This window comes from Lipophrys pholis, assembly GCF_963383615.2.
Source record: "Lipophrys pholis genome assembly, chromosome: 6".
NCBI lineage: Eukaryota > Metazoa > Chordata > Actinopteri > Blenniiformes > Blenniidae > Lipophrys > Lipophrys pholis.
In genome coordinates, this window is record NC_137629.1 from 28,579,273 (window position 1) to 28,645,591 (window position 66,319).

Consider the following 66,319-nt stretch of genomic DNA (forward strand, 5'->3'; position numbering starts at 1 on the left):
AGCGGCCACATTGTGCTGACAGCCTGACTTGTGTCCTTGTTGGGAGATTCCTCTGCATTCCTTCAAAGCGCGGCCCCTGTGACTGGGCGCTCTGTTTTCAGCACCCCTGAAGCTTCGGCGGGCCCGACGTGGAGCGTCAGTCCACGGCTTCCCAAATTCCACAGGTTGACGCGTCTGAAAAAAAAGGGCCTATCTGGATATCAAGGTCGAAGGACGGTGTGAACGCTGCAGCCAACATGCCCCGACAGCCTCCCGCCCGTCAGACACCGCGTCTGAGCGTCTTCACTTTTATTTAACGTGGCTCTTCGCACCGACGGTAATTACAAAGCAGCAATACCAGAAACAAGATTTGTCTTGCATGGTTACTGCTGGAGGCCACTGAAGCAAATACTTGTTGAATATAAAAATAAACACTTCTGATCTGTTTCTGAATCAATAAAGGAGAAGTCATAAGCTTTGGAGAGATTTACAGCTTTTTTGTGTTAAATCTACACGTCCCAACAGAGATGATTGTAATACATGGGAACAGATTAAATCATAATTATAGCGACTTGACAGCATGATGCCGAAACACATGTACTGTTGTCAAACTGTTTTCCACAGAAAAATATCAGTTGAGATTTGTAAGTCTGTGTAAGTTATGATAAACAGCTCACTATCTGACATGGGTTAGTGATTCCCTCCTGACTCTTGCTGGCTAAACCCTGTTGCTTCTCAAGCCACACGGTTCTTGCTGCCTTCAGCATGCATGTTTTCACTAACTGACCACCTCTTGATAATTGGATTTCAATGTGTCATGAGCCAAAAGGCAGCCAACTGTCATTGCAGCATCTCGAAGCCACTGTCTGTGTAGTTCTTGGTTTCAGTGTTGTGTCTGTTCGAGCTCACGAAAACTGCGACGTGTGCAATATCGCCGATCTCCTTTCTGATTCGGACACCAGGTACCTCTTTTCTTTCTTTTTTTATTGTTAAATCCCACCCACAAGCTCACTTCTCCAACCTCCAGGCCAATTACATATTCTCTAATATAGTCAATATCTACAACCATGTTTTTATACCATAGTTTCATTTCATGATGCATAATAATAAATGGTGTGTGTGTGTGTGTGTGTGTGTGTGTGTGTGTGTGTGTGTGTGTGTGTGTGTGTGTGTGTGTGTGTGTGTGTGTGTGTGTGTGTGTGTGTGGGAGGAGCCCCCTCCCTCCCTCCCTCCCTCCAGCAGCAGACAGCTGTGGGTTTGGGTGGGCACTAGGACCTGCAGACTTCTGCCTGCTTGCGGAGAAAAACACGTTGTTTGAGGCAGGAGACTTTATTTGAGGCTCTGACTGTGAGTTGAGCTGCTGCTCAGGACTTTCACTCCACACCTGTAAGAAGAGAAAGCGAGGGGAAGCAGGGTTTGACCCCCCTCCCCCTGGAGGTAAAGAGGAGGGGGGAGACACTAACGACCTGTCACCGGAGAGGATGATGAGGAGGATGAACCTCAAGGTCTGGAAAACCTGACTGGGATGTAAACACGGACCACCAGCCTCTGATCGGGAGGTAATCAATTGAATTGATCTGCTTTTGGGGGGGGGGGGGATTTATAGAGTGATGCCCAAAGTCTTAATCTGTGTTCCGTTTCTGATATTTTGTATGGATGAATGTGAAAAGTTCAATAATTGTGAGATACATTATCAGGACAAGTGATTATGTTCTTAATGTAATGTTTTTGCATTTACAGGTTTACAGTGTTTTGCAGTATCAAAACCTGTAATGACTGCAATAAAATGCATTTTCCTTCCTGCATAACAGATGTGTTCTGCTGCACACACACGTCAAACCAGGAAATATGTTTGTTTTTTCCCTCTATAGATGTTTTGTATGTTATGGATGCACACAAAAAAGTCAACTTTCTGTAATTATATGAATCAAAAAAGCAGTTTTATCCTCATAGTTATGCACCATAATGTAAAGTTTCGGAAGTTTCCCAAAATCAACACTTCTTTCGTCCAACTCCAAGTGATGCTTTTATTTTTCTGATGCCTTCAACAACGATTATTCCTCTAAAAGGTTTTTTAAAACGTCATGAAAGACACTCGGCTTTTGTATTTTTATTTATTTTTTCATTTGGATCCGCCAGTCAATTTGTTCACGTGTTGCTTTGAATAGGTTTCACGACTTGTAAGCTTGTCTAAATAAAGAGGTTGACCACCGGCCAATTTACCACTTAAGATCCTGAGGAACTGTCCGCCACGGCTGTCATATTCACGACACATCAACATGGAGAGGAATCTGTGCTTTCTCTGCTTCCCGGAGCTCTTTGTTGTAGCCTGGCGGTGTTAAATAGGTGGACAGGCCCCACCCTGTCTTTTGTCAGGAATAATGCTCTGTTTGGCCACCCTGCCTCAACTTGTTGCTCTTTCACTGCACCGACACACACACACCTGCTCTCTCCGAGCCACGAGTGCCTCAGGATCCGTAGCACTTAAGGATCAAGTATCTCTAATCTGGCCCTGAAAGCCCCGCGTATGCTGTGAAGTAGTTAACGTATGATAGAAGAAAGCCTCTTTAAGCTCTGAAATATAACAAATATTGAACTGGAGGCGTGTTACATTGACCTCTCGGTACATTTACCCTCCTTTTCCACTCGACGGAACCAAGTGGAATCTGAATTTTTGTCCCAAGCCTAAATCAAGATGCTTGTTTGCTTCCACCGAGTTGAAATCCTATTTCCCCGGTAATCTACGGCGCGAACAAGAGGTTCATTGTTGTCTCACGGCCCCAGATGAAACTCAGGCTGGCATTGCAACATTTAGAGTTTGTAAGCTGACCTCGCCCGCGACGGCGCAGTGAACTACAATCAACAAATCAACCGGTGGAGCGTTTAGACTTACGAGGGATCAGAGTTGGTGTGTTTAGGTTTTCCACAGTTTCTTCCTGGCAGACGTGAGGGAATCCGTTCGCTCTCGCTCACAAAGTTCTGATGGGTTTTTTTCTCTTATGTGTTCGCAGTGTTTTCCGTCACCGTGATGACGCCACGTGAGAGCTCGGTCTCGACTCACCTGCTCCTCCACTTCCTCCTCCTCCTCCCCGTCGCCCTGTCCGTCCTCCGCCCTCCACATCTCCCCACGCTGGTCCCTCACGCACCGACGCCGCTCACGCGCTCCCACTTCAGCGCCCAGACTCGGCTGGACTTCATCACTCACTGCAACTCCACCTGCCTGCACCGAGGAGAGCAGCAGGAGGAGGCGAGGGAGCAGCTCACGCAGAAGCTCTCCTTCGAGACGCTGTATGCGGACGGCTCCCGCACACTCACCACGGTGGACCTGGAGGAGGACGAGCCGGGGGGAGGGCCTTCGCCGTTCGCCTCACCCAGGAGAGGTCCGGGCCTGGGGCCCAGGCGCAAGCGCGTGAGGCGACAGATCTACGGGGCGGACGGCCGCTTCAACATCCAAGGTGACAACTTCCTGTTGGATTACCCCTTCTCCACAGCGGTGCGGATCTCCACCGGCTGCACCGGCGTCCTGGTGTCCCAGCAGCACGTCCTCACGGCCGCCCACTGCGTGCACGACGGGAAGGATTACGTGAACGGGGCGCGGAAGCTCCGAGTGGGCTTTCTGATTCCTCCGTCTCTCAACACCACCAACGGCACCCTCACCTCCGCCAAGAAACCTCTGGTGCGCTGGGTGCGGGTGAAACGCACCCGCGTGCCAAAGGGATGGATCCAGGGTCCTCAGGAGGTCAGCATGGACTTCGATTACGCCCTGCTGGAGCTGCGCTGGCCTCACCGTCGTCCTTTCATGCGCCTTTCTGTGGCTCCATCCTCTGACGATCTGGCAGGGAAGCGCATCCACTTCTCTGGGTTCGACAGCGACCGTCCCGGGGAGCTGGTCTACAGGTTTTGTCCCGTCGAAGAGGAGTCCAGCGATCTGATTTACCAGCACTGCGACGCCCGGCCCGGAGCCAGCGGCTCGGGGGTGTATGGACGAGTTTGGGACGATGGCTTGGAGCGCTGGGAGAGGAAGGTCATCGGGATCTTCTCTGGTCACCAGTGGTTGGAGATAGATGGGGAGAACCGAGATTACAACGTGGCCGTGCGCATCACTCCCCTGAAGTTTGCTCAGATCTGTTACTGGGTGTACGGAAACCGACTGGACTGCGTGACTGAGTGAGACCGAGGGTTAGGGTTAGGGTTAGGGTTAGGGTTAGAAAACAGGAGAGCAAGCACAATGGACCGGTCACCAGTCCATCACAGGGCGAACAGAGACCGACAACCACACCCATAGTCACCAATCAGCCTCAAACACATGTTTTTTGGACTGTGAGGAGGAAAGTGGAGAACCTGCAGAAAACCCAGACACATAATCGCACTCCCGCACTAGAACCAGGGATGTTTTCATGGTGAGACAGGAGCATTCACCACTTCTCCTCGACTTGTGCCTGTGAGATCATCACCTCAGCATCTTTTAATACGTTTTCACCCACAGTAAGTCTTTCCATAATGTTCACAGAAGCCACTTGTTACAAGAGCAGAAAAACTTTCCTGGAGGATGCCACTAGCAGCAGGTTATTTATACACACTGGTGTTCGAGGGCATTTCTTGTCATTCTGTCTTTTTAAGGATCAGTCGCCTCCTGCTGCTCTGAATAAAGATCAAAAGCCTTTCGATGAATAATGACAAAACTTTTTTCATTGCGGATGGGGGGGGGGTCCGTGTTAATTTTATTTTTGGAAGAATGCTGATATATTTTAATAAACAGAGATTTATAACAGCGTTTGTGTCAGAAGACTTGATTTGGTTTCACGAGTGGTGTTGCATCGCTCCCCTGTGGTCATATTGAGAACTGCATCCTCATCCTGAACGGAGAATAAGGTGGGCATTTGTAGATTTATTTTATGACACAATAGACCATTGAAAGCTTTTGAGTGTCCATTATAAAGTTTTTAAATACACTACAAATTAAATCCTTCACCAATTCGAGTGATCATGTAAACACATTAGGTTGAAAACCAGTTATGAGTTTGTGAGAAATCAGATTAAATCACCTGGATTTCTTTGCATGTATACCCATCAATCTCATTTAGTCCAACAAGTAAGCAGAGAGCAAAACGAGTCAGTAGTTTAGTGCTTTTTTTATTAGAGATAAGGAGACGATACAAAACATCCACCATTCAATATCCAGACTACACTGCCAGCCTCTCATACACATCGCTCTCCCAGACCTTCATGACACTTTCAAAGAAATCGAGGATATCCTGTGTCTTCTCGGACTTGACCCGAATATGCGGTTGTCGTGGCGATAATCCGGAGCACATAAACGCTATTCGGACCAGCCCGAGTTTTTGTCTTTAACAAGTACGAGGAATGTTGTCTGTGAAATTACATCAAATGCCATATTTTTCTGACATGGAAGTGGAAAATAAGGAATAACTCAAGTTTTGGAATTTGCATGTTCAAAAAAAAATAAAAAAAAAACCCAAAACAAAAACAAAAACAATGGCATAACAAAGAGGTAAAATATATATATTTAAACGGTGTTCCTCCAGAAAAAGTTTTGATACATCTGGTGCAAGCAAGAGTGAATTAGTTCAAAACTACACCTAGTCTCAACTACACACACTTACAAAACTTAACTAGAAGTTTGGCCCAAAAAAAAGTAGTTGGAACAAATATTTATCAGGATTCAGTGGCTGGAAAACTATAAGGTTGATGTCAGTCCCTTCCTCTGGAACCTGGAAAGAACTAAATTCTGCTCCTGAACTGGAACAATAACTGTATTTGAACTTTTATCATCGTCCTAACTCTGTTCTATTTTACATTTCTTCTTTTCCGTGTTTTGTTTATGCTTTTTTTTTTTTTTTTATGTTGCATGAACTGGAATGACAGAATGCACTTTTTTGTTGTTGTTTTTAAAACTCACTTGACCCCCAAACCCACCCACACAACATTCCCTCCCCGAAATAATGATGCTGGTTCTGATTTTCCCCCTTCTCCACACCCAACTGGAATGAACAGCTAAAACTCAACAGGTGTGTCTGAAAACTTCAGTTGAAGCTGGAGGAAAGTGGACAAATATTTATATAGGGGATCCTTCCAGGCTGATTACTGATGAGCCGCCCAGCTTCTCTGCCAGGGTGTGCCGGTCTTTGAGATCCTCCAAACCGTTCACCTGCCACTCGTGCTTGATGCCTGAAACCCAACAAGGAATGGAGTTGTGCGATTAGTTCGGGGTACATGTCCATGTCTCATTTATGCAAACCTCTGACAAAACGGTCGACTATGAACTTCACTTTCTGTGTACCAACACTATTTTTTTTTTTTTTTTATGTTTTTCTCACCATACATGCACTTACACAATTGTCTCTAAAAATAACCCGACCTCTCTGACTCTTAAAAACTCATATCGGCTTAATGATTAAGGAGACGCAACGTCAGTGAAGGTTGGAGCTGATCTAACCTGACAAATCACTTTCTGATTTTGAGTTTTCCCCAAAATAGGGAAAATCAAAAACAACAATTTTCACCAATTAAAAGAAAGTGGAGGAGCCAGGCAGAACATGCAAACGCCACACAAAGAGGCCTTCACCAGAAAAAAAAACTGGAAATATTCCGGCTGTGACGCAAGAGAGCACGTCAATACACCAGCATGTATGTAACCATTCAAGCAAAAACAGTCCAAGTTTTAATGAAAAAAAAAAAAAAGAAAAAAAAAGGTCAAAGCTGGTGTCATTTGTGGAGTTTTGAATCGTACTAGTGTTCGGTGGAACAATTAAAACAAACAAGCCATTGTTATAAGTCAAGATCGTATCAGCCCGCAGCTAACCAAGGGAGAAAGGTAATATCTGGGACACTTGTTACCGTCTTTTCACCTTTGAAATCGCTGCGAGGTAGAAGAGTAAAGCTGCTACTCACCCTCAAATTTCCTCTTGATAGCATCTTTTGAACTGGCATAGATCATCTTGCTTTTCAGGGGCGCGCTGTCTGGAGCCCTGTGGAACGGAGGACAACTTTAGAACAGGTCTTAAAAAAACTAAAAAGTTTTATCCGTTTTCAAAAGCTGCCCTCACCAGAAAATGAAGACCAGGTCCTCCTTCTTTGTTTCTTTGGTCTCGTAGGTGGCGTCGTACAGGGCGTAGCGGCAGTCGTCTGCGGGCAGCATCTTCACCAGGTGCTGGTATGGATCCTGCACGGTGGTTCCCAAGTCACCCAGGAGGATTTCTTTGCCGTCGTCCAGAACAATGTTTTTGAGGTCCTTGCTGAGGCAGAACAGGATGGCCTTCTTCCTCCTCTTCTTCTCCTCCTCGTTGGCCTGAGCCTTGCGCACCTTCATGTCATTGAAGACGGCGATGACCTCATCTGTGACTTTCACTCCGGAGGCCTGCGGGGAAACACGTCTGTCAATGCCGAGCGTATTGTCTGTCAAGTTTCACATGGCTGCTGGTCGCACTGCAACAGATCACGTTTCTCAACATAAGGCGCAGAGAAGAGTTACTGCTTGACACGTCATTGACCGAGTCGGTTACATCTCATGATGCCAGAAAATTATTCACACGAGTTTGTTTTCTTGAATTAAATTAAAATATTCACAAAGCTTTGAGAATGAAAGAAACTTTTCAGTTTTTGTTTGGCAAAAGATGCTCCCAAGTGTTTCAGATTGCAATGGCCTGGTGCGAGAATGTTTTAAACTGTGGTAGTTTTGTCAGGAGGAATGAAAACTTCTTAGGTTCCGACTGTAAAGACGTTAAGCATTTCAAACAACCACTTCACTAACCGCATAACTTTATTATAATGCTTGAATTTCAGAGGCGAGCCAAAAAGAGGAACAACATGCAACTTGTGTGACGATCATTCTAAAATGTCAACAAATATCCTTACCATTGTTCTACACTAAGTATCTTTGGGAAATATTAACTCGGGTTAAAAAACTTTATTAGCTTCACTGATTTTCTGGGAAAAGATTTTGTTTTTGTCAACAGGACAAATGAATCTTTATTCTCATGAGAATGAAAAACAATCAGCAGACCGACATTGACAATGAGGCGAGTTCTACGCTGACCTGTCAGAAGGAAACAGCTGTGGGAGTCGTTTGCTGGTCACAAGCGATGATTTAGGCTCAGCAGATACAGACAACATGAAGCTGAAGAAAAGGCCCGAGAGGGCGGCATGTGACTGTCACACAGCAGGAATGTTCCGACAGGAACCAGCGATAAGGAAGGAGCACTAAAAGGTGCGGCTGTTTGCCCTGCTGGACGAAGCAAAGTGACGACTGGTGCAGGAGAATAAGCGCCGATCAGCGCGTCACTTCAGGTTTTAAAAAGGTCATTCATGAAGGTTCGGTGGCAAGAACAACAAAGACAATAAAACTCCACTTGGAAAATAAACTATAAGAGAAGGTGAGCCGTCAGGTGTGATACTTTACACAAGACCATCAAGCTCCTGCTCGACTGTGTTTATGATAAAAGACCTGGATGGAAGGCCTTGAACATTTGAAGGCTTCATGACAAGACATAGGTGATGGTTTTTCGACCCCCCCCCATAGATCCTGGTCCTCTGGCTCAACACATCAAGCCCACCATAATAATAATAATTATAGTAAAAAAAAAAAACCTTCCTTCAAACATGAAGCTTGACTGCCACATCAAGGAGGCGGTTCAATGTAGCTTCTTCCACCCGAGGGAGCTGGCGCAAATAAATAAAGCCAGTATTTCATACAGCATTTTGAAACGGTAATCCACGCCTTTGTTTCCGCTCGGCTGGATTACGGCAATGCCCTTTATGTTGGGGTTAGTGGGAACTCCGTCGCTCATCTTCAGCTGGTTCAAAACGCTGCTGCCATCTTTGAACTATAAAAAGTGAAATATGAGCATATTTCACCTGTTTTAGCTTCACTTCCCTGGCTGCCTGTTCATTTTAAGATTGTTTTGCTTTTGAATCCTTCTATGGTTTTGCCCCACCTCTTCTCCTCAGAGGCATTTATTTGTACTAATTTTTTAGCTCTTTAGATGCATATATTTCTGTTAAGGTTGTTCATTTCTGTGTCTAGCACTTTGTGTCCCTGTGATCATTTTCTGCGTTTTCTAAATAAAAGGTGGATTGGAAGATCTTTCCTGTAAAAGCCGGCCATGTTGGCGAGGGTGCGGTCAGGAATTGAGCAGTTCAGTGTCGAGTTCACACACACAATGAGCCCTCTGTTGTAATATAGAATACAAGTCACATCGCCACGTCTCAGCTGCCCCATAAAGTAACTCAGTCATGTCCTCTGACTTTGTTATGGCCCTGTGCATCACAGGAAAACACAGTCTCATGAGAAGGTGACTGCTACGTAAAAGCAAAGAGTTATTGGAAAACCCCCAAAAAGGCAACAATGAAGAGCAAGTAATACCAAGGAAAGGTTCCTGGTGCATCGCCGCACGGGCTGACACTGTTTGCTCAGGCTGTTTAAGGCTTGTATGAGATAACAGTGTGATCATTAACCAGAAAACCACCATAACTTCCTTAATCCCTCACAACTTTAAACAACTCACTACTCCAACACCCCTTCACTGTTTCTGTGCATGAAAAGGAAACATGTGACATCCGTTATGATAGTAACAGGTTGTGTTTGCGTCCTCAAAATGGTCATACATTTGCTTTGAGTTTCGCAGGTCTATGTCCTTAATGCTTTATGTTTTGTAACAGCAAGGTGCAGTAACATCACCATGGAGATATTGCTGCACCCTCCTCCTTGTCTAATCTTATCTTCAGGACAAATTTCACTACCAAGTCAGTTACATCAGACTGTTGATCCAATCCTATGAAAAATGGTGTTGCACGCAGATTTAAACAGATTCAGGCTGTGATTAGTGCACACTCAGCTATTTGAGGAAGACAACAACAGAAATTGCAACACAATATGCATATTCTCCTATAGATTAAGGCGAGCGTTCGGTACAAAACTGTTTTGTCAAATGAATCATTTCGAGTTGAAAGAGAGGAAAAAACCCAAAAGGATTTATTTTAAAGGATGTTTCACGATAAGAAAATGAAACCCAAAGCATTGTATGCCTTTGCAATACAAACATTAAAATAACCTAATCTGGTGACAAGATATCAAATATAGATCTTTAACAAAACTAACACACTACGAAGCTGATTTTTAAATGCTCAAGAGTAATTATTATAAGGGAAGAGGCCAACATTACCAATTCATTAAGATAAAGCCATATCTACATTGCTCAGTTTTAGATGCAACTTACATGCATTGTTTAGATTTTTTTGCTTCACTGTTTGATGAATTTGAATGAAGATATCTGATTGTTCTGCCCACCACACAAGCTTTTTTTTGCAAAGACATCCTGATGTGATCATTCTATAAAGTAGGTTCTGTTGTAATTGTGCTGCACGTTGCAAACATCTATTTGTGTTACGTGGGACTGGAGGAGAAAAAAAAAATCCCATCAAGACAAAGCCTAAAACTAATCTTTTACGTTTATTTCTAATAGGGAATGATGTGATCAACGAATGAATAAGTGAAGGTTTGCAGGAGACGCGCCGCGCCGACAGACAGCGGCCCGTTAGCTTTAGCTCCGGGGCATAACTGTCACTCAAACGTTACATAACGGAGAGAATTACTTTGAATACACGGCTCGATCGCACAGCGACGGAAGATACACTAAGAGGGGAAAATAGCAGGTGTCAAACCGCAGCGGGCTGAATGTTTGAGCACAGCCGATGTGACCGGGAGACTAAACAAAATGGTCTTTGCACCAAATTCAGGGTGGGGCCGTGAATGCAGCACGCGCACATGTGTGCGTTGGCCTGCTATATAAGGACAAACCGCTCGAAACCTCCGCCAATACGGGCGTTTAACGCCGCACCACCGCCAGTCGGCCTTATTTACGAGAAACGTTCCTCTGGTATCACGTTAAAACTAAAAATTCTAAAAAAAAAAAAAAAAATGAGCCGCATCATGCGGGACGCCGCTAGAGGAGGGGGAGGAGGAGGAGTGGGGCGTCCGCAGACAAAGAGCGGAGAAATCTCAGCGAGCAGCCATAATGGCAGTCATCTCCTCCCCCGCTAGAAGCTAACGGTCTGCGAGCGGCGGCGCGGCCTCTGGGCGCCGCTGCACCTGCTCGAGCTCGAGCCTCTCTGACACGGAGCTCCGAACAGACCGTAACGTCCGTGCAGGAAGCACCGGGCCAGCGTCATGGTAACCGGGGAAGGGAGGGGGGGGGGGGGGGGTGACGTTCACCCGGGCAGGCCCTCTTCCCGGAGCCACTTTTAGTCAAAAAAAAAAAAAAAGATCGAAATGGCGCCACTTGATTATGGTCACTTTGTTGGTTGTTGCGCTTGTCGCACTGCCGTTTGGTAATTTTCCAGACATGATGCCGATTTAAACGGCTTTACCGCGCTCAAGGAGCCGTTATTAACGTCCGGGGAACCGGATCCGAGCCTCAACGTTAGCTCCTGCGGCACGCAACCGGCGTCGGGTGTTTCATCGGAAAAACTGACATACCGAAGCAGGATATGAGCCCAAAACTCCCCAACGCAACGAGAATAAGTCTAAATGAAAGGGTACCGTTTAAAATAATCCTCAGTTTGAACGTTGAACTCACCATTGTTGTCGCTCTGGGATCGTCTGCTTCGAGTTGAACGGACTTGGATGACAGAATGAACCTCTCACTTGCTCATTGAATGCACGACGCGGACGCGCGGTTATAAAGAGCGAGCCCGAGTCGGGGCGCGTGCACGAGGAGGAGCGCTTGTGAAATTACTAGGACAGTCCGGTTTATTATTGTCGTCACCGCACTGCATCCCCAATTAACACAAGAGCATACATGACTCAGCACACTATGATTTAATTTGATATGGAATGCAGTTACCATTAAAGAGTTACCATTCTATGAGAAAAGAAAACATGGCACATTGAAGATAAGGATACTTGAAAGTGAGGAAAAAATTTACTTCAATCAAATACAAGTGAATTAATCAGTCACAATTCAATTAATTTCAGTTTTTTTTATATAGTGCCAAATACAGGACAACAGGGGCTTAATATAATTACTTGGAATGTATAGCAGGTGACAGTGTGATTTGTAATAGGTACCAATTGTTATTACATATATAGGATATTTATTTCAACTATACATTCTTGTGCTTTGCACACTTTTCTGCAGCCTCGGTGTGATGAACGAAGAAGTGAGATTAAATTGTCAGTTTTTGTCAGAGAAAACAAAATGCACATCGTAATTGCATGGTAATGGCAGTCCTGCATCCTTCAAGAACTGTGGAGACTCACAATGTTTCTCCTGTTGGACATGTTTGATCCATTTAGGTATAAACCAGACTCTAGGTCAGAACCAGACTTTGAAGTGGCGTCTTTCTGCTGCACCGGTTTTGAGTTAGAGGATAGAAGGAGGACAGAGACAGAGAGCAACAAGCAAGAGCTTGTCATAAAGCTTACAGTTAGGACTTCAACCAGCCCTAATTGTAAGCTTTATCAAATAGAAACATCTTAAGCCTAACCTTAAAAGCAAAGACTGTGTCAGTCTCCCTGACTGAAACTGGGATCTGGTACCACATGAGAGGAGCCTGATAGCTGGAAGCTCTGCCTCCCAATCTACTTTTAGATAACGAACCTCCAGGAATCCAGCAGTCTGAGAACCAAGTGTTTTGATGGGGTGATATGGGACTAATAGTTCTTTAAGATATGACAGAGCCTGGGTGTTAAAATTGTAGGTTAAAAGAAGGGTTTCAAATTGTATTCTAGATTTAATAGAAAGCCAGTGAAGAGAAACTCATTATTGGAGTGATGTGATCTCTCCTGCTGGTTCCTGTCAGTACTCTCGCTGCAGCATTTTGAATCAATTGAAGACTCTTTAAGTCCTGATTATAAAGACATAACAGGGGAAAGAAAACAGTCCTGCAGACTTGTTTAATAAGTTCTGTTCAAAGTAACTCCCACGTTCCTCACAGTGCTTTTCTATATGTAGATAATAAAATATAATAACTTCTGTTTTATCTGAATTCAGAAGCAGAAAAGTACAGCTCATACAGGCATTTGTGTCTTCCAGGCAATTTCTAGTTTAACAAGTTGATCAGTATCTTCTGGTTTCACAAATAAATAGACATGTGTGTCATCTGCATAGCAATGGAAGTTAAAGGAGTGCTTCTTGATAATATTCCCTACAGAAAGCCTGTATGATATGAAAAGTATAGGTCCTAATACAGAACCCTGTGGAACTCCATTTTTAACTTTAGTCTGAGAAAATCACAGATTTCAGATAAACACGATAACACGAGTAGTTGGGATTGTTTCATTTAGGCTGAGGTATTCTTCCCCTGTAACCAGCTTTCAATGTGGGTAAACAAGCCAAAACGTTGATCACTTTTTAAATCATATGCGAGTATAGATTTGGATGAATGAAATCAGATTATTGTGGGATTATGTTCTGCTAGTTTGGATTTCAATTAACTGTCTGAGATTTAACTCATCTCCTGAGGATTCCAGGTCGTCTTAAGCAACATTGTCCACAAATACGTATTAATCTAAATGTAATTATGGTTATTACACATTTTCAAACTGTTTTCATTGCGACACTTTTCTGTTTATAGTCTCTCTCTCTCTCTGGCCGGGGCGTCCAGTCACGAAATCAAACGTACCCGGTGGTCTGCGCAATGCCTGATGGGAGTCTGTGTTTGTATCGTGTTTGACGCGAGCGACACGAATCTACTCTTTTGTGAATAAATACGTTATTAAACGCCTTATTGTGGGATGGAATAGGTCTGAAGACTGAAATACAATTTGAAAAGTCCACATACGCGAATTCTGTGACGCACTGCCGATTTACGTTTTTTTTCCATTTTTACTCTTTTAATGCAACAATATGAGCCTAAAAGTCGTTGTGCGCCACGAGCGCGAGTTTGTGGATTTGGTGACGGAGTAATAAACACAAGACAACACAAGTTTATAATCTAATAACTTCGTCACATTTTTTGCGATGCGATCGTAAAACGCTTGTATTCGACATGTCGTCACTTTAACGAAGCAGATTCACATAAATGTCCAAAGGCAACGGCTTTATCGTGTGTTTGTTCACAGGCTCGGGTCTCTGAGGCATCATAGCGTGAGGGGCGATGCTTCGAGTATTGCCGTGACCGACATTCAGCTCCCAGTCAGGGGTAGAGGGGTTTTGTTTTTGTGGTGGGAGGAAAGTCTCCGCTATCCTTCGCTCCTCCTCTTCCTCCCCCCTCCCCTCTCTGTCTTTATGTTGGACTCACTTCCAAATATGGAAGTGAACGGGGAGCGGCGCGTGAACGCGCACCGCTATCGCTCCCTGACGCGACGAGGGCTGGGCTGCGACGCCGACCACCATATAAGGAATGAAGCGACACTAAATTCACCAGGAGAGAGAGAGAGAGAGCGAGTTAGAGAGAGACACAGAGAGAGAGAGAGCGGGAGGAGGGGGCACGTGAGGCTGAATCTGCACATTTGCACCAGGGGTTAAAATGAGTGTCTATGAACACACTTCAGTTCACAGAACAATGGAGACCACCCTGCACACAAACAGAACTACATTCATTCATTTTTTTGTGGAAAAAAAAGCAAAACAAACAAACAAACTGGTGATTTCAAAAGTTTCTGTCTTCTGTCTACCAAAGAAGGAACGATTTCAGGAGATATTGCGGGACCCTTGGTGCTCTCGCCTCACAGAAAGATGGTCATGGGTTCAAATACCGCCGGGGGGCTTGTCTGCGTGCAGTCTGCATATTTCCCACTGTGCAAAGAAACAATCATGTGAGGTTAATTGTTGACCTTAAATTACCCCTTGATGTGAGTGTGTGGGGCCCTCCCACACAGTCTTCATCCCAGAGAAGCACATTCCAAAATGGCATGTTAGAAAATGCCAGAACGCAAATGACAAAATTCTTGTTTTTATATAAGGTTGTCACCGTCCATTCCTCTTCATCATGTCTGTAATTTGTGTACACCTGATGCTTGTTTCCTCTTTTGCTTCTATTGCCTAACAGGATATACTGCCAACATTTCAAAAATATTATCTTTATATTATTAAATTTTTTTTTTTTTATTTTTTTTTTAAATACCCAATGCGAAAAAGCTGGTATTTACTAAAAAAAAAGTCTAAAAAGACTACAATGTCTCTCTCCAGACCCATGTTGAAAATAAATTTAAAAAAAGGCTGTATCACAATTCCTGCACACAATTCCACAGCCCAAATAATTATGGAAAAATAACAATGAAATGACCAAAGGACGGTGAGGGAGAGCAAAACAGTAAACAAAAATAAATGAATGAATGAATGAATACACTCAAGAAAATGCGTAAGCAGTTTCAAGCTTTATTTATTCTTTATAAAACTGCATTTTACATTTCCTGGCTACCATTCCCCTGCAAGAGATGATTACATTAGCACAATATTGCATGCGTTTATCCACATTTGGAATAAGCCGTGTGCAAAAACAAAAACATCAAGAAGGAGGGAGTGTGTGTGTGGGGGGGGGGGGGGGGGTCACAACAGCTTGTAGAACATCCTAAAGTTTCCTCCTTGAGTGGAAAGAGACAGACGTGGAAAGTGCAAAATGATCTCTATGGTCATGAGTGGCCCCTCATAGCTTCAACCTCAAGTAACATGTCATCACTGGGGGATCAAATCATCAATCAGCGTCTTGTTTTTACACCCGAGTGCAGAAAACATAAGTTGTCAAAGTGCACATTGCTGCTTCATTATAGCCTCCAGGATCCCACATCCTCTCCCAGGCTAAACAAGATTGGGACTGATTTTAAAAACACTAAAAGATTCCTACTCCACTTTCTAGAAAATAAATTCAACTGAAAAAGAAAAAAAAAGAAAAGAAAAGAAATTGCATTATGAGATGTAGGGCACGGGTGGAAATAATCACTGGGTTTTTAATCCTCCATCTGATTCGGCAATGGCCTGAGAAGCTCTGCGTGGCCCCAGAAAGAAAGAAAAAAACAAAAGAAAAGAAACTAAAGCCTAACAAATCCACTGCATGGTCGTGCTTTGTAACCCTCAGTAACAAAGAACCATGACTGCACACAGTAAAAAGACTAAACCTAAATCAATTTATGATTGGTCAAGATTTCAAGCTGAACGACAGCCCTGGACAAGTATTTACTTTATCAAAATGAGACTCTCAAAAATAGATTGACAATGAAACTCAAACAATTTGTAACAGTAAAGATAAACAATTCCAAATGTTTTCATTAGGTTGATTGCTGATTTAATTTTTTTTATGTAATCACAGAGAAGGCCGCGTCTCTCCTGAGGAGACTTTAACACATCAGCATGCCCCACAGCGACGGCTGGCAGGCAGAAGCAAGAATCAAAAGTAATAATTTACAAAACAGACACAACAACTTCATTTAGATTTAATGTAATTAAATGTGGCCGATATGGATGAATCCTCATATTAAATATCCTCTTTACCAGTTACAACTTCATGTCAGCAAAACATCAGGAGAACCTTTCTGAAGAGCATCACAGTCCTCTACTTTGTTCCCTCTCTCTCTTTTTTTTTTTTGGTCTGTTTAAACTTGTTCTTTGTGTTCTGAGCGAACCCCTAACTGTTTTAAGGAATGTTTCATGTTTGACTCGTTTGTTGGTTGACAGTTATATTCTCGCCAGAATATGAGTGAATAGTAAAGCGAACTCTTTGGTTTCCTGGATGTCAGTTTTAATATGATCGGAGTTTAAAAAGTTTTTCAGTATTCGTTTGTACTTTAGAGGATATACAAGGTGTAACATATTTCCATCGAGGAATAAACAAGAAACTATTTGAAACTTTTTTTTTTTTTGACAGCTTTGAAAAATCTCTAGAAAGTGCTTTTTTTTTTTTTCCTCTTCTGCTCTCTGAATAATGACACTTACACCCTCAAAAAAGCTTTTTTCCGTAATATAAAGAGCAAGTACACAAACAGAGTGGAATGCTTTAAGGCCGATGCGTAAAAAAATATAGCCACACAGAAATATGTGTAAATGTATAAGCTTTAAAGCCAGAAGTTTAAAGGCATTTTTACGCTGCCGAAGCTTTGATTGAAAAGCACCCTGACTTCCCCAGTCTGACCGATACGTAGCCAAGACAAACGGTAAGATGCGTCCAGCCCAAACATAAAACCCAAGAGTTTCTCTCAGGTTAAAGGTAAACATTGACTCGTCAATTAAGACCAACAGTAAACTTGTAAAACGATGGCAGTTTAGATTTCAGATGAATCAATGATGAGGACTGAGGTGGTTTCAGCCGCTGCTGCGCTGCATCAGGTCACCGTTATTTCAGCCTGGAGGCTGAAAATGTGCATATTTATATTTATATATATATATATATATATATATATATATATAGAGAGAGAGAGAGAGATACGCTGGTGAATTTGGCATCACACGGTTACCTTGTGCCAATGTGTTCGTGCTACAAGTTTGTTCCAATGGGTGGCATGGTAAGGCTTTAGTGCTGAATGTGTGCTTGTGTTGTGTGCGGTTTGTGTTGCGTCCAGACTGCGAAGCGCCACGTGACTTCCTCTAGCTGGATTTCTTCTGCTCAGTAACGCCCGCCCCTCTCGACTTGTTCAGCGCCACGGTCGCCTGAGGAGAGAAAAACGGGGAGGACTTCATCCGACTGCACTCTGGGAAGAAGGGCAGGTTGCAGTTCAAGTACTTTTCTGTTGACTGGTTGTGGCAACTTCGCTGAAACTGCAGTTTCAAAGCCACTTCCGCTTTTATGCGTCAGAGAAATGTACCATCAACGGAGCACAAGCAGGCGCACTTGTGTTATTAAGTGCCTGTTGCAGGTTTGCTATCAACGGTTCAACATTTACTGTCTTCAGTTCACATAAATATGGTTTTGTTTTTGTTTGGTTTTTTTCAAATCACAGAAGAAGGTTACAACACTATTTTCAGAAAGAGTGTGTGTTTCTGATGCCACCTTTCGGGTTTTACACAGTTTGATAAAAGCTCACTTCCCTAAACCAGAACCATCCACTGGCGCTCAACTCGTTGAACTCCTGTCAGAGCCTCACACTGAGAAGAGTGAATAAAACACTACATTTCTGTCCATTCTCTTCAGCCGTTTTATAGAGATATGAAAAGATTGCTTTCAGGCGGTTGAGTAGCCGACCTGAAGATCAACACAGGAAGCAGCACCGTCACATAATTCTAGTCCTGACAGGGAAGTAATGACAGGAGTACTTCGCAGCAGAGGACGCAGTAGTATAGTGGTTAGCGGTCTACTTTCTGTGACCGTCACCTTGAAGCAGGACCGCAGATGAGCTGGAGACATTTCTTTTATTTTGCTAAAAATACAAATGAACACGGTTACGTGTCATTTAGAAAATCATGGCATTTGTGGAAATAGTTTATATCTGGCCAAAACTGTATACAAATACCACTGTCCTCTAATATAATCTGTTGTTTAAAACAAAGGTTGCTAAACACGCTCACTTGTCCCGTCTATTATCTCGTTTTACGTGTACTACCGTGTGACAATTCTTTAGATTTGATCAAATTCAGAAAATCAATCAGATGGCCCTGTGCACTAAGTGGGAGTAGGAGTTTTTCACAGCAGTGTCATCAGTGTCAATAAATGTGATTTTTAAAGCAGAATTGTCATGCTTTGTCACTTTTAAAACCACAGATGTGGTTGCAGGTCTGATAAAGGGTTAAAACTTCACTGCTTAGTGCTATTTAGCTGTTTGAGTGTCACTGTGGCATTCCGGCTGAAAATTGTATATTAATGGATTAAAGTTTCTTTTTTTTTCCGCAGTCCCGTCTTCACTCACTTGACTAGATTAAAGGAAAATCAAAGTTGATGGAAAAAAAGAGTGAGCAGCAATTTCAAACTAAACCTCCATCTGTCCAGACAGATTACTGAACGTTACAGTGAAACTGTTGTGGTACACAGAAACTGTAAACAATGGCAACATCTAGTGGCCGTAACTGCTGTATTACATGAGATATGTTTTGTTATTCTCACCTGGTCCAGGACGACACCTGCAGCCTGGTCAATGGCGCCGCCCACATGTCTGTATCGGCCAGAGTATCGGATGAAGGCCCACGTCAGCATGGCCATCATGACCACACCCAGGGTGCAGTCACACACCAGGGCGAAGGTCGACATGCCCACGAAGAGAAACACACCCGACAGGATGTAGAGGAGGCAGACGAGGACGAAGAGCACGGCGGGAGTCCGGAAGGCGCTGAAGAGGTTTTTGGACTTTTGGACAGGTGTTGGAAATGTGTCAATAAACGGATCTCCATACAGAGAGCAATAAAACAGACTTTGGCCTCACCTCATTCTGTTTGCTGTAAGACTGCCACATTTCTTCCAGCTCCTTCTCCAGCTCGGATTGGTAACGGTCACAAAACTCCTGTCCTCCCATCTTCTTGGTGGATGAAAAGGTGCGGAGAGCCTCTTTGACGAAGAACGTGCTTTTTTCCTCCAGAGATTCAGGAGCCACGTAGGGCAGATCCCCCCCACACACCTGAGGACACGAATGAAAGAGACACACTTATTTCTGTTTACTTTAGAAACTGTTTTCACTGTAAATAAAATAAAACATTTTTTTAATTTTAACAAATAGAGGACATGTTATTCTCATGATGTGTTTATTTACCATATAACAGACACATATGTCACTTGTGCATCCAGAACTAACCTTCTCCATGTTCTTGTAATACTGATCTTTGGCATTGGCCACAGCTGCCAGGTTGTTCGCCTCTGCTGTGGCCTGGAGGGATGGCAGACATGTTTAATATGCGAGTGAGACCCAAAAGCCTCAGAGAGGGGAAAAAGTTGACACTAGCAGCAGCTGCACGTACCATGAGCATCGTCTTTGGCTCAGGCAGATCTTCTCCCTGATAAATCTTGATGTACGCCTGGTGACAGGACATAGTCTGAGTTAGGAGGAGCTGAGCGGAGGATTCAGTGCACCTGTTTGGATGAGGAGGATCTTACCTTGAAGAACTCCAGCAGGCCCCGGCAGGTGACTTTGTTCCCGTTTATTTCTTTTGCGGCCACCCGATCTGGATGCAGCAGCTCAGGAATGAGACTCTGCAGCTGGGTTTTGAACTCTGGGGCCACATCTGACAAAAACACATAGAGGTAAGCTCAGGAGCATGCTCAGCTTATGGAGCGCTCCGCTCAGTCACATAAAGGACCCGAGCTTTTGAAAAAACAAACAAAAAAAAAAACATGGAATAGAACATTAATTTAAATGGGAACGTTTACATTAATTGCCCACATAGCTTATACATTTTTAATCAGGGGACTTTACCAGTAAGTTGGCCCTCGAAACTAGGGCTGGTCGCGACCTTTAACCCGGGGTGGGGCAACAAGAAGCAGGAGATGTCGGTGAAGCATGAATGAATGTGCTCCCTCACGGTTTGCAGCTCTTCGTGTTGGGTGTCGGTAACCTTGGAAAACACATTCATACATAAAACCTGCTATTAAGACCGTCCATGTTCAACGTCATTTTTTGTACTCCATGTCGCACATCAATAACTCTTCCAGGACAACAAAACATAAATGGTACCTGCAAACGTTTGTCCAGAAATTCATCACCACCTTTAAAGCCGTATTTGTATTCATACGGGAAGCTCCAGTCCCTGATTAAAAACATCAAAGACTGCAGGGAGACAAAGAAAAGTGAAGTATTAATATGCATGTGGACGGCACACAAAGAGAAAACACATCACTATTTACGGTGCATAAAATGTTGTGATTTCGAATCACCTGAAACGGCTTCAGAAAGATCTCATCCATGGCGAGACGACCGTACTCTGTGAAGAGCTGTGAGGAGGAAGCACCCATGGTGCCACATTAATACCGAGACCACAGCAGCTATATATCTCAATTATTATTATATTTGCTAAGAAGTTCCCCTTCCTCAAAGTGGAAATAGTTTGTCCTCGACTGACTTGATCGTCAAGTTTCATGAAAGCTAAAAGCTCTGATAATCTTTACAGCATTGCTGCACAAGTTCAGCATCAGAAACGGCGTCATACAAACACAAACAGACCTGCAGCTGCTGCAAGTCGTCCTCCTGAATATTCTGCGAGAGATTGTAGATCTGCAAGAGAGGAAGAGTGTGAGCTCTCCTCACTGGAGCACGGGGCGAATGGAAACGAGTGAAAACCAGATGAGGTCAGTCACCTGAACCGAGCTGGTCATGGTGCTGAGGGCAAAGATGGTGGCGCAGTCCTTTACGGTGGACTGGTCATCGAATGCTCCCTGAGTGTCCATCAACACCACGGCCACCTGCAACAACAGCAGAGATACAAAACACCTGAATCTGACGGCTTCTGGCTGCTGCTGTATGCAGGAACAATGTGCTGCAGTGTGATTTGTTGGTATACGATCATTCAGACAATCGGCAACTTCACGATGCTTTGGACAGAAATACATCAAAACCTTAAACAGTGGTATAGAGGTAGAGATCGTCTTAAAGTGAGACGACCCTCGAAGTTTCCAGGAGTACCCGCAGTAGTCTAAAGATGTGTAACAGGTTAATTGGTGACTTTAAACTGCCTGTCAGTGTGAGTGAATGTGCTTCCTGCAGCCATTAGCGCGCACGTTTCGACAAACTCATGATGAAGCTTTAATGCTATTTTCTTAGCAACAAGGGAGCAGCACTGATCTCCCTACAAGTCTGGTTTTGTCCTGTCTGCATTCTGAAATAGTGCGACCTCTAGTGGATGAATTAAGAATGAAATAAGAAATGAAGAATTGCATCTGATTAGGATGCAAATTGAACCTGAAATCTATAGGTTGTATTTGCAACCTGCAGAGGTGCCCAAAGGGGAAAGGGGAAGATCTGTAGAATTCAGCTATAAGGAAAAAACTACTCTAATGTTGCCTCAGATATTAATGAGTGATGAAGAAAAGACCTGGAGGACAGTTGCCAGCACATTTCTCTTCAGGTTCATCCAGTAAACCTCCTCCTGCACATGTCGACACACCTGTGTTTGATCAGTTCTGCCAAGTGGAATATTTTAACATATCACCACTTATGTAGAAACGAAGCTTCAGCTGAAAAGCCTGGATTCATCAGTCTGACTTTTTCCACCATTTCGACTATATTCTTTTGCTTTTTATTTATTTATTTATTTATTAAAGTTTCAAACTTGGTAAGAACTTTAAATGCACACCTGGATGACTAGTGACACCCAGATCTGTGTGTCACTGCTGGACGAGCCCGAAAAAGAGCAGGTGGATAATCACCAAACCCAAAAAAAAGACAAAAGACAAAAAAACTTGGACGTTTCGGTACAAATGTTCATTGGTCATTTTGTTTGTACGTTTTTGGATCAGTGACAGAACAGCTTGTATGTTGACGTGTGAGCACCTCTGTTCCATCGCTCCTTGTGACAAGGAAAACGTCACTCCACAGCTGGATGCCAGTCGTCTCCGGTTCTGAACCTCCCCGCCAAGAAAACCCAGTCAGAGGCTCATCGTCTTCGCCCAGCCAGTTCTCGCTACCCTGCAGAGAAACAGGTTACGCTTACATCTTCTAGAATAGTGCCAGAAAGCCTGCTGCTACTTGAACAATCTATACAATGATTTATTTATATTAGCTTTCCCACGATTTGAGCATGTGGACAGAGGGAGATGGGATATCAAACCAGCAACCTTCCGACTGAGAGGCAACCACCAACCGAGTCACAACCGCCTCAGTCTCATTCGAGCACTGAAAGAGTTTCCGCACGCAGAGAGCCATAGCAGACGTTATAGCTTGAAGTGAAAATGGAAAATCCCTCCGCTGTGCATAATTTACAACACAAAGTGGTACTTAGTGAGCCGTGCAGCGTTCACGTCATTATAATCTCCCCGGTTGTTTGTTTTACTGCCCCGGTATAATGAGGACTGTGATTCAGTGCCTGAAGGGGGCGCTACAGGAGAGATATTGGAGCCCTCAAAAAAATGGATGTGACTCATCCATCAGGACAGTGGGTGTGACACATTTTGTGACAATGGTTTATAAAATATGCAGTGTCTACTCCTTAATGGACTTTATTGTGATTGCATCTTTTTGTGAACTTGTTGGTTCACATGTTGCAGCAGGGAGGGGTTCTAACGTGGAACGACTGCATGTGAGTGGTGTTCTCACACGGTCCGTGGTTTCCCAGGTTATCACACCTTCAGCACAAGACAAACTCGTCGGGGCTGCTCTTTAACCCTCAGCAGGCATCGATTACTTACTAATGTAAAATTATTTCCGAAAATATTAATGTAGAGACCGTTTGTTAGTTTTCTTTGGGTTTTTTTTTTTTAACTCTGGAAGTGAAGTCGAGAACATTTTCATGATTCAAACTTTATAAAATAGATCTTAATTTATTATCAAGTAGCTCAAATGCTGATGCTTTGTCTGAAATAAGATGTTTTAATAAGTTTCTTTAAGCTCCCTCTTGAAGCGAGGCTGCCAGCATACAGTATTTAACGCATGTAATTTGACCCCAGGCTCAACTGCTTGAAGGTTGTTGCAGGGGTCAACCTGTCCGGACGGAATGTTTAAAGCAGCTTTCTCCTCTCTAGAGTTTAGGTAAAACTTTCTTAACTGACATTTGGACCACCATTACTGTAAACACACTTTATCTTTTATTCTTGACTGAAAATGTAGAAAAACCCTAACCTCACCGCATTAAACTGCTTTATTCAGTATTTATATATATTTCTGACTTTATAATCATCACCTGCATCATAAACCACGTCTGCTGCTGCTCGAGCTGACCTCAGGATCAATTTCAACTATATGAATGGAAAAGCATTGATATATGCAACACAGAAACTGTCACGTTAACATTAACATCAAGGTTAATGGCAAGCCTACCCCCCCCCCCCCCCAAAGGGACAAACTGCTCGAGATTGGTTGAAGTGATATGCGAGACGTGCCTGATCCTGACTCGTTCTTAAACTGTCAATCAAAAGCATTTTCAAAGTGGAAACGCTCACCTCCTATTCTGTGTTTCAGCTCAACTCACCTTTCTGTACATGTAGCGGATCATGAAGTCCAGCAGGAAGCTCTTTCCCTTCCTGAAGGCTCCCGCCACTGACAGGACCACCACGTGTTTGTCGCGGATCTCCGGAGCCAGCAGGATCCGAGACAGAGCCTCGGTGTCCAAGGCAAAGGAGTGGTCATCCTTAGACACTGTGACGATCTGAACAGCTTGTGGTTCACTCCCCATTCTGCAGAGTTACTGGTCCCTGTGAACGTCACAGACAAACAGCAGGTCAATACGGGTCAATTTACTTTGGAAAATAATCATTTATTTGTATTCATGACAAACTGTGTCGTTCATAGCTGGTGAATAGTGAATCTGTGTGTGTTTTCCTTCACATTCCTTGTTGATAAAGAACTGATTGTTCCCAGTTATTTATCTATGAAAATGAGAAATCATTATTTGTTGCAGCTATAAAACCCAATGATTCATTTCACTCTTCTGAAGTTAACATTTGTCTGAACAATAAATTGGCACCACATCATGTGACAAGAGGTCTGAGACTTTCTTTCTTTGTTTTACGGCTTCTTTTTTTTTAGATATATGCAACTGTCTAAATGAGAAGTTGCTCTAAAATTCCTTGTCTGCCATTTGCACTGACGAGAGATTAAATGATCTGTCCTTTGTAATCTAATCTGTCAAAATGATGAATAGCTTTACATTTTTTTGTTTGATTCTCTCCGTATTCGTTTGTCATGCTCTATTCATAAAGGAATAGTTTAAAACCACTGTTATGGATTCTTCAAAAGGAGCAGTTTGTCATGTGGAGTTAGAACACTTTGTGGCTGTGTTGCCAAACTCTATTTTGAAATCATTTACATATTGTTCCCAAAGCTACAGAGTTGCTTTCATACGTTGCATTTCTAACTCTCACTGGTGACTGACACATTCCCAAAAGCCGGAGTAGAATTCACGCTGCACAGTGGTGTCGTGGCTATCTCATGGTTTGAGTCCAGTTTGCACTTGTGGGCACAGTCTGTGTGGAATTGGTGTTTCTAATTTGCCCCTAAGTGAATGTGAGTCGATGCATTTGCTCAGCTGGGATCGACTTGAGCACTTTGCAAACCTGAGCTGGAGAAAGCAGCATAAAGCACAGAAAGATGGAGTTGACATAAATTTTATTGAGCTGTCAAAACACTGTGTAAACTCTGAACATCCTGTTCAAGGTCACATGGTACTGGAGTCAAACCCCCAACTATTGGAGAAGGCAAGAGGATTGACCACTGCCCCACCATTAATAATTATCTTTAAAATGGTGAGTGTCATCTTTTTTGTCCCTGTTTTTCTTGAAGTAGACCGACCCACTCGTTTCCCAACGTGTGCTGGACGGGCTCCAGCCCCTGCTGTCCCACAGCAAACCGAGGTCACTTATATTGCGCCTTTTCTGTTGATTTAACAGCTTCCAAAAGCCCTTCACCATCTTACAATCACAACCGTCCATTCATGCACACATGGCGGATTAAACCTGCAAGAATAATTGTCACATAGAGCCAATAGTTCAAACTATTCACTCCATTCAACTTAACACTACAAACTACAGATTTGTCAGGGAGTCACAGAAGTTCCTCAATAATTCACATTGAGGTTGCAGAAATGTTAAGATATGTAGTAAAACTGAGACTGATCACCATTTCCAGCTTGACCGAAACATTAGAGATGAACGATAGTCCCACACAGACTCGCTCGTTGAGAGCAAATCATTTAGACTGTGCTGGACAGAACATCAGACAATATTGATCAGTGTGTGCAGCTGCCTCGGGCTCCTCTCATGGCTGTCATGCTGGCCTGGCTGTAGCTTGTGAAACAGCAAAGCCCGAACGTTTCGAAGCTCTTCAAAGCTGCTCGTTGTTGCTGCTACGTGGAGGAGGAGGAAGGAGGAGGAAGAGGAGGTCCTCTCTCTCTCTCACGGCAGGGAGGAGCCCTCACACCCCTCTCTCATCATGAGTGGGTGAAGCCCGGAGCTGGCACCAGCAGCTCCAAGGTGTGGCTGCGAGGAGGAGCTGCCGCTGCATGCCAGCCATTTCTCCGCAGTGAATGTGTCCGATGGTAAAGCCTTCTGTTCCGAGCAGCCACGAAGCAACCGCATGAACTGTTAAAGCAGCTTAGCGGCGATTAAACCTGCTTCACCGGAGCAGCTAAACTTTAACGAGCAGGAGTTGATTAGCCTTGTGAAAATATTCACAGTTCACCAACACCCCCCCCCCCTCCCCCCTCCCAAATATCGACCTTAACGAGTGGACGGTTGTTTCTGTTAAGCTAGACGGCTGCGTGCAGTCAGATAATAAACATTAACGTGTCATGACACCGTTGAATGTGCATAAACATGACACCGCAGACATAAATACAGGCCTTTCGGGTTAAAAAATAAAAAGGGCTCAGTAAGTAACGTATCTGGTTACTTTAGCGTGTGTTTCTCCGTGCAATGTTACCTTTAGCGTCTTCAAACTGCTCCAACTCGATCTCTTGCCAGTCCACAAACGTCTGAAACGTAACTTTTCACTCTGGCATCAAAACAACATGAGAACTTTTTTCCACCGTTGCTCTTCCGCCTCCAGCCAGCGCAGAGGCTCATGGGAAATGTAGTTCTATTGTGCCGGTCACCTCATGGTTAAGTCTTCTCTAAAAACTACAACCAGCCCCTTCTGCCAACTCAGCATTATTACTGTTGGAAATGTGTGTTGTTTTTTTTAATCATTAAAAAAAAAAAGGAAAGGGAACCACCAAAGAGATTATGTAAAACAGATTGCATTAAATTGTATGAGTTAAAAAAAAAAAAAAAACTAAACAAATCTTTCTCAGATTTTAGAGTGCATGTGATCGTCCGTGTTGAGGATGTAGCGCCCTCTAACTGCAACTCATTGTGAAAAAGATTGGTAGAACACACACGCACTTACTTAACTTAAGCAACAATGGCAAAATTGGGTCAAAATTTTCTACACGTGTAAAGGCTTAGAACAAAAAAACTTCAGCGAGGCCAGGCAGATTTATTCATAGAGCACCAATCAGACACAAGGCAATTGACAGAGCTTTAGAGGGAAATAAACTAAATGCTATAAAACAATGCCATTAAGAATCCTAATTTTAAAGATATAGGTAATAAAATAAATACCTTCTATTGTTTATCGTAAAGCCTGAATAAATTGTAGCTTTTAAAGGCCTGATTTGAAAGAAGTGTGTGTGTCAGCAGGAAGTCTGTTGCACAGGTGAGGAGTGTAGGAACTAAAAACTACTTCACCTTTTTTCTTCTGACTCTGGTTACACGTAGTAAACCTCTTCCTGAGGACCTCAGGGGTCTGGATGTTTCATATTCCACTAGTAAATCTGAGATGTATTTCGGCCAGAGACCATTCAAACATACATCTATTTATTAATCTATTAATCTATAAAAGCCTCCTCATAAGTCAGACTTTTCCATCTCTTTGTAGTTTGTGTGTTTTTGGTGGATTTGTTTTGTCATACAGAGCCACCTTGACTTGTTAGGCTCCTGTCCCTACACCTCGGAAATCTGTTCAATAATACATCCATCCATCTTCTATACCACTTTATCCTGTTCAGGGCCGCGGGACACTAGAACTAATCCAAGTTTACGGATGAGCGAAGGCAGGACACACCCTGGACAGGTCATCAGTCCATCACAGCACAAACACAGAAGGGCAGAACATGCAAACTCCACACAGAAAGACCCAGCCGGTATTTGAACCATGACCATCTCACTGTGAGGCTAGAGCGCTGAACGCTGCTCCACCGTGTGGCACCAGTTTAATAATACATCTATGAATATGGTTACAAAATGAAAACAGGCTTCTTTAAGTCACAAGAACAGCATTACAGATTTTATTCATTAGATTACAAAATACTATTTTTTCTAATAATAACAATATATAAAGGTAACAGTGTATCCTGAAATGTAAAGAGGCTTAAATGGCAGTGTTTTAGTAACAATTCCAATCAAAATATTCCTGATTGAAGACAGAGAGACAACATCATTTACATAAAATCTGATCTTGCGAATGTACCCTGGCAATAAAAACAGATTAAGAAGTAAATATGGAAGTACCGTTATGATGTTTCATATTTCGAGAATATAATCTACAATTGCAGTCGCACCATAAATTAAATATTTCGACTAACTGTTACAATCACCTCTGTTTATAAAGATGAGTTATAATAAGACACATCAGGGTTTTTTTCTACATAACATGACCGCTACAACAACTCATAGTCATTACAATCATTACAAAGTGGGTGTGAGTTACTGAATTATTATTTGTGTACTTTTTCCAGCAGAGGTAAATAACAATTTCACTCTGAAAACATCAGGATCAGAAAACAGAACATTTTAGATGGAAGCACTCCTTCTTCCCCCTGAGAAAAAAACTTAATCGGTATGAAAATCACAGTGGAATCCCTAAAAAAGCAATAATGTTAATACTTTTCTATGAGATAGAAATGCATGGTTTATTTTTATCCATGTTTTGTGTTTGCCTTTCATGAGTTATGTCCTGGTTGTTAAGATCTGATATGATTGCATTAGAACATCAGCATGTGCATTTGCAGTGCTTCAGTCTGAGTGAAACTTTAAATTAGTTCATCAGTTAAATAGAAAAATTTAACTACAGAGCAAAACACAAACATTAGGGCAGTGTCCGTACGCTGGAAGCACAAACATCGCTCCTGCTTTTGGTCCCGTTTTCACGAAAACGTTTCATGTGACACCTAATCCATGAAAAAACAAAGAAAAGAAGTGTTTACATTGCAGCAGAGGACACACTGACAACAATGTAGTTAGTATGCCGGGGTCACCGGAGGGCGCTGTCACTGTCACATGTTCAGAGATCAATACGCTATTTTTTTTTTCTTTTTGATACGCTGTTAACGTAAACAAAAGTATTGAGTGCGCATGAGCAGAAACAGCACTTTGTCACCTCCTGCAGTCTCTGCAGGACAGAATCGCGATTGTGAAAGAATCTTTCCACCATGGGAGCCGGTATAAAAACTTTGCAGATACAGTGGATCCGCACACCGGTCTCGTGTAAATGAACCCCCCCAAACATGAAGAAAGTTTTACGGATGCACTCGTAGTCGTTGTCGTGTAAACGGGGCCTCAAACTCATCCATTGAGAGTATTTGTGTTCAGTGGTTTAAAGCTTGTGATTGCTTAAGTGGACGTGATTTAATATCCACCCCCTGCAAGATCGAGCAGCGACCCTGCGGCCTCTTGGGCCTCAGCGTCGAGCTGAAGGATCTCCACAGTCTCCAGGTCCAGCTCGGTGTCGCCCGGCAGCACCAGGTACTGGTACTGTTGAGACTGGTAATAGTGTAACTCGATGTAGCCGCTGTCTGACAGGGGGTCCTTCTCCATCTCCTCCCCGACCTCCTCCATGGTGACGAGCTCCTCGTGATCCGGGGTCAAAGGGCACGGCAGGTTTTCGGCGAAAATGGGGTTGTCGGTTGTCAGGATTTGGGGTGAGGAGGCGGAGAGGAGCAACGTGTGAGAAAGAGGATCTGCATGAAGAAGAAAACAACATACGATTTGAAAAAGTAATAGATTAATAGGAAAAATATTAATAACAATTTGTTGCACGTGTGAGCAGCCACTTGGAACACATGGCTCCATACGGCACAGAGGCTCGGAAATAAAATGAGGGGACTCATAAAGGAGCCTAAGAGCGAGGCTGTTGGTGGGTTGCCATGGTAATGGAGGGCAGTTGCCACGACAACAGGACCCAAACAAGGGAACAATGTTGCATGCTGAGAAAGCTGCACCTAATAAAAGTGTCACTGAAGGCTGTTACTCCAACGATACAACCCTGTCAACTATCATAAATTTATACGAAGGCAAATACCGACGTTTCTGTTCAAATTTCGGGTTTTTTCCAAAATGCTACGGGAGAGTTAATAGAGCGATAGAGAGAGAGAAGGCGGTAGAGAGCGATAGAAAGAGCTCAATGATCATCACACAATAGGTAAGTATTCATGACACTCAATATGTATGTTCATAAGCCGATTTAGTGTTGTGAGCCTCCTGTGAATCACTGACCTGATACTTCTATTGATTCACACACTGCAGGCACCTCATATTCAGCTCCTTCCAGCCTATGCACAAGACAAACAAACATAATGACAGCTCAGTGTGATATGCCATTAAAATGTTGAATAAGGTAGAACCATTACACCCAAGGTAGGTTTTAATTACACAATATAGAAGCAATCCGGAGAAAAAAGCAGAACACAGCTTGCACAGATGTTTACCCTCTTCTTTTTTTAAATTTTTATTTTTTAACGCATACCCCAACAAAAACAGACATTATAGTTATATCTGAAAAACAGTGCTGTAAGTTATTGTTTACTTAGTTTTCCTGAATAAAGATAAAACCAGAAGTCGGAAGAAGAATCTTTGGTGTCACTCTGCTGTCATCAAAGTGAAATAATGCTTCATAGTTGACCTTTGTTATAAGTAAAAACTTACTTAAAACATAATGTTCAAAAATTCCATAAGAGTTGCTTTATGGCCTGTTTTAATGTCGTATGAAATACTTGCAAATTATCAACGGTCAAATGTTGTACTGACGAACCAACTGTATTGGAAGGAACATTTATAAAGAGTCGAAAGATAGCGACTGAAAAAAAAAAACATGGACATATTAATATTTTATTACATCTGCATATTAATGATGTTAATGATGATTATTGAAGACACTTACAGTTCAGGCTTGTTAATCAGGTTGCTGTTGGTGCTATGATAACTGTGGGTCTTCCTCAGCACCTCGAGCAGCACTGTCCGATACTCCGGACACACACACCAGAGCGATCCCTTCCCCACTGACTGAAACAGACACAGAGGAACACTTGAAACACCACGGGGAGAAGACATTATCATTTCTCACTGGGACGACTAAAGCTGGAAGCTTCAGGCCAGTTTACTGGCTTCACCGCTTGCAGATATAGCACATGTCCTGTGATTTAAACACTCTTTCAACCCCACCTGGCTCTTGTCTCTCTGAATCCGACAGAAGCTCTTGCTCAGGGACAGATTGTGTCTGACAGAGTTCCTCCAACCACCAGTGGCCGTACTGTAGTAGGGAAAATTGTTCACAATCCACTCGTAGATTTCTTTCACTGGCAGCCTTTTGTCTGGAGACTCTTCTATTGCCATAAATATGAGGCTACTGAAGGAGTAGGGCGGCTTGGATGAGGCCGGAGGAAGAGGCTGGAGGGGTGACGAAGGCTCACGTTGAGGCAGCGGTGTCATTTTAGTGAGCGGCTGCAGCGGCAGCAGGTTTCCTCTCTGGTGCAGCCAGCTGAGACAGGTCAGATCATCCTGGTCAGATAGACTTTCTGGGCTGAGGCATTGTGTGTTTTGTCCTTTGAGGCAATGAGATGTGGTGCCGTTAGAAAGCGGGGAGGAGGAGGAGTGAAGAGAATCTGCCGTTGCAGGGGAAAGTGAGGTTGGGGACGGGGGAAATGAGATGGGCGAGAGTGGGAGCGAGACGCAGCCATCTGAGGAGGGGAGCAACCGGGGCCCTCCAAATGTGGCGGGACAGGTGGACGAGGAAGGCAGTATGAGAGAGGTTTTCTCCATTTGTCTGTCTCTCAGGAGCAAGCTTCTGGCTCATTCAGCTCGACCGCTGCAAGCAGAGGAGAAGAGGAATGAAATACAAACATCCTGAAACAATCTGGTGATTTTCATTTTTTATTACAGACGTAGAAAAAAAAATAAAAGAGTGATCAGTTTGCATACCAGTGCACATCATGCACAACACACTAAAAACAAAGATGACATAAGTGGACAACAGATTCAGACAACATGCCAAAATCTGATTATCCCTGTTTTTTTTTATTTTTGTTTTGAAAAACAAAATGTTTCAAGATTGTCGGCCTGCAGAGCAGAACTGATGTAGAAATATTGTATAAAAATAATTTAAAAGTGAATAACCTCACATTTGCTTAAGATTCCGATTTTTGTCATTTTTTTAAGATGAAGAAAAAAAAGGCGAGTCATTGTTTTAATGTGTTTTAGGTTGATTGAGGAATATCAGGGTATCTCGACACTTTGAGGTGACTGAAATGATAAACAGAAACAAAACACAGCTGAAGTTTTGCAGTCAGCTGATTGTTTTGGCTGACTACCATTCAAAAAAAAAATTAAAACATGCAGGGTGTGAACTCTGGGCTCGTTACAGGTTTTTTAAATGGTTAAACAAAGCAGGACTGAAGTAAAAAGTCATCACCTTAATCCAGTTAAATGTTTTCCACTCGTCTGCCTTCACCAAGCGTTCAAAGTTCGCTCTTGCAGGACCAAAAGCTGCTCAGTCAACAGGTGCAGCTCAGAGTCAATCTTCATCTTCAGCTTGTTATAAACGATGCAGGGTTTTTTTTTTTTGACAATCACTTATTAGATAAATTGAAGTTTTCACCTCCTAAAAGTTATTGTACGATGCCACATGGCTCTGCAAAGCAGTTCCAACGGGCAAATGGCGGAACAATATAAAGTTTCATTTAGCCGCCTCTCCCCCTGCACAGGTGAAGCTTCCGGCGCTCAAAGCCACAAAACTAAGACACACCGATTCACTCACCGAACCACCAGAACACGGATCCGCCCGCTCGACCAGCCCGGGACCGCTGGCTGCGAAGCTGCAGGTGAAACCCAGACGTGGAGAAGTGGAGTCGCGGTCGGACACCTCTGTCTGTGTTGCTGTCCGCCGTCACCATGGGAACCGAAAGGACGCTCAGCGCGCATCTACGGGCGCGCTCCCGCGCCGAGCACACAAGAGCACGAGGGACAGTGTTTCCCGGTGCAGGGTGTTACAGCAAAATACCAGCAGCCACGTGGGAAATGCCACCTTAAGAGTATGATCCAGTAAGAGTTGGTGTCAGTCACCATTCACCCATTTTCTACATCAATTTCTTCAACTGGACTCGATTAGAATTAACAAGAGGTGAAAGCAGGGCTCACCAGTTCATCGCAGGCTAAACCAGTCACATCCACCATGGGAAAGCCCCCCCCCCCCCCCCCACTGACTTGAACCCACAAGCTCCTCACTATAATGTGAACCACGATCATCCAACACCCACTCATCCCAGTTCATGAAACAATTTCTGATCATGTCAAAGATAAATACCATGAATTATTTCATTGTGCACAAAAGGCAATTAAAATAAATAAATAAATAAAAAACAGTGGCCGAGCATCTCTTCAGATCACTTAGCTATATAATCTTTGTGCAGCTTTGGCTGTACTTGTTTGGTTTCTTCCAGTGACTAACACGTGTCCTGACAACTTTTACAAGTTGTTTTATCTTTTATTGTCATCATTATCAAGTGTCTTCTGTTGGCAGGTGTCCCAAGACACTTGCATGCTGCGGTCCATGGATAATCCAGCCAGGATTAGAACACATATTTTACTTGCTACGCTCCCATCTAATCAGCTTTCTCATCCAAGTGTAGCACGTTGACATGGAATGCAAATTAAGAAAAACTTTCTCTGATAATTAGAGACACTCAAGTGTAAAGTAGCATTAAATCAAACTGAAGGACAAAAGTCGTGTGCTTGTGATGAAACCAGTGTAATAGTGTCCGATATTAGTTATGCATGTTAAGCTTTGACGTTATGATAATGTGCATATTAAATATTTCAATGTACTTCAGATTTATTCGTTTCTATGCAAAGCTCTGAATGTCTTTGGTTCCATGTTACAATTCAAATGACAATCCCTGATCAAAACATCATGTAGGAAACCTCCCTTCATCATCATGGAATCCAAATAATTCGGAATCTGTGAAACCATCTTTAAAAATGAAAAATCACATTCAAAGCAATAAAACAAGAACAAACAGATAAAGAAATTATTTTAAACAGTTTTAAGTCAATACACAAAGCTAAATATATTTAATATTCTCTACAAAAATCCAAACATTGTCATGCTTTGTCAATTGTAGATAAATAAGATTCCGGGGAATAATGCAGCAGCATCAAAAAAGGAAAGATGGCGCTCCGATCACGTGTTTTTTGTCTCCGTGGTGTGAATACTGTGAAGCATCTACACAAACTTGAACTGAACCCTTTCAGAACAAGCAAGTCTCTTCATTAAAGCCCTTATGTAATAGTTACAATGTGTTATCACACATAGAAAACACGATTCCTGGTTAAATCAGAGAAACCATTATTTTGTGAAAATGTCCAGCCGACACAAACGACGCAGCAAAACACTGTCTACATATGCATTGAGTTCACTGAAACAAGAACAAAAGAAAAGGGCGTATAAAGGCAGATTCACTCAACAACCAGGTGTTTTTTTGGGGGGTCAGCACACTCGGACTGAAGGTCACAACGCGCCTCACAGTCACCTGACCAGGTGAGAAGTTAACCAGTAAATAATGATTGGCTGAAACACTGCTGTTGCCACAGTGATATAAAGGCGGAATTGAGGTTTGGCACTTGATCCCATTCCCATGGACTCAGAGGAGATGGAGGGAAGGATCTTCATCTTCAGAGAGCGAACCTGTTGAAGAAGTCATTCAGTTTCAATCGAGTTATTTTTTTTAGATTCACAGTCACATCACTTATAGAACACACAAGTAGTTAGACCAGCATGTGATCCCTCAAATAACCCGACAGTCAAGTTGTGGCATGATATTATTTTTACTGGTACATGCATATTATTAGTGGTTAGAGAAATCTGGATGGTTTCTTCTTGTGTGTATATATATATATTGTTTTCTTTAACATTAGTGGAGAATAGAATAAAATTACTTACAATGAAGAACATAAGGGCACAGGAGGACCAGGCCAGGGCCACAAAATAACCATCGCTGCCAAACAGTAAGCCACACAACACAGTGAAGATCATCCTGATCAGGAGAAAAGAAGGGAACATCCACACAGTAAACCACCAAATATCCAGACAGGCCATAAATCTGTAAATGAGTTTAAAACAAGTGCATCTGACGTCAAGTTTACCCGACGTATTTGTATCCACTGTAGGCGATGAGGTCAAAGGTCGAGAGGTCGCTGTGGACGGTCAGCAGGTACAAACTCAGCAACATCACCAGGACCTCGATGATGATCCACACGAGGGCAGTGCTGGCACACAGTCCGAGAACCTCCGGGGTGAATCTTCACGTCGAGCCAACACAAATCCCATTCAGCTTATCTCACACAAACACACTAATGTGAGTCATGAATGAAAACCACAGCAGGAGGAATTACTCACCTTTTCTGAATGCCAAGGGCCATTCCAGCGAGTAAAATGTAGGTGATGAAAGCCATCGCTACAAGAATATAAAGAGCCCACTTTAAACGTTATGCAATCAATTCAGCACATTCTGCCGTTTACGGGTGTGTGATGCTGACTTGGTATGTAGAGATCAGGTGCGTTTACGTCCTGTCTCGGAGTGAGTGGCGTGTCTCGATGATACCGCACTTCCCAGTCCTGCCAACAACACAAATATGAACCGATCATCAGTGTTAAGAATCAAATGAGGCTTCGTCTCACCTGAGGAGTCTAAATTCAAACAAATCAGCAAATAATTCAAGTTGAAATTATTCGCACAACCATTATATGCACCTGTGAAACCAACTTACTATGGTAAATTAATGAAATACACACTCAAGGGTGACTTTTTTTCATGGGTTGTTTTGCCGACAGTGTGATAAATGTGAGTTGTAATCACCAGGTAATAGTGAGCAGAATGTTGAGTGAACACTATGCAGCTTGTAAAGAGAGTTTGCACATTATCAGAGCACAGAGTGTTTGGAGAGATCACTGAATACACAATCTGAGTGAGCTTGGTGTCCAACCACAGCACTGCCCTGTTCATAAATAAAGCTGGAGGAATGATAAAAGTGGCAGATTATCTTGGGTGTACAGTATGGACGGGACTAAAACATGATACCAGTGAAAAAGCATCACACTGTTTTTGGGCTATTTAAAAGTTCTGTGTGTGAGACGGAGTGTGAAAACGAGAGGCTGAGATTACCTGATGTGTATAAGGGAACATGAGGATCATAAGCTTCTTCATGACATATCTGGTGTCCACTGCAAAGAAGTATTTCAGCTTGTTCACAGACATGTATCTGCTGATCTGAAAAGAAGGAGAGGCGCAAACATTAAGTTAACAGATGAGATGAGACAGTCTGCCAAGGATAATAAATATTGAGTCAGTCATTTTTTTATAAAAAGGAGGTTGTGCCAGGTCTCGAGGTTATGCATCACTTTGGTATGAAGCGTGTCGACGCTGCCAATCCGGTGAAACAACCCGGGATTCATCCCTTTCATCCCACAGGTGACACGTTAGTGTCACTTTTACATTAATGTGTCACGGTTATTTCCGAACCTGATTGAAAACCTGTCCACTGGAAGTGACACAGGAAACTTTCCATTTTAGCTCGAGATATGACTAATACACGGAATATTCGAGCGGAGTTTAGAGGAAGGAAATATTGGAGTGCTCTCAAAGTCAGTGAAATAGCAAATCTTTGTGTCTGAGTGCTTCACAAATTATTAACTTATGATGGAAATAGCTCCCTTCAGTGACACTCAAAATCCCACAAGAGCAAACTCTTGCAAACAAGCAGGCTCACATTAGCACAGCTGTACTGTAGCAATTAGCAGAAGTTAATTATTTCAATCATTTTTTTTTGTTTTATGAAATTCTGACTGCAGCTGCTTGAAAGTGTGAATTTTCTTGAAACTTGAAGCTGTATGAAAGCTTTATAGAGCGGTAGTGGTTAGCACGGTTGCGGCAAAAGGGTTTTGAGCCCGGGTTTTTGCAGAGTCAAGATGTTTTAGTTTTCTCAGTCTGAAAACAGGTTTTTGGAGTTATTTCGTAAGTGGGTGTGAATGTGTGTGCAGACTGGGGACATGGTGCATCCTGCCGTCACCGATTGTTAGCTGTGATCAGCTCCAGGGAGTGTAGATTCAGTGTTGTTAAGAGATGTTTTTTAATATTCTGGGGTGGCAAAAGTTGAATATTATTTTTGTAATGGCAGAGCTGCTGTATAGGATCCCATTGAACAGAAATGTGTACTTATTGAAAAGGCTGAGGAGTTTAAATCGAGGGTGGAAAACCCGCATTTTCTCACCTCTTTGTTTACCATATCCTTTCCTTGGTTGGCCAAAGAGGAGCCGTACATCATTGCAGCGTTGGCCATCGGGTCAGCAAAGAGGTTGTTCATCTCAGGTCCTCCCTGCATGTCGTTGGAGGTTCCCTCCATATTGTATGCAGGCGTGTAATAACCCTGATTGCTCATTGGTGGCGCCGCCGAACTGGTGTCGTCAAACAGGACGGAGCCTGCCGGAGGAGGAGCTGCACGAGCTCTGGGCTTTGCTGTGGAAAAAGTTGACACGACTCAGTCTGAATTCCATGAAAAAAAACAAAAACAAACAGCGACATGACCAGATAACACACAAACTCTTGAGTTATAGCAGCTTTGTTTAGTTTAGTTGTCCCTCCGTGTTTACACCCAGTTTAAAATCACAGTGCAAGCGAGTTTGTGACTGGTTGGAGTTCGAATCCTTGTACCAAATACCACTGAGAGTTGGATCAGGGAGGACATCAAGTGTAAACTGTGGCGACCTTGTACGAGAGCAGGCACAAAAAAAAAAAAACAATGTCCCAATGCCCAAAGTCAATGCAATCAGTCCAAGTCCAACAAGAAGCGTATTCATATCTGCCAATCAAATCACAGAACACATTTATTATCATTCTATTCTTCTAATCAGGACTTTATGACTTAAGCTTCAACCAGACAAGATGGGGGTACTTATCAATAAGACGGAATGAAACTTCTGAGACGAAACAGTTGGTGATTTCTAGTTCTTCACATGAACACTCAAATATAAGAAATCATTGATCAGCCCATGTGGTACAAAAATCATACATTAATCATACATAAATACGTACGTACATTTAAGTAACACCACTAAAATTTGGTCAACTGTATCACAACCAATGAGATCCACACTTAGATAACCGTAAATCCCTCATTTCCTACCTCAGCAACTTCTAACTAAAAAGTCGTTGACGTAATCCAGCCAAATAACTTGCATCACATCAGCATGTGCCCAACCCTGCCAAACGCTCATTATTGGAAAAAAGATCAAAAGTGTGCCGAGTTGATAGGCGTGGCAGAAATGTGCCAAGGAGGGAAGAATGGGGCGTAAAGGTGAGACAACTGTCAGTAGCTTAATGGCATCTTCCAATTCTGCAAACAAAGGAGTGAAGAGGAGTAAAAAGGTAAAAGACTTTACAGAGTAATTTAAAAAAAATCCTGTTAATCTCAGCATTAAAAAGAAAAAGAATGATGTAATCGTCACATATACAACTAATCTATCTCATAATTTGCTCTCTGTCTTTAACCCATCCCTAGGCCCGTCAGGTTAGGGTGCTCAGAAAGCGTTAGTGGTGATCTGCCGGCTTCCATCCTCGGCACTTCAGTTGAAAAAAAACATTAAATCAAATGTAAAACCACATCATGTCATTTCCTGCTCCAAAAACAGTTTACTGCTTACTACCAGTTAAAAACTCAGCAAGTGACATACAGCGAAACAATCTTACTACTAGTCAACAATACATGACTGTGAATGAAGGCTCATGTACTAACATTAACATTTTGTTCAGTACACTACACAACCTCTGTATGATGTTAGATAAAACAGTATTGCTGTTATAAAGCCTGAGTTTTATAGGTTTTACTCATTGATCCCTTTGTGACACTGCTCTTTTTGTGACTCCCATTAGAATGGCTGATTATTAGGTAAAGGTGATCAATAACAGCAACCTTATGCTTATTTTAGAGGTGTGCCATTTCATATAGCTGATAATGATCCTAAGGTAAAACTCATTACGATGCAATAAAAGTCCTATCACACTTGATAACATGGCATTCAGCCAAACAGTGGTGCAACATGTGAATGACTTTTACACGGTGTGCTTGTGCAGTGATATTTCAAAAGATAATTAATAATGTTACAGTGAGTGGCACAATGAGGTATACAAGTACAGGCTTCTGGGTGTTTCTGTGTGGAGTATGCATGGATTTTTCTTTTTTCTTTTCATGTGCTACGGTTTATTCCCACAGTCCAAAAGCTTTTATGTCTAAATCATCTGTCTGTGTGATTGGGAGTGTGTGTGTGGCTGTCTGTCTCTTGTGTGTTTGACTTGCTCTCGCCCTTAGTTGGCTGGGATCAACCCCAGGCCTCTGCCACATTTAAATGAGAAAATGTGAGCTGTGTCTATTAAAACTGAAAAGCTTACAGCTTCATAGAAATGTTTTACAGACACAAATTGCATAGTCAGATTTTTGTTATTTGTACATGTAGGCTTTTCGGGCATTCAAAAAAACCACGATGACAATCAGACCAAACTAAAATTTCAGTTAAAAAAAAACTTTTGAAAGAGTCTGTCATTAGTTCCTGACTTACAAATAGACAGAAAGCATGCCTGAGAGTGGTTAGTCCTAAAACCATTAGATCATTAGACCATTGTTGACAAGAGCACATCTTCTTTCAGCTGCTCTCTTTAAAAGGATCACCATAGCGGATCATCTCACTCCATCTCACTATGTCCTGCACTTTCTCTACTGTTATCCCAAACGTCTTCATGTCCTCTTTCAAGTCTTCCTCTTCTCCTCTGTCCAAAATATCCACTATCTTTCCTCAGCACAAGTCCAAACTCCTCAACATTAATTGTCCCATCTGCCGACGAACAATGAAAGTTTCACCATCGTCATCTCCCCCACCTCCACCTCAGTTGTCACCAGTCTCCAAAAAAACCCAACTATCATAGCAGCTCACCTTATTGTCTAGTACATCTTTCCTTCTACTAAAAAAGCTTTCACACTCTGGCTGTCACATCCTTTAGTTTAAATTGACAAAAGATGCAGAAGTCATCATTAGTGTTGTCACGATACCAACATTTTGGTATCGATACCGATACCACCATGTAGTTCAATACTTTCGATACTTTTCCAAATAAAAAGATAACACAAAAAAAGTCATTAGATACAGCCTGTCTTAAGTAGGCCCAATGTCTTTAAATGGTACCAGCCGGGCCCAGTATAGTATCGTTTTAAAGGCGTCAGTACCGCGATACCAATACAGTACCGGTATACCGAACAACCCTAGTGATCATATATGGTCACGTGCCCAACATAAGATTACAATTTTTAATATCTATATCATTGAAACTGGTCATGTGATGGTGTCATGGTAAGCAGCATAATCAGGGTTTTCCCATTTCTTGGCTGATATCAGTTGGGAACAGCCCCAGCCCACATGAACTGGACAAAGTGGCACAGAAGATGGACTGGGGTATCATTAAAATGCTTGAGGTTTGCTGAACCTATTGATGACACAGTGCGATGCAAACATAAACATCACAGGGGAGAAATTACAAGAGACATCGGCTTTAAGACAGAAACAGAAAAAAGAAGTCATTAGGCTTCTTAATCACATTTGTTTGGGAGAAATTATATTGCTAACTTGCTTAAGTACATGGATTGATGCTATTTGTTTGTCACACCATCCAGCAACTGATCTGCAGTGACCTTTTGACTAAAGGGCATAAACTAGGTCAGAATCATACCTCTAATTCATAAAAACAACAGGGATGCGATTTGTCATTAGTACAATGGACTGAAATGCCATTATGTGCCAACAGTCAGCTGGATGTGGTTTGTGTGAGTGTAACTTATTAGGAAACGTATAGGAAGTGGATAGGTTTCTTTATTATGGTAAATACAGGGGGTATTTCAGGGGGATTCCTGTTTACACTTACTTGCTCGGTGTCCCTGATGTGGCAAGTCCATTGCACCGTGTTCAGCCGTTAGCTTCGGATAAAAAAAACAAAAAAAACAATGACACGTTAGCGGCACACTTAAAACATATGCATGATATAAAAAAAACCAAAAAACACGAATCACCCCGGTGTTATAAACCGTGTCAGATGTTAGTAAGAGTCTAAACTTCTACTCCTACACCTTCATTAAGTGGACGCTGCTGCTAAACTAGCCACTTAGCCACGTCAGCTAACCTCATAACTGTATTTTCAGCTGATACTCGAAGAAAGCAGGACAGTCAGCATACACGGGTCAATAACAAGCGTTACACAAACACACACGGCGTACGTCGAGGGGTTAGTTACTGACCAGGATGAAATATGTGTGGGATACGCGCTCTTACCTCCAGAGCTAACGTTAGCGTGTGGCTAAGTGTCTCCGGCAGAAGGCAGTGGATCAGTGATCCCGCCCATCAGCGCGATTAGCGGCTCGCGCAGTCCAGTGCCTGCGTGGCAGTAAACAGACAGACACACAACCAACACACAACACTCGCAATAAAATACATTCTGAAACGAATTACTCATTCTCACGTTACACACTTTTTTATTGGTACTAGTACTTCTATGATTCTTATTTTGTATGTGTACCTCTGTAATTTGGCTCATAACACCATATATCTGCTGTTAAAAGTTACACCACTGAGTGTGCCGACAATTTCACTCATCGTTTATCAGTATTTTTTTTGGAGCAAATACAATTATTCCTTTACTAAAGAAAATACATGCATTCAGTCTGCAATTATAAAAAAAAAACAGTGACATTTTATATGTAGTTTTGTTTGTCTAGGAAGGTGGTTGCTCCAGGTTTATCGGATGGGAGAGGCCCTTCATGGAGGAGATCAAAGGTGATGAGAGGAGAGACAGGCACACAAAATTTCGTCTGGAATTTTCTAGTTTGTTTAATTTTTTTGCGAGAAAAAAACATATACATTAATATCCATCCATCCATCCATCCATCCATCCATCCATCCATCCATCCATCCATCTATCTATCTATCTATCTAGCTATCTATCTATCTATCTATCTATCTATCTATCTATCTATCTATCTATCTATCTATTGTTTTTTCTTTCTTACACACACACCCACACGTGTGTAGTGTACTAGAAAAGTCACTAATAGTTAGTAATAAAAGGTAGTTTATACTTTGCTGTTCAGTATTTTCTTAACAACAGTATTGTTACTCCTCATTTAAGAAGCAGAAACTTAAAATACAACATTGTAAAAATACTCCTACGTGAGTGAAAGTCCTGCATGAAATGTACCAGTATATATATTGTTATCCTCAACTAATGATAACAATGATGGTTTAAAAATTACATATTTTTCATTCAATTTATTGAAACTCTTTGTCTGTTTGCAAGTTTTCTTGTGTGGCCGTGCGTGCGGGTGTGTGTTTCTCTGAGTAGTCCAGTTTCCATTCACAATCCAAGGAATCTAATTTGGTGACTCGCTATTCCCCGAGCTGTATCCTGCCTCCATCCAGTCTGCTGGTAGCAGCTCCAGCGCTCTGCCATTCTGAAATGCATGAATCAGATATAACACAGAGGATTGGATACCGTTTGTTTAGGTCAGTCAGTGCTGTTATTGGTCAAACCTTCAATCTGCATCCACAGTGAGCTCATCCAGGTCTTACCTATTGTTACACAAACATTATTTCACAATGTGTTAATTGCGGTATGTGCAAAACCAAATGAATTAAAGTGGGTATGGCATGAAAATAATGTTGGGCTCTGTGAAGCACGTGTGTCTGTGTGGGTGGGAGTGTGGGTGGGTGTGGATGAGTAAACGTGCATACATGTGGAGATGAGTAAATTACAAAGGAATCTACACTTCCTCCATCTCACCACAGAAAATGTTAACTTTTGGAGGGAAAATGTGGAGCTAAACAGAAAACAACCACTTACTCACACTTTTATATGCAAATAAACAAAATATCTTAAAAATAAAATCATATATTAAATTAGATGTCAGACTTTAAACAGACTTTTTTTCAGATCAAATAAAAGGTTTTTTTTTTCTTTTGTTTTTTGTTTAAGTGAGTAGACGCAAGGGAGTGTAATCAGGGAACATAACAAGTTGTGACTTGTCCACCTTTGGAGACATATAAAGCACCAGTGTCATCACTGCATTCCTGAAGCTTGAGTCATGTGACGCTTACCTTTAACCCATTTACATTTCAGACAACTCTATCAAACATGGAACAAGGAAAAAAAAAAGTGTGTTGCGTGTGTCCTTGTTATTACAAGGTGTTTTATTGTTGAAACCTGAGACCCACTCAAGTGAGACTGAAAACCATAAGTACAGACGTTGTAAAATACCTCACCCTGCCAGCACATGGAGTTTTTATTGCAGTCTCAATCATCAATAAGAGATAAGGAGAAACCGGAGTTGACTTTAGTACCCCAAGTCTTTCAGGTGGATTCCAGAAATTAAAAATACAATTTTGCTTTTACTTTTTCCATTGTTCAAGACACAAGAGACTTTACTTCCTGGCTTTTCAATCTGCTGAGTTTTTCAAAAGATATTGACAGTTCTTATTCTTCAGGGAAAAATTTGTAATAAAATGAGACATGAGGACAGTCAGCAGCCGGAAGAAATCAGTCGATGCTGGGAACTCTGTCCTCAGGGACTGCAAGGTCAGCAGCTGTTGTGACAGACTAAGCTTACCGACTCTACAGCACTTTAAGACCTTTTTTTTTTTTTTACAAAGTACTCTATTGTGCCTGCAAGTTGGAAACAGACATCGAGGTGGACGGTGGAGTAATTGAGCAGCTTTTTTTTGCCAGTCAACTGACTCATCTCCACAAACATGCTGCACATTGATGTGGTTTTCAAAGTGAGAGTGACTGCCAAAAACCTCGACACCATTCAGCACATGCGCCGCCTTTTGCCAAATTTTCGGAGTCTATTTCACAACTCATTTTATGTCACTTTCACAGAGGTATTAGAAGCTTGCAGTTATATGGTGAAACATTAGAAGGGTGGAGGTCATTCCTGTTGCGTCAAAGCTTTGTACCCAGTACTTCTTTGTAATATTGCATGTTATGAAATTACAAGTTAATACATGCTGAGTAACCCCCATAATTTTAAAGAAGATACTGAAGATCGACCTCTTACAATGGCATTTTTGCACCTGGCAAACTCGGAAGCTAAATAGAAACAAAACAAAAAGCATGTTCAGTTTCAGATTGAAACTTGAACTCTGACCCAGAGTTACTGTATCTTCTGAACTGATCTTTGCTTTTGTTGTATCATCTCTCACATGTGAGTCCATTCAAATTAAATTATCCACTGAATAGGACATTTGAAATGTAGATATTACACAGCTATCACGTAAGAAAAATGCTGAAACTAATAAATTCAGTATTTTAACTGACAGAAACGTTTGTTGTCTGTTGAAAACAGTTTATGTGAATAAGAAAGTGACTTGTGAAAAGAAAATATTCGATGGTTTTGGATTCTGTGCTTCGGAGCCTTTCTGTATCGTGTTTACACGTTATCCTTGACCGTGCAGGAGTTTAATAAATGGGGACATTACTTTTGCTGATAAGTGTGTGTTTGTGTGTGTGTGTGTGTGTGTGTGTGTGTGTGTGTGTGTGTGTGTGTGTGTGTGTGTGTGTGTGTGTGTGTGTGTGTGTGTGTGTGTGTGTGTGTATGTGTGTGTGTGTGTGTGTGTGTGTGTAATGTAAAATGATATAAAATAGACATATTAAAAAAAACTGATTTAACAGTTTGAACATACTGATTTGGACTAACTTTAAAAAAATGAACTTACCACATTATGCAGGTGTTAAAACATCTACATACACTCAAAAACAAACTGCAAATAGCAGCAGTACTTCCACTTGCAGCTGGAAAGTGTGGTAGCATTTCCACGACTGCGTTTGAGACCATGAGGTGAAGCTGCCTGAGGAATCCCAGCCCTGCTCTCAGGAGGAAACTCTCTCCAAATATGGGCAGTGACGCGCTCCAGCCCTCCATGTGACACGAGAGACTCCAGACAGCACTAAATTCCCGTAAGTGATGAGGGGCGTGGCGAATCTAAAGAACCGCTTTAAGAGTTTACAACCTCACAAACACTCTCAGACTTCCAATTCTGGATGTGTGACTAAGGAGGAAAGAACCAACTGAAGAGTGTCTTTGGACGTTTAAGGGCGATTTAAAAAAAAACGAAGCGACATTTCCTTCCCTTCTCCCCTTCGAAAACTATCCGGCTTGGACTCGACCGATTACCGCAATAAGGTGGGCTTGCCCAGAGTTTGAATTGATACACTCAGACTCCTACCAGAAAGTCATTCCGAGAAACGTGGGGCTCATATAGCCGCAGCTGGACTTGGTTTTCTATCTCACTGAAACGGAGAGCATGTACCGAAACTTTGGGAGTCAAGGAAGAGGAAACCCGCCGTTCACCGGCACCGCATCTGGGTCAAACTCTGCGTCACTTGGAAGCACCATCACCCCCAGCACCCAGCAGGAGCAGGTAGGTTATATTATATTATATTATATTATATTATATTATATTATATTATATTATATTATATTATATTATATTATATTATATTATATTATATTTAATACAGCACTAAGCTTGAACAGGTATATTGTGATGTCACCCAACAGTGCTACAGGTTGAAGGTCACAACAGTGTGACTTAAGGCAAATATACTAACAACATGTTGATAGCTGCTAATAATTTTAAAACACAAACAGACCGTGTAGTTGAGCTTGAATAAAACTGTGTTGCATAGAGGCAAGGATATCATAAAATAGTGTTAATCTTAGTTTGACATTGTGTGGATTCACTGCTGGGCTGGCAATGTATATACAGATATGAATTATTATATGCTTCCAAAAGTGAAAGATGAATATTTAACTAAATCAACTAAATAATCAGGATCATCTTTACAACTTCTTTATAACCTGTAATATTTGAATTTAACCTCACACAGTATCTGTTCTGTCTGTCTGCAATTGATGTTTATTAAGGTCAACTGTGAGGCTATTATCAATGTCTTACATTACACCTTTTTTTTCCTCTACACAGAAATTCACAATGGCAGGCAGCAGCCAGTTTGTTCCCAGCCTTAATGCCATCACAACCAACCAAGACCTTCAATGGCTGGTGCAGCCCTCCCTCATGCATCCACCGGGCCCCTCACGATCACCAGTGCCTCCTTACCCGACCCTGTCAGGGGCTAGGGGTCTGGGTCCACCACCTTCCCATTTCCAGAGCCATCTTCTCAGACCTGGAGTTATCAGGGCGGCTGCGAATAATTCGACAAGGCGCAGGAACGACGCCCATGTAAGAGAGATTTTGATCTTGCTCTGCTTATCATGGACCTGAAGTAATTCTGCTGTTTGGAAAGTGCGAGTTGCATCAGATGAGATAAAGTTACAGAACAGCCTCACATTTTCCCTTGAGGGAATGCAGATACAGAGGGGTGGATGGTGGCTCAATCATTTCTATGTAACTAGTGTGTAATATCCTGTAATTCTCAATGACACAACTGTGTCATTTCCTTTGAACATACACAGTACACCGGTGAATTTAGAAATAGGGAAATTAAATTTATGCAATAATACCTATTACATCACAATTCACCTCTTAGGTCAAATAAAGTTTAGAGGCACAAGTACAAGGTCTTATATTCTTGGTTTGTTCATGATGTTAACTTTGAGTCATTGTTTACTTAGTAAAAGTATCACACTATCTTTCATGTTTGTGTACTTGTTGTTAGCAGAGCGTCGTGCGTAAAACTACAATGATCCATTTTCATTTTAGGAACAGCATCATTTTGCCCACAAATGGCTTTTCCAGGTTTTTTCAAGCATTTCATCAGGCACACGTTGACACACATCGGCATCACAGAGTTGTAATTTCATGCTACAGGAAGTAGACTGTCATGTGACTCACGGGGGCAAGTCATTTTCTGTGACTCACACCTGAGTCACTGCTGGGGTCTGAGCATGACTCATCACGCCAGAAGGGCGGGAAATATTGGAGCAACAGCAGTCATTCACTGGGGCGCAGCTTGAAGTCAGAGCTAGGGTGTTACAAAGGCACAAAAGCACAGACGTTTCTAAATCATTCAGCTATCGTGACTGTGATGACTCATAGTGCACACATGGTGGTAGCATTTCTACTGTGTTTCATCACTTGTGCTGAATTCACAAGAAGGATCCCTGTAGTTTTGATAATCCAGGACAAACTGTTTCCTAAAAGCAAGGCAGCCAATTTCAAGCCTGAAGTTTGACTCTGTCGTTTAATTCTGTCCGATTAAATCTATTCTATTTCCCTATGCTTTCTTTTTGTCGTCTTCACAGCTGTCTCACGAAGAATTGGAAAGACGCAGAATAAGAAGGGAGCGGAATAAGTTGGCAGCAGCGAAATGTCGCAATCGTCGTCGGGAGTTGACAGACACGCTGCAAAATGTGAGTGAGCACTGTGCCACTGTCATAACATCAACGATGTGGAAAGATTACTTAAAAGTACTAATGTAAAAGTACAACTGAAATGTTTGTGGTGCAAGAAGAAATAGTCTTCAAACTCTTTGAAATGAGTATATCTGGAAATTTTGGAGAACGTGATCTTTCAGATTAGGTTTGTATTAAATAACCCCAGTTTGACCTTTAACTTGAATATAATGTCATATTTCAGACGGTGTTTTGTCCTTAAGCCTGTGAATTTGAAATAAGTGAATGGCTTCATTCATTGAGCCTTTGTAAACAAGTGTTTGCCTCATCCCGGAATGAATGAATCTAAATTTGTCTGTGTTTCGCTACTCTGTGCAGGAGACTGATGACCTGGAGGATGAAAAGTCACGTTTACAGAAGGAAATAGCTGAATTACAAAAGGAGAAGGATAAGCTGGAGTTGGTCCTGGAAGCTCACCGCCCCATTTGTAAAATAGAGGACTCTGATTCCGATTCTGATGTAAAACACCCACTTTCCTCTATGGGAGCCATTAAACTGGAACCAGAAGACCGCAGCAGACCCGGACCCTCATCCAACCTGTTGACAAAGATGGAGAAGCCCAGACCGAAGATAACCATCCCCGCCAAGCCTTCAACATCAACCATCTCTGCTCTTGTCACTGAATCCGAGTCCCTCCACACTCCGGTCCTCACATCCACTCCATCCTTGCTGTCTTTCACAGCTGGGATGGTGTTCACTTATCCTTCTGCCCCGTTAGACACCAGCGCCCCCAGCACATCCCACGCTGCATCGCATCAGGGAAACATCCAGTACCCTCAGCCCTGCGGGGTCGCTCATCGTCGCAGCAGCAGCAGCGGTGACCAATCGGATCACTCCCTGCACTCGCCAACCATCCTCACCCTGTGATTGACGGGTCCGTCACCCTCCAAACACTAATGTTTATTTCAGTGCAGTCGCAGCGTGCGAGAAAAGATCCCAGCATGATGAAAATCATGATTGCAATAACCATTTCAAAATGAGCACCTGCTGCACTGCGTCTCTTTAGAGAGTTGATTGTGTTCATAGATAACATGCAAACTAGTGGCATTGTCAGGAAATGAATGTTACACTCTTCTATTTTTGATATAGAGTCTTTATATTTCTCACATTGAAAGCTATACGAGATGGAATGAATGTGTTTGAGGTTCCTTTTGAAAGCATTGCATGCTGAAACTATTCTCTAAAAATGTATACACGCTTTATAGAGTTTAACTGTGACAACTGTCTAATCAACGGAAAATTCATGATGACGTTACCTTTAATAACTTGTTACACTAATATAATATTTTACGAAAGTCCTCATAAAGAAACATTTGAGCACTTACAAACAAATGGTCGCTATTTTTGTATGACCGTCTAATAAATTAGAAATTTATGACAAAGAACATTATTGACCACTAAGGCTGGGCCATAGGAGTTGATATAGGTTATTGAATCACGTATTTATTTTTGAGAGTGTAATATATACTTTTTGGTAATGTTTGTATTTTCTCTAAAGAATGAACTGATCTGGAGGGCAGTGCCTTACTTTTCTCTTTTGTTTGAACTGTACTACTCTTTTACAAATAAAAAAAACAATTTCCAAACCTGTGATGGTGTAAAATTATTGCTGCTGAACGAACAACCTGGAAATGTGTTTTAACTTTTTTTTTTTCTGTGGCTTGGATTAAACGTAGCAGGACTGACAAGTATGCCTGAGCTTTCACTTCTCAATGGTGGGATGTGTGTACTCTTCACCCTTTATCAATCAAGTGTTCACATCTGGTAACGTCCACATTTCTTCCTGTTTCTCCTAAACTAATGATGGTAAATCAATGACAGTGACAAAAAATGTAAACAAATACTTTTTCTAAACATCGAGACGAGTCCTGCTCGTGAAAGATTTGTGGAATTTGCGAGAATGACGACACTGAAGATTGTCTAGTTTTCACTTCTCATAATACGTACAGTGAGGATTTGTTGTCCCTTTTGCTTTGGAAAAGCATCTGGCATCCCTATTCGATGCATGCTTGTCATGCATATTTTTTTTAAAAACAGCTAATTTAACCATATGCACTATGCCTATGAATTATAATAAGTCTTGTTAATGGTTCTTTTTGCCAATGGGACATTATTTCATATGCATATGTGTCACAGTGGGACAACATTTGGCAAAAAGATTGTTGAACCGTTACAAACTTCAGTGAGAAATGTATTATTTATAAAAAACAATTGTTGCATTTCTTATTTGTTTTTAGTTTTTTCCGAGTTTTGAGTTGTTGTTTACTTTAACATATACATAGTATTTAATGGTGTCTATAAGACCAACTCCAAAAAGTGACAAAAAGTCAGTACCATTGCCATTTTCTTTTTCCAAGTATTTCACTGAATGCCCTATTAAGGCATCATTTTACATTTTATCTGGAGTATTGTTCAATGTGTATAACACAGTTTCATGGCCACCCCCCCCCCCCCCCCCCCAGCAATTAAGAAGCAAAATAATCATTACTGAAGGTATCATTATTGTCAGTGAATGGAAGAGTTTTATGACTGCAGAATATATCAACAAACTGTAATAACTGCTCTCTGACCGTCAGCTGTAAACACTGCCATCTCTGTTCTCCCGTTTCCCACAGAAAACTAAGTGAATCTCTCCCTAATACATCCATGGCTCAGAGGGCATTGGATTGCTGGAATGGGGTTAGAGAGAGAGGATAGAGATGGAAAGAGAGCCACTGAGAGCTGGTGAGCATGAAGGAGGAAAAAAATAAATAAAAAAATCAGCATGCATGCTGCTGTCAAAGGACGTCTGCGCATCACTAAGTGGGTAAAAGCATTTCTCCCCTCTTCAGCGCTCCAGACTGTACGAAAAGGGATCCTAAAAATAAAACCGATGAACATCCATAAAGTCTGTATGACATGACGGGAGCATCAATCAAGAGCAGATAGTTCAGGCGCGAAGGTCAAAACAACAAGTGCGGAAATCAATCCTTCATTCTGTGTCGTGTAAACGTAAATGCCCCTTTGTGCAAAGTCGAACACGCAAAGAAAGGTCAGAGCAGCACAAAGTGTCATACTCACTGTATTTAAAGCTCTTCAGTGCACTACGAGCATAGCCCACCAATAAACAGCTAAACAACTAAATAAATCTGTTCTAATCCATGTGCATCATCTATGATTTAAACTGAAAATTGGTTAGTAATGCTAGTTAACACAGATAAACCAAGATAAAGAAGGGTCAAAGTTAAGATCATCCCTAGTGTCACAGATTAAATACAAAGCATGAGTTACAGAAGAGAAAGGTGACAAGCGCCAAATCAAACAAACTCTGTGATATGCAACTGAACATCAACGTCATAAAAAAGTCATACACGTGGATTTAAACAGCCTTGAATAGAACAGAATAAAAATCAGCAAAACTTGTAGACCTTCCAGTTTGATACAAAGAGTTTCCAGTTCAATTGTTTTATATATATATATATATATATATATATATATATATATATATATATATATATATATATATATATATGTATATATATAAAAAGTGACAGAATTTTTTTCCAGTTCTGCTTTGAATGAGGTCCAAAGACATCAACTGTGTCTGATCCGAGACCTTAAATGTGTGCCCAGCAGCCCCACCCACAGTGAACCTGAAGGGCCTTTACATAAGATTGGTTTACAGGCCTGTACAAATTGTGACGATCATCATGCACATATGGCACTCCAATCCTGTCCTGAGGAAGTGAGTGCATAAAATATTACACATTATTGGGCACGTAGCAAAAGCAAATATCAAATAGTTTCTTTTGTTGTAATCACAACTCACCTATTTCAGTGCTATTGGAATTCAGTGGACTAAATATGGCTCAAAACTGGATTGACATGAATCTCTAGATCTGTGATTTAAAGATCCAAGATAACCAGTGCAATAGAAAGAAGGCTTCTACCAGTGTAGGCTAGTCCAGTGCATGAGATAAATTTATATATGTGACCCACTTTTTTGGTCCCATTTTTTTTTTCTCTCAACAACAGACCACTGAAAAAGGAGAATTCAGGAGTCATTAGAAAAAAACACTGTAAAATTTAGATACATTATCATCTGGCAAACATTTATTAAATGTCCTTGTAAAGTCCTGAAATGTGAGGTGTGACAGAGTCTTTGTCAAGTCAAAATTCCTAGTGGCACACAAAACTCTGCAGCATTCAGAAAGCCCTAATGCCATTTCTTTTTCCTCTTCAGATTAAATTGTCTGTCAGTCCACAGCCTCCTCTGCAGGATGGAGAAGCCCTTCGTTGCTGACATGGACACTGGGGTCAGTCATCAGGTGAGCACACCAGGTGAAGCTGGTCCGGACTGCCCACGCTGCCCGTGCTGGAGCTGCCGTCCCCGAGGTCCCGCGCCACCATGCAGGGCAGATTGAGCTCGGTGGAGCCTCCAGGGCTGGAGTCGCTCCTGCTCACGCACTCCTCCTCGAGGACGAGGCACAGCTCCTTCAGGTCCAGGTTCTCTTTCACCAGCCCGTCCTGCATGCGCTCCAGGTCGGCCAGCTTTTTCAAATACCCGCCCAGGTCCTCCCGCATCACTTTGGCGGCGTGGTGCCCGAACAGCTGCCACTCCCGGGCCAGCTTCTTCACTTTGAGCCGGTCGTCGTCGAGGAAGCAGCAGAGGTCCCGCAGCTCCACGTTCTCCTCCTGCAGGCGCTGGTTGATGACTTTCAGTTCCCTGATTTCGAGGAGGTGTCCCTGCAGCTGTTTGTTTACCTCCTTGATGAGCCGGCCGCGCTGGATCAGAGCGGAGATCTTGTCCGACTCCTCTTTACGCAGCCGGCTCACCAGCTCCTCTTTGGAGCACGCCAGCAGGTCCTCGTCGGACATTTTCGACAGTTCTCGGTTTATTATCTCACCTTCACTTCCCATTGTTTTTCAGCGGAAAAACAAACAAAAAAAAACCCCACAAAAAAAGGACACCTTTGGGTACCTGAGAATGAATCCGCACTGAGATGTGTGTAGATTGTAAGCTCAACTGAGCGCCATCATCATCTGCAGCCACTATGTTCCAGATGTCATGTATGCGATCAGAACAGCACCGGGGGTAAAAAAAAAAAAAAAAAAATCAAGGCAGAAACATGTGATGTCTTAAATTAGATGGTTTTCCTTCAAGGCGCACTGAATCCGGTGCTGTTTTGTGCGGAATCCGTTGTACGTTGTCCGTGGACGAGGCTTTAATGAGGCCGTGTATGAAAATGCAGCACAAACCCCCATTAATGTCAATCTGTCATCCTCTCAACGGCAGGCTGTTTCTCCAAAGGCCTCCGGGAGCACCACGCTCCTTGTTCCCCCTCCTCTCTGAAGGCGACACCCGCCCCTTGGGCTTCACTGTGCTAGATGTGTTCCAGAAAGGCCCGGTGAATCCTTGGAGACTTAATCCAGCCACCCTCCGACGCACACCCTGCAGATGTTGTGATTTCTTTTTTTTCTTTTTTTTTTTTACCTCGCTGGCATCGTTCTCGTCGGGCTGCGCGCCGCGCTCGCTCCGGCTGAATGAACTGGAAGGGGGAAAAAAACAAAAAAAAAACAGGAGCTCGCACGGTACGACGGCCTGCTAGTTCAAACTCATTCTCCCGAATGAAAAAAGACCGAGAGCAAAAACCCGATCCCACCCGTTATCCGCTCATAAATGCATCATCTGTGCTCATCCTCTGGAGCTGGACTGTTACCACAACAATGTCCGCCTGCGCCGCTTCACGGCTCGGACTCCCCCGTGCGTCAAAGCGCAGTGCGCCACCGGACTTGTGCCGCCTCAACACGAAGCTGCTTCAACATAAAGACCCCTCCTCGTTGTTCTTAAGATTTCACACACACTGGGGCATACTTAAAGACACACGTTTTGAAACAAATAGACCATAACACAATATATATAACCGATCTGACACTGTTTTCAATCTGAATACTGTGAAACGTTTGGCACAGTCACGATGCTTCCCAGGCCCGCCTTTATTTTGAAGTACTTGCACGGGAAGTTTCACTTTTCATGTTGAATTTGACACATTTGGTTTGATATTAATAAAAAAAATGTTTGTGGTTTTATTTGATGTCTCCAGTGGCTTCTCCACATGTAATCTTTACAGCCAATGACAGGGCCTTAAGTGGTTAGAATTAATAGGTTATGACTGTGGTGAAGCGGATCTCACTCCAAACTACATTATATATATATATATATATATATATATATATATATAAACATTTTGAGGATGAAGAACTGTTCCATGTGGGTTTTTTGTCTTTCTGTGGTGAGCGTGTGCGCCCCCATTTGGGTTCTAAGCTGTAGTATAAACTAATTCAATGAAAGCAAAACAGCCTGGGTGGGAATGATTCAGAAAGAAAATGAAAAGGGAAAGTCATGTGGTCAACTACAAACCCATCCTGGAAATGAAGACATACAGTATGACCTAATAAGGGGCTCAGGAACAGTACAGTTGTGCGATGAGAGACTCTTGCTTATTTCCTTTCAAAGAACACTGGCGGAAAGTGTGACTGCAGGCCTTTTTTCCATGGGTTTATGCTGAGGCATTCAGCCACATCCTTCCGCCCTCTGTCCCACCTCCATTGTTCAACTGAGGCCATAACAATGTAGGGTGTTAACCGAGCAAGGGGGATCTGGGGATGGAATCAGGGTGTCATGTGAGGTTAGAAATGAGAGTGTTGATGTGCAGCAAGAGATCTCACAAAAAGACGCGTCGACTGAGTTATTTCCACTGACATGTTGTGATTTTTGAAGGACACATGCAGAAACTAGGAGAGGGAGGGCGAGCATGGGGATTTGCAGGGATTTATTTAGATTAATCGTGGTAGGAAAAGAGAGCAGATTGTGTACGCGCAGTCAGAGAGCAAAGAGCACCCTGTAGGGGCCCCGTGTTCAGCATGAAGCTTGTCTGTGTGATCTGACACGTTCAGTAAGAACTGTGAACACCATCAAAGGGGCAGAGATCAATAATAGACCCCTGTGTATCTTCTATCTTCTAATGTTCCCATAACATGTGAAGGCTGTCTTTTATAAATTAAATAATGGTTGTGACTTGGATTTACACTATAACACCGATGCCAATGGAGCAGTCTGTTGCATGTGCAATATTCTTTTCTTTGTGTACTTTGTGCATGCCAGACAAAATTTTAGATTTAGGCATGTAGGGGCTGGGGGGCATTAAACCAAACACTCACACACATAGAGTCACTAATCATTCAAATGCATGTTTCTGAAATGTTGGAGGACCTGGACTAAACCCAAACACAACTAAACCCAATGCAATTTCCCCACAGAAACACCCCGCTTGGACTCAAACCAGAGATTTGCGATGTGGCAGGAGTGCTAACCACTACCACCATTCGGCCAGATCATAAACCTAAAAGACTGTTTGCCCATGATTGTCCCCACAAAATTCTCAATAAACGAATATGCATTCCTGGAGAAGGCATCTGGAAAATAATCCGATTTTGCAATTTATCCAGACCACACCCTGAAGTGCTGCAGAAGACACAGTACAGATATACGTTGCATGTGAGAACACTTCTGTTGACAAGAAAATAAAATTGTTAGGGTAAAAAAAATAAACATGAATCTTTTAAAAAGCCAGGGGAACACATGTTTTTACGGACCATACTTAATAAAAATACATCACACTTATTTCATCATTGTATAAATATTGGGAGATGTAACAAGCTTTCAAGCAAATAAGTCAAGACACGGGATCATGTGATACTTGAAAAGAAGATATCTCTTCCTTGTAAATTGTGTCTTTGTTTTTACTGCCAATTCAATTATTCACCATTCATCAGCGTTAATCCTTGCACCTATTGATATTTACCAAATTTTTATTCTGGTACATTTTACTTTTTAAACATTCTATATTATTTTAAACTACTCTATATTATGTTGAAATATGGGAAAAGTTATAAAAATTTCCCTCTGGGAATAATAAAGTATTTTCTATTCTATTAATTTCTATTGCATTCTATTCTATTCTATTGTTTTATATATGAACGGTCATGGCAATAATATGTAGATAAAGAATTAGTTATCCACCACGTGCTTAATTAAATGGAAGCCTGTTCTCAGTATAAAGTAAAAAAAAAAGAAAAAAGCCTCTGTACGTAATGACGTCACCAAGCCGGAAGTGTGCGTCCCTGTGCTGCGTGCCTGCTGGTGTTGACATTGCGCTCGGAGAGAGATTTTGGCCGTCTGCTTAATGATCATGTTATAAACACACACAAAAAAAACGTGTTGTATATTGGACTCGTCTTAGCTCCGTGTTGATTCGCTGTTTGTGTCGTGGTTGTCATTTCATTCCGACGGGGACGGAGGTAACGTGTGAAGCCAATCGTTATTTCAGGAAGTTAGCTCGTTAGTTAGCTCATTAGTTAGCCATGCGGAGTCTGTTTTAACTCGGGTTTCTGATCTCACCGCTACACGGTTCAGACACGGGTCCATTGTTGCTGGAAGCGGGTTTGATAGCACCCTCACAAGGTATTATATGACTTTTGAGCCAATTTGGCTGATGATTAGCGTCAAACCTACAATCTCATACAGCTATTTATCCCTTTGTGTTTCTTACAGATGGCTGTTGAACTCGATGTGTTTGTGGGTAACACCACTATCATGGACGAGGAGGTTTACCAGCTCTGGTTGGATGGATACACAGGTATGAATCACACCATCCACCTTAAGGATGACTGCATGTGCAGACCACTGCTGCACAACAATTCTAATGTGAATCCAGAAATCCACAGAGAACCATGTGAGGCACAACACAATTAAATTAGAAAAAAATGGTCACGAGAGAGAGAGTTAAAGGCTGCAAAGTAAAGCTGACTAATCAAAAGAGCCAACATTGTGGGACAGGTTAAATTAAAAAAAGACTCTTATGAACAAACCTGTGACAAAACCATGATGAAGGAAAGCGAAATCAAACAAAACCACCACATAGTCGGAGTGGCTGCACCTCGATATGGAATATCCAGAAATGTAATGCAACCAACATGAGAAATCTACCGATCGTCAAAGCAAAGCAGAATGAACCATATAAAGTATTGGCTTCATAAACTGGGACGGAAATCAACTACAAGAACATTCAAATTGACACAAGTGAGACATAGTTGGTTGAAACTCGGTTTGAGATGACACGGAATGTACTGGCACATAAATGGACCATTTCGAGGTGTAAACCCACTGAAATGATACACATGAGACACAAATGTGTCTCATGTGTATCACATGATTTAAAAAAAGTGTGTCATGTATATCACATGATAAAAATCAAGTGTATCACATGATTTAAAAAAAACGCGTACCACTAAAACAAATCTATATGCAGTATCCCTCTAATTTGACACAGTCATCAATACAATAAAAAAATGGCACACAAGACTTGCTAAAAAACATAATGAAGTGTAAAGTTCTCCAAGTGAAAACAGAATCACTGAAGAAATGATCCTAAAATCAGTAAAAGTCCCATTTGAAGGCTATGAATGAGCACAAATCTTATCATCTTGTACCCTGTACAGTGAGAGACAACTGGGATTTCTTTTTATTATGTCTGGGTCACAGTGAACTGTGAAATGTGTTTTTCCACACTACTGATGTGTTTTTAAAAAGACAGGGAAAATCTGGATTTAACAAGAAAGGGGATCTTATTATATTTAATCAATCAGCCTAGAGGTCAGGATGTGTTAGGGGTTTTATCAACTCTTGTCCCGTTCAGGGCGCTGGAGCTGATCCCAGTTGGCTTATGGGTGAAGGCAGGGTACATCCTGGACAGGTCATCATTCATCACAGAGTGAAAGTCTTTCACACCTACATTTTGAGTAACAAATGTAATCCAAAAGCTCAGTTCATATAAAGCCACATTTTGGCAAGGAAATGGGGACTTTTAAATGTTGTGAGACAAATGTTATTAACTAGAGTTGTTAAGCAACCCATGTTTCGTAGTGCCTTGTGACACCAAACGTCTCGTCACACAAAGAAATCTGAAACAGTTCACAAGGTCATTTCAGTACTGTTATTGGAAACACTGATTCCAAGCATCGATTATGGAGGAAACGTGCAATAAAATACAAATTGAAGAAATATAAAAAAAACTGCATCTTACACACCAACCGTCTCTGGAGCAAACTGAAGATGGAGAAGCTACTATATGTATGACACCTCGCCAGTAAACAGTTTAACTAACAGTTTTTCTGCTTTGGCCGCCAGTGAACGATGCAGTGACGGTGCGAATGGAGGGAGGAGTGCTGGAGGAGTTTGAAGCCAGCGCAGAGGTTCTGCTGAGCGACACCATGGACCAGTACAGGACTTTCCAGATGTGCGAGCGTCTGCTGCACAGTCCGGCCAAACTGGCCAACCAGCTGCTGTTCCAGATCCCACCTCATCGACAAGCCATGCTCATAGAGAGGTGCAGCACTGCTCGTGCTCTCTATTCACGAATCTGCTTCAGTCGATGGAAAAAGTTTTGCTTTGAGGCTGATACTGTTAATGTCTCCTGAAACTGTTGATTAGATTAAATACAGAGTATTGCTTCATCTCTGTCCTTGTTTCTTTGTTTAGATATTACGCTTTTGATGACGCATTTGTCCGTGAGGTGCTTGGAAAGAAGCTCTCCAAAGGAACAAAAAAAGACTTGGATGATATCAGTGCGAAGACAAGTGTGACGCTGAAAAGCTGCAGGCGACAGGTAAATCTACTCTGAGCTGCACATTGACTGTTGTTGCTCTGGTCTGCTTTCCAGTTTCATATACACAATAATCATTGGTATTACTATAAAAATATAATAAACTATACTGCCATCAAGCTGATTTCTCCAGCAGGTGACAGAGTTTAATATCATTGTTGAAGAAAATACTTGTGCAGACAAAGTTCTCATTGTTGTGATTACATAAATCTCTTAAGTTAATGTGTTTTAATTTCAGTTTGACAACTTCAAACGTGTTTTCAAAGTTGTGGAGGAGCTGAAGGGACCCCTGGTGGAGAACATAAGGCAGCATTTTCTTCTGTCTGACAAGCTTGCCAGGTAATTTCAGACTAGAGAGGAGCACAAACCTTTCCTGCTTCATGTGGATTATTCTCACTATCCAATGACCGCTTTGCTTGGTTGTTGGTCATTTTATTTAACTTGATTACTCCATGCACTCTTTTGATTAATGGTGAACGAGACAGCACCTTAAAAGGAAAACATTCAAAATATGTAAATTTATAAACACAGCAATCTGATCCTCTTGTTCTGCTTTGTTATCGTTCATATGTCGACTCCTTGTTTCAGGGATTACGCCGCCATTGTTTTCTTTGCCAACAATCGCTTTGAGACCGGGAAAAGAAAGCTGCAGTATCTCAAGTTCCAGGACTTTGCTTTCTGTGCCGGGCAGCTTATCAACAACTGGACAGTCGGGGCCGTCGGTAAGTGATTTCAGTTGTTTCCTTTGGCCGTTCTGTTGACTCAGGACTTGAAGGGGCATGCATACCATATTTTTTAACAGTTATGTAATACATTAGTCAAAGAATGTTGTCTGTATTTGTCTGGCACAAAAAAAAAAGCCATAAATCCAAGAAGCAAAAAAATTAAATTAGGGCCTTGCAGCTAAAATTAAAACGCATTTGAAAACGGTAAAGATTTAGTCTGGTTTGAGTGTGTGTAGGCTCTTTGACCACCAGAGGTCCTTCAGGCTTTGTAGGTCCTTCTTATGAGGAAGAGGTTCAAATGTGTTGGTTGCCAATTAACAAAGTGACAATTGTGAATCAATGAACCTGAACATAACAGATTTGCAAGAAAATGTGAATATTTCTGTTGAAAAGAGAATTAAAGGATGCTCTTTTTCAATAGAAATGACAATTCCTGACTTGAGTCCTTTTTGTAGACAACATGGTGGAAGACATGGACGTCGACCTGGATAAAGAGTTTTTACAGGAGCTGAAAGAACTTAAGATTTTAATCACTGACAAAGATCTTCTAGATCAACACAAAAGGTGACAGAAACACAAATAGAGTGTAAATGCTCCAAAGTTTTGTTGCGTTCTTATAAAAATATTTACACCAACTCTCTGTTTTTCTGCTCAGTTTGGTTTGCACAGCTCTCCGAGGAAAGACTAAAGCCTTTACTGAGATGGAGGCAAATTTCAAGGTGAGAAACTCGTCAATGTCCTAAAGGTGGTCTTCTCATTAGATTTCATTTTAATGTAGTCCCTTTTTGTTTTTGCAGAATCTCTCCAGAGGCCTCGTTAACATTGCCGCTAAATTAACAAACACGAAAGACGTCCGAGATTTCTTTATTGATCTTGTGGAGAAGGTGAGAGTTTTTGCATCGTTTGATCGCGGCCCAATTCTTCTTTCTTTCAGTCTCAGAGTGGATGATGTAACCCTCCTCCGATGTTTTTCGTCTCTCTCTCTCTCTCCTACAGTTTGTCGAGCCGTGCCGTTCAGACCGATGGACAGCGGCGGACATGAAACTCTACCTCACCCACTACACCAACTCCGCACACATACTCGACACATTCAAGTGAGTTACCACGATTTCTACCCTGCAAATGTCATCAGTCAGAGGTTGTCAGCAGCCCCTGCCAGGGTTCTCAGGCCCCAGTGAGAAATTGATGCTAAAAATACTGGCAGAATTTTGGAAGGACTGAAGCAATAACCAAGGCGATAACACAGTGGCAGTAATTAGATATGGCTAGTTTTGCTAGAACTACTCCTACTACATTTTCTCGATAAGTGCTTTCCAACGCCCTCAAATTCGACTTTATATTAAAAAGCCAATGAAGGCAGAAATCTGATGAAGAAGTCCTTTAAATTGACGTCCCCGTTCTGCCAGTGGGTGTCTCCCTATCTCGCCCCTGATTTCTTAAACTGTAGTTACCTTGTTTCTCATGCAAACACTCAGGAATGCAGTTAACGGTTTACACAACCCTGCACCACTACAAGTTTAACAAAGAGATATTCATAAAGAGAAAAACAGACGACCCCCCCCCCCGTCTCCCCAATTACTCCGAGGGGACAGAGATTGCTGCATTTACTCACTTCACCCAGATTTCACAATTACAGTGTGTCATGAGACTTACAGTATCTCTCCGCCCCTCCTACTCACTGTTAACTCTCCTTCTGTCTCTCCTTTCTGTCCTTCAGACACCAGGTTGTATGGGACAGATACATGGGCGTCATCAAAAGCTGTATCTTCAAAATGTATCATGACTGACATGTTGACCCTCGCCGCCCGCCCCACTCTTCTACCCGCTCTCACTGCTCGCTGAAGCCTTTTTTTTCCTTTTTCCCCTGTTGTCCCATTATTGCTCCAAACGTCCACTTGGACCCCAAGTCTCTTTTTCATTGTCTGTATAATTGGCTTTGTAAATAAAATCATGGTATTTACATCAAAATGCTATTTTGTTTTATATTGCATATAGCTCGTCTCTCTTGCTTGAATACGTTAGCGTTTCATCTGCCGTGTTTTATGGGAAAGATGTTCTCACTAATTCACGCCAAGACACAGGATTTACCGAGGTTGCGGGTGTTGGGTGGAGATAAGAGACAAAAAATAAATTAAAAAAAGACTCAAATCATACTGCAAAAGTGATTGCTTTAGCGCTTCAGATCTCAAAAAGGACGACAAACGGAAGCTTCACAGTCAGTGTGTGGGATGTCTGTGTGTGGTCGTTTGAATGAGGGACCCTCTGGGGTAGGGGGACGGGTGGTGGTCCGCAGTTGGTCCAACTAAGGGGTCGTGTGATTTTTAACAACATCCCTCGTAATGACAGCTGCCATTTCTGCCGTCACACAGAAGCACCGGGCTGATAACCTGCGGCTAAGCAAAGTTTTCTTAACCAAAACGCTGGAGAGTCACTTCACAAAAAAACCCAGGAGAAAACAGAGCAGCGTCTCTCTCACTGGGATATCACCTCTAGATCACCTCTGGAAAATATTGGCCTTTAAATTTTGATGCAGGCCATCATTGTGTGAAAGGCTGTACGAGTGTCTTGGAAGTTAGCCTGAGAGTATATTATTTTAGCTGCTGTTGTTCATCCATCTGAAGAGGCCTTTATCTTGTCCTCTTGAAGAACGATTACCCCGATTCATGTTGAGTGATGCTAATAACCACAAGTATCAAAAGTAAACAAACTTTTCCCTGAAATAAAAGTCCAGATATTTGCAAAGACAGTGATGAATGTAGATTCAGTTCCTTTATTCATTTTTCGCAGCTGTTTTTATGTTCTTCTATCCCCCCCCAAAAAAATTTAACGTATTTTTCTGAAATAAGATCATGACTGAGGACTAGTTTGCTTCTCTGGTTTTCTCTGTTTTCAGCATTATCTCTTTCACTTTCAGCACATTAACCCATCAACAACATCACCTCAGCTGAAATCTCTTAACATTATCTGCTTTATTCTTTCTATTTGTCTTGTAGTTGGAAATTCAAGAACATATGTAAAAACATCAGAAAATCCATCACAAATGTTGAATTATATTTATTCTGATTGACATTCCTTGAGAACAGATTTTTATGAAGCCTTCATGTCGTTAAGAACTTGTAAAGTCACCAGCTGGGAAAGTCCCTTTTACCAGTTAGTAGATTCAAATGACACCAAGAAAGAGCAAACAAGTCACGACCAGAAAAAAGAAAATCTGTAGATCACTGATATCCCCCATTTCAGAGAAAACAAAACGTGAAGTGATTCAAATCAACCCGAGCTGGTCTTGCTAGACGTTTCATTCCCTTGTCGAAAGGATTCATCGGTTTATGCTGTTCAGACTCATGACCGAGTCCGGCTGATCTGATTCAAGTGCTTTGAGACGCTCCTGCCTGGACAAGAACTATATGTATGTATGTACATTTTAAAGTAATGGTGGTCAAGTACGTGTAGAAACAGTTTGCAGGAATACCTTTGTGCTTGGCATCTATTTCTGTACTTATTCCTGATTAAATAAATAATCCTGCTATTCTGAACCAGCACCACACTGGAAGTCATCCTGCCGTATAATATGGCAGCTATAATTTACCAAATCACAGTCCTGCTGATACTCGGTATAACAGTGCTGGCTCTGTGTGACATTGTTTAAGTAACCAAAACCGAAAATATAGGGGGCGGAAAAGTGTATGTTTAGGGTAAAATGTGAAAACCGACAGTAAAGCGATGGCAAAACATTACCTGAAGACTCTACTCAAATGGAATATTAAAGTTTGATTTACGGCCATACTTTCCACTCCTGGGTCTTTGTGTTAAGCAACATCATAATGAGTTTGCAACATAACAGACTACAAATTTTGCAATGAAAAAGCTGCAGGAAATGATTCCGAGGTCCGTAATGGATTAGTCATGTACAAACAGAGAAGAGCGGCGTCGGTCAAGACTAAAGATGTATTTTCTGCGGTTTATCCCTGCGAGAAGCTCTGGGTTACTCTGCAGAAAATGAGCTGACAAATTTTCCGAGCAGGTCTCCACACTCGCTCACTCGCTCGCTCCCACTCTCTAATTTTTGTCCACATTCCATTAACTTCTCTCTCCACAGCTATAAATATCCCCGCATGTCAGATTGGACGAGAGCGAAGGCTTCAGTGGCTTTATGGAAGAGAGAAAAAAAAAAGAAAAGTAGCGGAAAGATGGGGGAGGTAAGTATAGATAGATGGGGGGTAAATGGGAAAAGTGTGGGAGAGCTTTGGGCTTTTGCTGGGGTTTAGTTTAAATAAAACCAGGTGTGTTGTGGGACTACTGGGAGGGGGCATTGGCTCAGAAGATGGGGGGCATGTATGTGAATCTGTGAGTAGTTGTGCCTGTGATTTGCACGGATTTGGAATTTTGGAATTTGGGCCGCAGACCAGGAATTTGCATCCTGGGGGGTCAGGGAGAGGGGGTTTTGAGAGTGGAGGATGGCAGTACAGGGGGCCAGAGGGGGGGTAAGAATGGGCTGTCCCTCTCTCCTCCCTCTCTCGCTCCTCTGCCGTCTCTTGCTCTCCCTCTCTCTCTCTCTTTCCTTCCCTCCCTTTGCATGTGTTCAGCTGCTCCAGCTGTCGGTCTCCCCACTCACTCTCTCAGGGTCACACAGGCAGGAGTTTTAAGGGACCACTTCTGCACGCCAACTCATCTGGGACGGCCACAGCCAGCAGCAGCAGCAGCAGCAGCCACGGGACAGCAGGACACGTCGGTCAGAGGGAGACTGAGACACAGAAGACCCACCGGGAAAATCTTCAACTGTGAGTTTTTCCCTTTTTCTCTAACGTCTTGAACACATGTTCCCAGAGAGTCGTGTCAAACCGAGCTGCTGGATGACTTAGCAGGCCTGCGAGCGCTTTCAGGAGGAGTGTGGGAGGTGAGATGTACCTCTTACCCACTTTTCTGGTACAGGCCGTGAACGTCACAGTTACACCACTGCACTGCTCTCGGCTCTCGCTCTCCCAGCTGCACTTGGCTCCTCACAAGAGAGCCAAGATAACGTGGCTGTGTAGTTTGCTTTCTGGCTCGGGCTATAATAGGGGGTTATACAGGAAGAGAGGCAGTGACTCACAGGGCACGTATCATTATGCTGTATGTTACAAAATTGTTCCACCTCATCCCTCTCTTTTACAACATTTAATGTCAGTGTCACAATCTCAGTTTAGTCACGACTTGGAAGCGAGAGAGATGATGATTTAGGTCAAGTTGTGAGTTTCTGAAAGACCAACAGGTGCCAAAACACATTAAATACTCTAAGCCTGGATGACCTCTCTGTTCCTCCCTGTGACTTGAGGGGATCTTTCTTTCTTCTTCCTTTCTTTTTTATTTAATCACCGTTGACACAAACAGACACAAAGAGTTGCTGCTCTCACCAGGGCGGCCCGTCATCTCAGGCCACATTTTGTTCACGCAGGGAGACGGAGCAGCATCACCGCTGGGATCACTGGTCACAGCTTGTGAGTTTTTCCTGCAGCTCATCATCCATCATCACCGGCAATGATTCCTCGAAGATACCTCGGGCCCGCGTGTGTATGTGTGTGTGTGGGAGATGGAGATTTCTCGGCTTGTGGATTTGCAGGTTCATTGCAACAGAAGTAACAGGAAGCCGGGCCACCAGGTTCTCAGGCTGCTCCACGCACAGCCGAGCACAGCCGAGCAAAGCCAGAAATGTATAGGCTACGCAAATGACCATTCTGCAGTCCCCACTCTGTGTGTGTGAGTGTGTGTGTGTGTGTGTGTGTGTGTGTGTGTGTGTGTGTGTGTGTGTGTGTGGTCCAGCTGTGTATTTTTGTTCGGGTTCCCATGTGGTCACTTGTAAAACCCTCCTGACATTTTGCTTGTTAAATTCTGCTGACTGTGTGATTTAAAAGAAAAAGAAGAAAAAGGTCAGACTGCTGTTTCAAGGTCAAGCCAAATTCTGAAATGGTAATGATTTCTGATTAGAAGATTTTTATCATCTCTGTTTTTAATTGGGAAGTATTATATAAAGATTTCAATTTAGTCTCAAAATAATGAATATTTCCATGATTAAAAAAAATACATCTATTGTATTTATGTGCCATTATAAGTTGATTGTACTAGAAAATCCTTTATGTGAAACTGTGATCAGTGAGAAATTACCATTTTTACTTCACAACATCCATTTATCCATCGATCTTCTATCCCACTTTTTCCAGTCTAGGGACATGTTGTGCTGGAGCCGATCCCAGCTGAGTGTGGGTGAAGGCCGAGCACACTCAGGATAGCTCACCAGTCCATCACATGGCAAACACAGAGACAGTCACACACTCACATTCACGCCAATGGACAATTCAGAGTCAATTAACCTCACATGCATCTTTTTGAACTGTCTTAGGACTGTGCAATGTTATATGTTTGTTTGACTGCTATGTCCAACGACGTTACGCGTTCAGGACCCCCTTTTGGAAATCATTAATTAACTTTCAATTGATTGTAAATGTGTGTTTCTGACCGTTAGTTGCACCCGCAAGACACCCTGTTGCATCAGAGCCATGGTCAGTGACGGCCTCCTACACGTCCTGCAGAGGGATGAGCGGTTCGGGGAGCGGTGGCCGCAGGTTTGGCACCAGCTGTCCCCCTTTCTGAACCATGGGGGGTTTCCCAGAACCCGATACTCTGGGAGCCTCTGCCGTGGCAGGGCATCCCAGCTGAGAACTGGCGCCCACATCCTTGCCACGGGCATTCCAGAGGTCCACCGCCACTTGGTCATCAGCGGCAGCAGGGCAACACCCATGCATCCCTGCTGCCCACACTCAGTAGCCAGTGAGTGACTGGACCCCGGGCGGATGGTCAGTTTGTTTTCGGATGGTTTCGGTTCACATTCTTGCTGGTTGTAAGTGGCCGTTTTTTTCGGCCGAGAGGTCACGTACTGCGGCTGTCTGATTGCTCGGTGGCGTGTGTTACCGTCTGCGCCGTGGAGATGAGGGCATGTTGTGTTGCTTTTCGCCAAGCAAAAGGTCACAAATGGCCCGTGATGTCATCCACGGAGTATTTGAGGGCGTCCGAGTCACCCTGTGGACTCCTGTTTGTCTAAAACCTGAAATAAAACAATAAGCAGTTGCCTGCGAATGTGGCCTCTGGAGTTTATATGAGAGCCTGCGTGTATGCACGTCGACAGGCAGTGATTATAACGTTCCTGTTACGTATTTTGGCTGGATCTCACTCGCTTGACAGACAGCACTTGCTTAGAGTTTATTTATTACTGAAATGGCCCTCCAATTTTTTTATTTATTTTTTTGGGTTACTTGCTTTTTGGTGTGCCAGGGCTGGAATGGGTGATTTGTTTATGTTTAGAGTCCGTTTAAACACTTTCAGGCTCTCTTCAGGAACATTAACTGAGGGATGGTTGTGTCTCTGCTGGGAATGAAGCCCAGTCCATCAGGGTACTAAACAAACATAGTACAACATAAATTTACCTCGAAAACACACCACACTGAACAGAACACTGAAGAAAAACCCAGACACGGAAGAACCGACGCTCCATTCACTGAGGTGAAGTAAGTAAAAACCACAGTACATTCAAATTCACCTTTTTTTTTTTTAATTAAC

At 42.4% G+C, this 66,319-nt stretch overlaps 9 protein-coding genes across 11 annotated transcripts in view; 4 read left to right on the plus strand and 5 right to left on the minus strand.

Annotated features, from left to right (window-relative positions):
- Positions 1 to 1,274: 1,274 nt before the first annotated feature.
- On the plus strand, positions 1,275 to 5,530 carry prss23 (serine protease 23). Its single transcript, XM_080465338.1, has 2 exons — positions 1,275 to 1,538; positions 2,991 to 5,530. The coding sequence occupies exon 2, from the start codon at positions 3,008 to 3,010 to the stop codon at positions 4,148 to 4,150; it is 1,143 nt and encodes a 380-aa protein (XP_080321464.1). The 5' UTR covers positions 1,275 to 1,538; positions 2,991 to 3,007; the 3' UTR covers positions 4,151 to 5,530.
- Positions 5,531 to 5,756: 226 nt separating this feature from the next.
- Positions 5,757 to 11,695, minus strand: cfl1 (cofilin 1). Its single transcript, XM_080465347.1, has 4 exons — positions 11,574 to 11,695; positions 7,047 to 7,357; positions 6,892 to 6,968; positions 5,757 to 6,168 (listed from the first exon to the last, which is right to left on the minus strand). The coding sequence occupies exons 1-4, from the start codon at positions 11,574 to 11,576 to the stop codon at positions 6,056 to 6,058; spliced, it is 504 nt and encodes a 167-aa protein (XP_080321473.1). The 5' UTR covers positions 11,577 to 11,695; the 3' UTR covers positions 5,757 to 6,055.
- Positions 11,696 to 17,380: 5,685 nt separating this feature from the next.
- LOC308110774 (atlastin-3-like) lies at positions 17,381 to 26,549 on the minus strand. The gene is made up of 14 exons (XM_080465336.1): positions 26,417 to 26,549; positions 23,970 to 24,192; positions 22,337 to 22,471; positions 21,145 to 21,249; positions 21,011 to 21,061; positions 20,725 to 20,781; positions 20,525 to 20,617; positions 20,267 to 20,405; positions 19,948 to 20,075; positions 19,812 to 19,868; positions 19,649 to 19,720; positions 19,283 to 19,474; positions 18,967 to 19,206; positions 17,381 to 17,579 (listed from the first exon to the last, which is right to left on the minus strand). The coding sequence occupies exons 2-14, from the start codon at positions 24,171 to 24,173 to the stop codon at positions 17,517 to 17,519; spliced, it is 1,536 nt and encodes a 511-aa protein (XP_080321462.1). The 5' UTR covers positions 24,174 to 24,192; positions 26,417 to 26,549; the 3' UTR covers positions 17,381 to 17,516.
- A 2,611-nt stretch (positions 26,550 to 29,160) lies between these two features.
- On the minus strand, positions 29,161 to 31,569 carry LOC308111349 (uncharacterized protein; the record flags this gene model as incomplete). Its single annotated transcript, XM_080466211.1, has 4 exons — positions 29,161 to 29,492; positions 30,028 to 30,083; positions 30,692 to 30,813; positions 30,973 to 31,569. The coding sequence occupies 4 exons, from the start codon at positions 31,567 to 31,569 to the stop codon at positions 29,161 to 29,163; spliced, it is 1,107 nt and encodes a 368-aa protein (XP_080322337.1).
- Positions 31,570 to 33,272: 1,703 nt separating this feature from the next.
- yif1a (Yip1 interacting factor homolog A) lies at positions 33,273 to 41,296 on the minus strand. 2 transcript variants are annotated; one of them, XM_080465343.1, is made up of 9 exons: positions 41,171 to 41,296; positions 40,767 to 40,818; positions 37,072 to 37,316; positions 35,967 to 36,071; positions 35,341 to 35,419; positions 35,201 to 35,258; positions 34,948 to 35,103; positions 34,745 to 34,838; positions 33,273 to 34,489 (listed from the first exon to the last, which is right to left on the minus strand). In XM_080465343.1, the coding sequence occupies exons 2-9, from the start codon at positions 40,795 to 40,797 to the stop codon at positions 34,331 to 34,333; spliced, it is 927 nt and encodes a 308-aa protein (XP_080321469.1). In that variant the 5' UTR covers positions 40,798 to 40,818; positions 41,171 to 41,296; the 3' UTR covers positions 33,273 to 34,330. The 2 variants fall into 2 exon arrangements, with proteins under 2 accessions (XP_080321469.1, XP_080321470.1); XM_080465344.1 differs by having other exon boundaries at positions 41,137 to 41,220.
- Positions 41,297 to 44,864: 3,568 nt separating this feature from the next.
- On the plus strand, positions 44,865 to 48,894 carry fosl1a (FOS like 1, AP-1 transcription factor subunit a). The gene is made up of 4 exons (XM_080465342.1): positions 44,865 to 45,310; positions 45,875 to 46,132; positions 47,155 to 47,262; positions 47,623 to 48,894. Exons 1-4 carry the CDS (start codon positions 45,194 to 45,196, stop codon positions 48,169 to 48,171), a joined length of 1,032 nt encoding a protein of 343 aa, XP_080321468.1. The 5' UTR covers positions 44,865 to 45,193; the 3' UTR covers positions 48,172 to 48,894.
- Positions 48,895 to 51,246: 2,352 nt separating this feature from the next.
- On the minus strand, positions 51,247 to 52,995 carry ccdc85b (coiled-coil domain containing 85B). Its single transcript, XM_080465346.1, has one exon. It carries the CDS (start codon positions 52,201 to 52,203, stop codon positions 51,601 to 51,603), a length of 603 nt encoding a protein of 200 aa, XP_080321472.1. The 5' UTR covers positions 52,204 to 52,995; the 3' UTR covers positions 51,247 to 51,600.
- A 2,435-nt stretch (positions 52,996 to 55,430) lies between these two features.
- fibpa (fibroblast growth factor (acidic) intracellular binding protein a) lies at positions 55,431 to 60,697 on the plus strand. Of its 2 annotated transcripts, XM_080465340.1 has the most exons (12): positions 55,477 to 55,644; positions 55,760 to 55,807; positions 55,898 to 55,982; positions 57,533 to 57,731; positions 57,884 to 58,010; positions 58,246 to 58,346; positions 58,596 to 58,729; positions 59,188 to 59,296; positions 59,388 to 59,451; positions 59,530 to 59,616; positions 59,729 to 59,826; positions 60,450 to 60,697. In XM_080465340.1, the coding sequence occupies exons 3-12, from the start codon at positions 55,898 to 55,900 to the stop codon at positions 60,517 to 60,519; spliced, it is 1,074 nt and encodes a 357-aa protein (XP_080321466.1). In that variant the 5' UTR covers positions 55,477 to 55,644; positions 55,760 to 55,807; the 3' UTR covers positions 60,520 to 60,697. The 2 variants fall into 2 exon arrangements, with proteins under 2 accessions (XP_080321465.1, XP_080321466.1); XM_080465339.1 differs by having other exon boundaries at positions 55,431 to 55,807.
- Positions 60,698 to 63,289: 2,592 nt separating this feature from the next.
- Positions 63,290 to 66,319, plus strand: part of efemp2a (EGF containing fibulin extracellular matrix protein 2a) — an 11,878-nt gene continuing 8,848 nt past the window's right edge. Inside the window, exon 1 of the mRNA XM_080465337.1 lies at positions 63,290 to 63,510. The gene's annotated coding sequence lies outside the window, so the exon portion shown is untranslated. The remainder of the gene's footprint in view (positions 63,511 to 66,319) is intronic.

Bases quoted from the DNA above. Each gene is read 5' to 3' on its own strand.
- prss23 (XM_080465338.1), top strand. From the start codon at position 3,008: ATGACGCCACGTGAGAGCTCGGTCTCGACTCACCTGCTCCTCCACTTC.
- cfl1 (XM_080465347.1), bottom strand. The intron at 6,969-7,046 runs GTGAGGGCAGCT...TCCGTTCCACAG, and splicing joins GACCTGGTCTTCATTTTCTG to GGCTCCAGACAGCGCGCCCC. The intron at 6,169-6,891 runs GTGAGTAGCAGC...GTTGGGTTTCAG, and splicing joins TATCAAGAGGAAATTTGAGG to GCATCAAGCACGAGTGGCAG.
- LOC308110774 (XM_080465336.1), bottom strand. From the start codon at position 24,173: ATGGGGAGTGAACCACAAGCTGTTCAGATCGTCACAGTGTCTAAGGAT. The intron at 22,472-23,969 runs GTGAGTTGAGCT...GTTTCTCTGCAG, and splicing joins TCCGCTACATGTACAGAAAG to GGTAGCGAGAACTGGCTGGG. The intron at 20,782-21,010 runs GTCTGTTTGTGT...TCCTCCTCACAG, and splicing joins ACGACTTGCAGCAGCTGCAG to CTCTTCACAGAGTACGGTCG.
- yif1a (XM_080465343.1), bottom strand. From the start codon at position 40,797: ATGGACTTGCCACATCAGGGACACCGAGCAA. The intron at 37,317-40,766 runs GTAAGTGTAAAC...CTTTTTCCACAG, and splicing joins ACATCAGGGACACCGAGCAA to CAAAGCCCAGAGCTCGTGCA. The intron at 36,072-37,071 runs GTGAGAAAATGC...CCTTCTTTTCAG, and splicing joins AGGATATGGTAAACAAAGAG to ATCAGCAGATACATGTCTGT.
- fosl1a (XM_080465342.1), top strand. From the start codon at position 45,194: ATGTACCGAAACTTTGGGAGTCAAGGAAGAGGAAACCCGCCGTTCACC. The intron at 45,311-45,874 runs GTAGGTTATATT...TCCTCTACACAG, and splicing joins CCAGCACCCAGCAGGAGCAG to AAATTCACAATGGCAGGCAG. The intron at 47,263-47,622 runs GTGAGTGAGCAC...TACTCTGTGCAG, and splicing joins TGACAGACACGCTGCAAAAT to GAGACTGATGACCTGGAGGA.
- ccdc85b (XM_080465346.1), bottom strand. From the start codon at position 52,203: ATGGGAAGTGAAGGTGAGATAATAAACCGAGAACTGTCGAAAATGTCC.
- fibpa (XM_080465339.1), top strand. From the start codon at position 55,898: ATGGCTGTTGAACTCGATGTGTTTGTGGGTAACACCACTATCATGGAC. The intron at 58,730-59,187 runs GTAAGTGATTTC...TCCTTTTTGTAG, and splicing joins CTGGACAGTCGGGGCCGTCG to ACAACATGGTGGAAGACATG. The intron at 59,827-60,449 runs GTGAGTTACCAC...TCTGTCCTTCAG, and splicing joins CACATACTCGACACATTCAA to ACACCAGGTTGTATGGGACA.